This window comes from Stegostoma tigrinum, chromosome 16 (genome assembly GCF_030684315.1).
Source record: "Stegostoma tigrinum isolate sSteTig4 chromosome 16, sSteTig4.hap1, whole genome shotgun sequence".
NCBI lineage: Eukaryota > Metazoa > Chordata > Chondrichthyes > Orectolobiformes > Stegostomatidae > Stegostoma > Stegostoma tigrinum.
In genome coordinates, this window is record NC_081369.1 from 17796376 (window position 1) to 17866070 (window position 69695).

The window sequence follows — 69695 nt, forward strand, 5'->3', positions numbered from 1 at the left end:
CAGGAGGCTGTTGTTCAGACCGGTCAAATGATCTGTTATAATGAGAAACTAATGCTCGGGAAGACAAATGTGGAGATAAGCAAATCCTGTTGCTAAGAGAGCCAGAAACAAATTGCAAAACATTCTGTTCAGCCACATTTGCCTAAAATCAAATGTGCTTTTTTACCCCCAACCTTTGTCAGTTCTGAAGAAGCCATGCCAGACTCGAAACATTAATTTCGCTTCTTGATCAGCAGATGCTGCCAGATCTGCAGAATTTCTCCAGCATTCTCTGTGTTTAGTATTGTTTACAACCATTGAAAGCACTAATGGATTAAAGCATAGAAAAACTTTAACAAAAACTTGAATCAGGTATCACCTTATTTACTTGCAGCTCCTGAGCGCCCAGATACACTACAGCAAGCAGCCCTCCCTCTCCTTACCAATGCTCAGTGTAAGCAGTACTGGGGTAACAAGATCACGGACATCATGATCTGTGCTGGTGCCTCAGGAGCGTCCTCTTGCATGGTATGAACCTGCCCCAAGGTATTTTACACTTTCTCCAATTATAAAACAAAACTAAAACTAAAAGTCTAAACTCTATCTCATTTACAGGGTGACTCTGGTGGACCTCTTGTCTGTCAGAAGGACAATGTCTGGAATCTGGTTGGCATCGTTTCTTGGGGCAGTAGCTCCTGTTCCACCTACGTGCCTGGGGTCTATGCCCGCGTAACTGAACTCAGAGGATGGATTGAAGAGACCATTGCCACAATCTGATTGCAAAACAGGAACATGAGATGAAAGATAAAATAAACTGATTCGTTCAAAATGCAAACTGACTTTGTCTATTTCTTGATGACTCTGAAGTGTGTGGGGAATGTCTAAATTATTTAGCTTTCGCTGTTGGTGATGCTGATAAGGAGGCCTTTAACCTTCCACAGTTGTCAATTTAGTGAAAGTTTTCTTGAAGCATTGCAGTTTGCGTGGTGAATGCGCTTTTACGATGTTGTTAGGGAGAACTTTGCTCTAGCAATGATACAGTGACATAATTCCAAGTGAGGATCGTGTGTAACTTGGAGGGGATCTTGCAGCTTCTGGTGTACACATGCTGTCCTAGTCCTTCTAGGTGATAGAGGTCACAGGTTTGCAAGGAGCTGAGGCAATGAAGCTTGCTGTCTAATGCAGAACTGTGGAAAGGATAGAGCACAGAAAGTGTCCATTCAACCTATCCTTTCTGTGCCGGCAGAATAAACTAGCCACCCATTCTAATTTCATTCGTCAGCACTTCGACTGTAGCATTGCAGGCTCTGGTAATTCAGGTATAGATCCAGACTCTTTTAAATGAGTGAGGGTTTCCTCAGCAAAATCAGGTGCCCACCCTCTGGATGGAAGGGATTTTCTTCATGTCACTTCTAATCCCTTCAGAAACGTTCTGTCCACAATGTCTCATCTTTTTGTACACCTCAATTAAGTTACTCCTCAGACTCTCTGTTCGATGGAAAAATAACCCTAGTTGATTCGATCTTTCCTCATAGCTACAGTTTTCAACACTTGGCAACATTCTTGCAAATCTCCTCTGCACTGTCTCAAGAGCAATTATGTCCTTCCTGTAATACCACCAGAACTGTACACAATACTCTAGCTGTGGCCTAACCTGTGTTTAATATAGTTCTAGTATTACATCTCTCCTGTTGTAGTTGTTGCCTTACCCAATAAAGAAAAGTATCCCATATGCCTTCTGTACCACACTATCTAGCTGTCCTGCCACCTTCAGTGACCATGGGCAAACACTCCAAGGTCTCCCACTTCCTTCACCCCTCTCAATACTCTCCAGTTATTGCATATTCCCTTGCTCTGTTTACCCTCCCCAAGACATAACCTCCATATTTTTCTGGATTTTATTTCGTTGCAACTTTTCTGCTTACTTAGCCAAACCATTGGTACCATTCTGCAGTCAACAGCTATTTTTTCACTATAAGCTACGCGGCCAATTTTTATGTCATGTATAAAGTTCCCAAATTGTGCCTGCCAGCTTTAAGTTTAAATTATTAATATAATCACCACAAATAGCAAGGGGCACAACCCTGAGCCTTGTGAACAACCAGTGGAAACTGCTTTCCACATGTGATAACTATGCTTCATTTCCTGTCAAAGAGCTAATTTTTGATCCAACTCACCACATTCACCTGTATGCCATGACCTTTACTTTTTTTGACAAGTCCATGGGATTTGGTCAAATGCCTGACTAATGTCTATGTAGACATTATCTCCTGCACTACCTTCATCAATCTTACTTGTTAGTTCCTCAAAATCGTAATTAAGTTAGTAAGACCCAACCACTCTGATTGTCCCTGATTAATCCGAGCCATTGTAAGTAACAATGAATCCTCCCTCTGATTATTGATTTTAGCAACTTGTGCACCACCAAGGTCAGGCTGACTGGCTTATAATTATTTGGCCTATTCCTCAAACCCCTTTTAAACAATGTTACAACATTCGCAGACCTCCAATCCTGCGGTTCCTCACATGTATCTAATGAGGATTGGGAAATGGTCATCAGAGCATGTATTACTTCCTCGATAACAAAATGTGAGGCTGGATGAACACAGTGTGCTCCTGAGATGCTGCTTGGCCTGCTGTGTTCATCCAGCCTCACATTTTGTTATCTTGGAATTCTCCAGCATCTGCAGTTCCCATTATCTCTGATGTATTACTTCCTCCATCGTTTTCTTTAACAGCCTGGGGACAAATCATCCAGCCTTGGTGATGTGCCCATCTTAGAGTCGGACAATCTTTCTAGCACTTCCCTTCTCATTATACTTATTTTATCTAATATTTCACACTCCTCCTATGTAGCTAAAATATTGTATCATCCCTCCACTTTATGAAAACAGAGAGAAAATTCATCAAAAATTCAACAAACATCTTCAACATCTATGCACAGGTTACTACATACATCTGAGATAGGCCCAATCCTTTCCTTAGCCACTCTTTTGCTCTAAAAGCTAATAAAAACTTTATTTTCCCTAATTTTACCAGACAATATTGTTTGTTTCCTCTACTTGCTTACATTATTTCCTTTTTCATTTCATCAATGTAACTTTCAGTACTCCCCTTCCTAAAGAATCACTTTTCAAAATTATCATAAACTTTAACTTTCTGTTTTGTCTTACCCCATATGTTTCTGACTAATCGGTGTATTGGACTTTCCGGAACCATCCTTTTTCCTTTATGGATCATGTGTAGAATCTTGCTTTAGAATGCCTCCCATTGATTCGCCACTGACTTTCCTTCAAGTGGCTGTGTCCAGTCCACTTTGCCTGATCATCTTGGTAAAATTTGCCTTCCCCTAATTTTGAACTTTTCTCCTCTTCCATATTTGCTAAATCTAACTCTATGGTGATCACCGCCTCTAAAACAGTCACCCACTGTTATTTCATCCACCTGCTAATCTTCATTTCTTAAGACTAAATCTAGAACTGCATCTTCTGTTATTGGGCTTCATAAGCACTGGTTCTGAAAATTCTCATGAATGCAATTCAAGAATTTTTGTCTTCTGTGCCTTTCACACAGTTTGTATTCCAGTTGATACTTGCATCATTAAAGTCACTAAGTATTACTGAGGAAGGGTCACTGGACCCAAAACATTTAGTCTGAATTTTTCCTTCACAGATGCTGCCAGGTCTGTTGAGCTTTTCCAGCAACTTCTGTTTTTGTTCCTGATTTACAGCGTCTGCAGTTCTTTTGGCTTTTAACTATTACTATCCTCTTGATTTTGCACTCAGAAATTTGCCAACATATGCCCTTCTCCATCCTGCCTGAGAACTTCATATCCAGGGATGTGAAGCTACCATCCTTAAGGCTCTTTAAACCAGGTTTCCCTTACAGCAATAATACCATGATGCTACATGGTTCTCTGTGCCCTCAGTTTGCTGGTTTTGTTTGCTCTTTATTTATATATTATATTGGGAAATTAGATATTTGCAACAATTGTACCAATTCTCCCACCAGTTGTGGTAATCAGTAACTGAGAGACCTGGTAATTTGTGCATCAAATGCTGGTGTTCTGCTAAATTTCTTTCTGGCCGTGTAGGCCTCTATGGTCTGGCCACGTAAGTGCGGGAACCTTTCCAATCACCCCGTGTCTCAGTGAAAGCAAATGTAGAAAGGGGATTGAAGAACAGATCTTAGGAAGCAAATGGGATTTCTCATCAGACACTGTGCACTGGTGCTATTGAAATGTGTTTCCCAATACTTTTCTCTCCACCCATAAGATCAATGTTTTTCTTATTTGTCTCTGTCTGTCTTTGTATATGTATAGGGCCATGATCTCCAACACACAGATTGTGATCAATCGGGTGATCACAGAGTCTCTGACAGTCCACTTGTGTTCCTTGCTACACACGTGTCGATTGTCACATTGCTACATAGCCTCACAGCTCAGAGAAAAGTACATGCTTTTAACAGGCTTTGCCAACTTGTTGCATTGTGTTTGGTTTGGTTCAAATGGACCATCATTTCAGGGTAAAGTAGGTTTTGTGGCAACAATAAAGCCCATGAGCACAGTAAACATTCATTCACTCCACCATAAGAATAATATGGTTGCTGAGTATACTTCACACCTAACCCCACAATAAGCATTTTGCCAGAACCTTCTAAATGTGCAAACTCTGCCAATTAGACAAACAGGACAAGCAGGTGTATGGCAACACTACAAACTCTAAGATGCACATTATCCTGAATTGGAACTGTATGGCCGTTATTATGCTACAGTGGGAGCACCTTATGCACAGAGACTGCAGTGTTCAAAGTGGTGGTTCATCAACTAACAGGGGCTTAACTAGAAGTGTTAACACAATACAATGTATACTTGATGAAGTCTCTGTACAAAATTGTAAACATACTATGGAGTCAATAGGATGACAGCTCAGGATCATGATCATCCCTTCCTTGCAACCTTTAACCAAGTGACCAGGCAAAAGTCACAGGAAACTGCAAAGGCAAAAACCTGAACCATCTCCAAGTTGCAGTGAGAAAGAACACTGGTGTAAATGTAAAGAGATTACCATTATTTAGAGTATAAATTGATCAGTTTTCTCCTACTCTCATTGCCCAGATCACTGAAGACCAGATTAATCTCCTGCTGAATTTCAATTAGATTTCATTGAAAATCATTCCTGCAGTAACAGTGACGCTTATCTCCACAGATTGCTCACTTCCTGATTCTGATGAGGTTGTGAGTTGATGACTGAAAGTGAGGGGAGCCATTCATCTACATGAAAGGCAGGAAGTCAGCATCATCTATACTTGTGGCCAGTTGAAGAACAGTGTAGACAAAAAGATCTTGGGCAATACAATCACGAAGATTTGGAAATACAAACGTCATTTATCATGCTTACCATTTTATTGTTATAATTGCTATTATCCTTTACCAAATACTATCAGTTTAGAAACAAAAACAGAAATGACTGGAAAAGCCCAGCAGGTCTGGCAGCATCCATGGAGAGAATGTTTTGGGTCGAGAGTCCCTTCCTTGGAACCCTTCAGTTTGGATCTATGTAACACTACCTTTGAATTCGAAACTTTGGGATTTAAGCACACAGACATTTTTATTTTGGATAGTTAGGTGAAGGGAAGAGATTAAACTACACCATCCAAAACAAAGATTGTGTCTCTGATAACAACAAAAGAAAATGGTTAGCCCGAACACTGTCTGTGGATCTTGCTGTGTGCAACTAGTTTTGCCGAAATAAAAGTGATGAATCTTTTAAAAGGCTAGCAATTCACTCACCACAAACATTTTGCAAAAGACTGGGAGATGTCGGTGGTTTTGAATGTTAGTTTCTTAATTTCTATCAACAATCTAAGTCATTCTTTTTCCTGTTCTTGGGATGAATGCCCTTTTGTACATTCTCGTACTTATTTGCTTGCTTACAAGCTTTTACAGTAAACGAACAGGAGTTTGTAGTAATCATTATTGCTTTGTATAACTTGAAATGTTACCCAACATTTTGAAATACATGACTTTACTAATCAATTACTTCCAAAATACTTCTGTGAAAAATATCATTTATCAATATTTTATCAGTGAACAGCTGAAAGTACCCAAGGTTCTTTCTAATTTAGTGATATCTATTCAAAAACCTTGCAATTAATTAGTTTACTTTGGAAACAATTCAGCTGCATGTAATGTGAATGAAAATTCAGACTTTTATCTATTAGATACCCAACGTCACAATTCTACTATATAAAGTCGCAACCATAGTCTTCAAGTACTGACTAGAACCATGGCTTTCCTTTGGATTCTCTCTTGCCTGGCCATCCTTGGCACAGCTTATGGACGGAGTATGTTAATATCTACACAGTAGTTTCTATTTCTATTTTACTTGCAACTGTGATGGATAACTTGATTCCTATTTGTACTGACTTCCATTATAGACTGTGGAGTCCCAGCCATCACTCCAGTCATCACAGGCTACTCAAGAATCGTGAATGGTGAAGATGCAGTTCCAGGATCTTGGCCCTGGCAGGTCTCCCTGCAGGTAGGTCAAAGCTAACATTTTTGGTCTAAGTAATTCTTAGTCAGGTAACTGTTAAATTATTAACCTAATTAAAAAGGCCACCAGTCTATTAAAATGGCAAGTATTAATCATCAATTTTCAATGAGGGTCCTGTGTTCATTTCATTCAGCATTGAATTTCTGCCTGTAGTTTAGTTGAGAAATACATTCTAGGGAAACAAATCATTTTTTTTTGTATAAAGTTGATAATACAAACGGTACATCATCAATGGGAATATGCTGCTAAGAGCTGAAGATCTTGTGCATGATCTGATCAAAACAGGAATGTACCTGTCAAAATTAAACTTTGAACCAATGATAGGGCACTTCTATTGCGCTGCTGACTCACATTTTGAGCATTGTTAAAAGTGCAAAGATTAATGCTTGCAAGACAAATAATCCTAACAATAATAGTTCAAATATTGGATTTTCTTTGAGTGATTAAAACTTTCTTTTCTGCATTAGCAAATGAATGGCTTTCATTTCTGTGGTGGCTCCTTGATTAACGAAAACTGGGTTGTCACTGCTGCTCATTGCGGTGTGAGGTAAGGTCAGAGCATTAACATCTTCAGAGACTACATTAAATGTATCAAGGGGCATTTACATAATAGCCTGACATTCTTTTGTAGCACAAGACACCTTGTCATCATTGGAGATTACAACAAATGCACAGATGATGGAAAATCTCAGGCCATTTCAATTGCTCAGGTAGGAATGCTTTACTCCTGACAATAAGTCTCATTCAAGATTGTGTTGATTCAGTTTAAAAGTAAAAAGCTGAAATCAGTAACTGTCTTTAAGAGAATCTAAAGCAGTAAAAGAATATTTATGATATTATTATTATTCTTTGTGCTAGTTTTACATTGTCCCTCATTTAATATAAGCTTCTTTCTCTATAGAATTTACTACTCTTGCTGTAAATAATTATTTTCCCAACCTCAAATATCCAACTAATTTTAAGAAAACTAGAGATCCAGGTTGTTTTACTATGAGCTTGTCGGTTCAGATAAGTTCAGGCGAGAGCTCAAAGTGCTTTTTTGAACAGTGTTTATTAACACTATGTGTATGATGGTTTTGCTCTGTCTGAGGCTCCTTTTGTTACGATCTTCAAACAGAGTCTCTCTCACATGACTCCTGGTCACTGATTGATCACAGGCTTATGTGCATAGCCCTCAAAACCTACCTTTGCATAGGCCACAGGCTCATAATGCAGGAAACTACCATGGAAAGTCTAATGTTCATACTACTTGGACATCACTGAGGTAAGAGTGGTAGTTCATGGTAAAATATCAGTTGGGAAGGTTTGTGGCCCATAATGTAGGACATTGCCAGAGAAAGGACTGGACTCGTAATGTATGACATCACCAGGATAATGAGGAACATACCACAAGCTACAACTAACACTAATAATGCAGAACATTTTCAGTAATAGGGCCAGGATGAAGGAAATTGCTAGGAAAAATCTAAAGTCTTAATTCAGACCATCACTGATTGAAAGCAATAGCTAAGAGCAGAAAAATCAAGAAGTGGTTGGCAGAACCTAACCCTAGTCTTATGTCTTGCAGGCCTTTACTCATCCTGACTGGAATCCGAGCACCATTAACTACGACATCACTCTTGTGAAGCTTGCATCTCCTGTCACATTCAGTCAGTTTGTGTCCCCTGTTTGTCTTGCTGGTGCATCTGGCAATTTTGCTGCTGGCAAACTGTGTGTCACTACAGGATGGGGGCTGACCAACTCGAATGGTATGATATCGCCATTGCTTTGAACTGAGCAAAGTTATGTTGACTTCTGTAGCTAGGTCTGAGGGGACTAAAACAAGTTGGATATGTAGTGCTGGGTGTAATAAAGGAGGCGGGGCCCTTTAGTCATGAGAGAGGCCCCCTGTCAGCCTCCCAGTGACCTCTGCCTTAGTCAGAGTGTGGAAGGGGCTGTCACAGGGTGCCTGTGGTGGCAGGATGCCAATTAAGCTCATTAATGAGTCAACAAAATGTGAGGCTGGATGAACACAGCAGGCCAAGCAGCATCTCAGGAGCACAAAAGCTGACGTTTCGGGCCTAGACCCTTCATCAGAGAGGGGGATGGGGTGAGGGTTCTGGAATAAATAGGGAGAGAGGGGGAGGCGGACCGAAGATGGAGAGAAAAGAAGATAGGTGGAGAGAGTGTAGGTGGGGAGGTAGGGAGCGGATAGGTCAGTCCAGGGAAGACGGACAGGTCAAGGAGGTGGGATGAGGTTAGTAGGTAGATGGGGGTGCGGCTTGGGGTGGGAGGAAGGGATGGGTGAGAGGAAGAACAGGTTAGGGAGGCAGAGACAGGTTGGACTGGTTTTGGGATGCAGTGGGTGGAGGGGAAGAGCTGGGCTGGTTGTGTGGTGCAGTGGGGGGAGGGGACGAACTGGGCTGGTTTAGGGATGCAGTTTGGGAAGGGGAGATTTTGAAACTGGTGAAGTCCACATTGATACCATTAGGCTGCAGGGTTCCCAGGCGGAATATGAGTTGCTGTTCCTGCAACCTTCGGGTGGCATCATTGTGGCACTGCAGGAGGCCCATGATGGACATGCCATCTAAAGAATGGGAGGGGGAGTGGAAATGGTTTGCGACTGGGAGGTGCAGTAGTTTGTTGCGAACTGAGCGGAGGTGTTCTGCAAAGCGGTCTCCAAGCCTCCGCTTGGTTTCCGCAATGTAGAGGAAGCCACACCGGGTACAGTGGATGCAGTATACCACATTGGCAGATGTGCAGGTGGACCTCTGCTTAATGTGGAATGTCATCTTGGGGCCTGGGATGGGGGTGAGGGTGGAGGTGTGGGGGCAAGCGTAGCATTTCCTGCAGTTGCAGGGGAAGGTGCCGGGTGTGGTGGGGTTGGAGGGCAGTGTGGAGCGAACAAGGGAGTCACGGAGAGAGTGGTCCCTCCGGAAAGCAGACAGGGGTGGGGATGGAAAAACGTCTTGGGTGGTGGGGTCGGATTGTAGATGGCGGAAGTGACGGAGGCCCGAAACGTCAGCTTTTGTGCTCCTGAGATGCTGCTTGGCCTGCTGTGTTCATCCAGCCTCACATTTTGTTGTCTTGGATTCTCCAGTATCTGCAGTTCCCATTATCTCTCATTAATGAGTCAGTCAGATCTGACTATCCCTGGGCCCACCACCATTCAGTACTAGCTTAGGATTTAAAAGCTGTGATATGCGTTTCCCTTACCCTTGGAAGGTCACTCAGCAAACCGTTGTGGGTTTTCAAACATCCTCCCAGGAGTGTCCCTCACCAGAGGTCACTCTATCCCCAACATCCACAGGGGGATGGCCTTTGAGAGTCAACACCCTCACCTTTATCACCAATCTCCTGACCCCTCTCTCTCATGGCACCCAACCCAAAAACCCCATCTCGCCTTTACTGACCTTTGGTCTAGGGCTCCCTGAGTATCTGGTGGGTGCACTGCTGCTAGTTACCATTGCTCCTGCTGCTGTTGGTGGTGTGATGTCTCTGATTGGCTGACAGTTCTTGACAGGCAGGACCCACACTGCTGCGGATCTTAATCCTGGGTAAGGCCTGAAGGTAGCCACTTAGGTGCCTGCCTAACCAGCGCTGCCCTCCACGCGCGCCCCCCCCCCCCCAACAAAAGTGTGTCTCCATTGATTCTCCAACTCACGAGCAAGACCCTTGCCATACTAACAGAATTATGGCTGAAGTCTGTGATTTTGTTTTGTATTTTTCAGTTAAAAAGCATCACATGGGAAAACATAAAAGATTATTCCTGAAAAATAGTCTCATGAAGAAAGGTTAAGCAGGTGGGAGTTTACAAGAATGGGAGATTATTGGTACATAAATGATTCTGAAGGGGTTTGACAAGGTGGCTGTTGAGAGAATGTGTAATGGGGTGAGTGGTCTAGGTAATAATGGACCTTCCAATTAAGATGGGGGAGAGAAAGGATATCTTCTCTTGAAGGGTTGTTGAATTTCAAAACTCTCTACCTTAGAGAGCAGTGAAAGCTGGGCCAGTGAACATGGTCAGGTATTGTTTAATCAACCGGTTATGATATAATACCAGGAACACGAGAAGATAGGACCTGAACTTGGACCTTCTAGCTCAGTGGTAGGGACACTACCATTGCACCGCAAGAGCCCCAGTGAACATAGTGAAGGCTGATTTAAACAGATCCTTGATCTGCAAGAAAGTCAGAAGTTAAAGGGAAAGGAGGGTAGGTAAGCTGGGAAATAGAATCAAGGCCACAATCAGGTCAACCATGATCTTACTGAGTGACGAAGAATGCATGAGAAACCAAATGGCCTGTTCCTGCTCATATCTCTCATGCTCCTATGTCCTAGAGAGCTGACTAGTTACAGGTCAAAAGGTAACAAAGTGTGAAGCTGGATGAACACAGCAGGCCAAGCAACATCTCAGGAGCACAAAAGCTGACGTTTTGGGCCTAGACCCTTACAGGACACCACTGCTTCTTTGTGCAATGTAACTTCTCTGAGTTCAGTTGTTGCCCTAATACATGTGTAACGAGAGAAGAAAACATTTGATTATGATCCTACAAAGATATAATCAGATAATATCAGGGCTGGAAAAGGAACATCCAATATACTACTTTAAAATATACCATGAGAGAAGGATAAGGAGACAGTGACTTAAAATAGTGAATAGTAAGAAGGTGATTCTTCCCGCAGAGAATGATCAACACTTCAATTGGAGCTGTAAGCAGACTAATACGGGAGAGGAAGTTCTAGAATTTCTGAAATGCGGTCTAAATGTAGCATAGGAGTACACTGTTATTCCAGAGGGAAGCATTCAAGATCCGCTTAAAGTCTTCTCTATCATGTAGTAGCTTCCACCTATTCAAAATAATGCAACATGATAAATTCACCATTAATCCATCAGTCATTTAAAAAAAACTCAACAAAACATTTAAAAGCAGAGACATTTGCCCGAGAATGAGCATAATTCAGTTTGTGCATGGACGTTGCAGCAGAGGTCCCAGGTCTTTCAAGAGGTGGTGTTGTTCAAACCCCAGGCAATGTAACGATGTTTTCCTCTCCCCTTTAGCCTTTTTTACACCATGCACTCTGCAGCAGACGTCTCTCCCCCTCTTGAGCAACGCTGAGTGCCAGAATTACTGGGGAAATATGATCTCTGATGTGATGATCTGTGCCGGTGCCGCTGGTGCTTCTTCCTGCATGGTACGTAAAGACCCACAACAGGAAAGGCAACACTTCCCTCTTCATTCTGTGCCGCTTATTCATTCCCGATCTGTTTATTTGCAGGGTGACTCAGGTGGACCACTTGTCTGCCAGGAGGGAGGAACCTGGTATCTAGTGGGCATCGTTTCCTGGGGAAGTGGCAAGTGCTCCACGAGAATGCCTGGAGTTTATGCCCGTGTGACTGAATTCCGGCAATGGGTTGATCAGATACTTGCTTTGAATTAAAGGAGTATGTATGTCAAAAATTCAATAAAACAAAAATGAACATCTACTTGTCGATTCTCAGACTTCTTCTCATAGCATGCCTCAATTACAAGTGTGATCAAGAATGCTTCTGAGCAGATAACTTAAATAATTAGCAGGGAAAGAGATTTAAAATGGGGGTAGTAATTAGGCACAGTCGCATCAATGGCAGTATGGAAGGGGAAGATAACATCCTCCATCCACAAACAGAACCCTAAGTTTGAGTTCTCATTCACAATTTATCACCATGGGAAAGAGTCGAGTTGCTGGGAGGAACTTCCACATGGAGACAGGGATAACAGTCAGAGGTAGAATCAATGACACACAAAGGACAAGAGCAAGCTATTCATTTACATGAACCATTTCCATCATTCAATGAGATCATGTCAATCAGATTTTCAACCCCATATACCTGTTTTGGTTCCATATCCCTCAGAACCCTTGCACGTCTGATGATCTTAGTTTTGGAAGTTGCATTTTGCCTTGTCTCTCAGTGATTTGAAGGTGTTCTGAAATTCTACTCCCCTGTTTGTGAAGAAGTGCTTCCTGACATTGCTCCTATTTGTTCTGGCTCTGATTTTGATGTGATGTCACCTTAGTTATGGCCTGTCCTATCAGAGGAAATAGTTTCCTTTTGTGTGCTACATCACATCTTTCAATTACCCTCAACACCAGAATGAGATCACCCTTTAATCTTCTACACCTGAAGCAATACCAAATTGTTCTTTACAATCAGTTTTACAATCAGTTCAATAAGCCAGGTAGACTAAACAGATCATTATAAATCTACAGCATAACTACATAACACAAAGCATATGTAACTTTCACCTGATTGTGTCACAGCCCTCTTGAGATTAAAATTAACATTCCGTTGGCTGTTATACAATATTTTAGTTTTGTATATATTAATAATATATTAGTTTTTAGTGATTATTTTTTGTACATGAATCCTTAAATCTGTCTGCTTTTCCACAGTTCCCAACTTCTTATCATTTAAAAACTACCCTGATCGAGCATGTTTTATTCCAAAGTAGATGATCTCCCACTTCTGCATATTGTGCTGAGCTATGGACAATTTTGTCTAACCAGATAATCCAGCAAACCCTTTGAAGCAGTTTACTTTCAGCTCCACTAATTATTGAGCAATCCTCTTAGAATCATCATCAAACTTCAATATAAGGCTCGCTATTTCTTCATTTGAACCATTGATAAATGTAGTGAAAACAGAAGCTCCAATACAGGTCCCTAGCTGCAACACTCAACACAACCTGCCCAGATGCATATATACTCATTTCCTCAGTCTCTGCCTTCTACCCCAATCAATTTTCACCTAGGTACAGAGATTGTGTCTAACTTCAAGCATCTTTATTTTTTATAACACAGCATCTAAACACTTGCTGCATGATAATTCAGAGGAGGTTTATCACAAACTGGTAAGCTAACATACAAACAGAAAAGCTCTTCTGTGAAACCACGATGGTATCATGGGCTACTTACCATTGCCCTCTGTGTCAAGGGCACATTATGTTACTTCTGAGCACTGCATTACTTCCTAAGAATGAAATAACTGTAATTGATTAAATTTTGCTTAGTTTTTGGACTTTAAGATGCTCAGGCTTTACATTTACATTGTCTTGAAAGAAACAAATCTCAAACTTGTTCAAAAAGTAAGTCGTAAAAGCTTGGCACTGCAGAACTTACACATTGCTAAAGAGACACAATCAAAATTTTTTTTTGATTTGCACTAATCAGGACTGACACACAAGACAGCAAACTCGGATAGGGAACACAAATTTATACTGCATGAGAACTGGGTAGATCGTGGTTTGCATGGAGTTCCAGCAAGAACCAGGTAGACTAAACAGATCATTATAAATCTACAGCATAACTACATAACACAAAGCATATGTAACTTTCACCTGATTGTGTCACAGCCCTGTTAGAACTGCAGCAAGAACTGTTAACTCACAATCCTAATTATCTGAAAGAATTTCAGAGCAGGCAGATGGACTATGAATATAGACATTGAACTGTACAGCACAGTACAGGCCCTTCGGCCCACAATGTTGTACCAAACTTTTACCCTTAGCCTAAAGTCTATCTAACTCCCACCCCTACTTTATACTATCATCCATATGTTGATCTAATAGCCACTTAAATGTCCCTAATGAGGCCAAATCCACTACCCTCTCTGGCAATGCATTCCACGCCCTGACCACTCTCTGAGTAAAGAACCTACCTCTGACATCTCCCTTATGTCTACCTCCACTCACCTTAAAACTATGCCTCCTCCTAATAGCTACCTCCTCCCTAGGAAAATGTCTCTGGCTGCCACTCTATCTGTATCTCTGATCATTTTGTGCACCTCTGTCAAGTCACCTCTCATCCATCATCGTTCAAAGAGAAAAGCCCTAGCTCTCTCAACCTTTCCTTGTATGATCTTCCCTCCACACCAGGCAACATCCTGGTAAATCTCCTCTGCACCTTTTCCAATGATTCCACATTTTTCCTGTAATGAGGCAACCAGAACTGGACACAATACTCCAGATGTGGCCCAACCAAGGTTTTGTATAGCTGGACATAACTTCACGGCTCTTGAACTCAACCTCTCTCTTAATGAAAGCTAACACACCATACACTTTCTTAACAACTCTATCCACCTGAGTGGCAGCTTTCAGGGAACTGTGGACATAAACCCCGAGGTCCCTCTGCTCCTCGACACTGCCAAGAATCTTTCCGTTAACCCTGTATTCTGCTTTCAAGTTTGTCCTTCCAAAATGAATCACCTCACACTTTTTCGGGTTAAACTCCATCTGCCACTTCTCAGCCCAGTTCTGCATCCTATCAATGTCCCTTTGTAACCTAGAACAGCCCTCTGCACTATCCATAAATTGACCCACCTTCATATCATCTGCGGACTTACTAATCCACTCTTCCACTTCTACATCCAATTCATTTACAAAGATCACAAAAAGAAGAGTACCCAGAACAGATACTTGAGGTACACCACTCGTAACTGAGCACCATGTCAAATATTTTCCATCCACTACCACCCATTGTCTTCTCAGGGTCAACCAATTCTGAATCCGATCTGCCACATTTCCCCCTATCCCATGCCTCCTTACTTTCTGTGTGAACCTATCATGGGGAACCTTATCAAAAGCCTTCCTTAAATCCATGTATACCTTCATCCACACGTTTGGTCACCGCTTCAAAGAATTCAATAAGGTTTGTGAGGCATGATCTACCCCTCATAAATCCATGCTGACTATCACAAATCAAACTGTGCCTATCCAAGTGATCATAAATCCTATTTCTCAGAGACCTTTCCAATAATTTGCCCACCATTGACGTAAGACTAACTGGCCTGTAATTTCCAGGGTTATCCCTATTCCCTTTTTTGAACAAGGGAATGACGTTTGCCTCTCTCCAATCTTCCGGCACTATACCCATGGACAGTGAGGACGAAAACACCATCGCTAAAGGCCCTGCAATTTCTTCCCTCACTTCCCATAGAATCCTTGGATAAAAACCATCAGGTCCGGGGACTTGTTTATCTTCAAGTTCGTCAAAATTCCTAGCACATCTTGCTTACTAACATCCTCTTCCTCTCGCCTACCAGCCTGTTTCACACACCCCTACAACTAGGTCCCTCTCAGTCGTGAAAACCGAAGAAAGGTGCTCATTAAGGACCTCTCCTATCTCTTTAGGCTCCGTACACAAATTCCCTTTACAATCCTTGATTGGCCCTACTCTTTCGCTGGTCATTCTCTTATTCCTCACCTACGTGTAAAAAGCCTTGGGGTTTTCCTTGATCCTATCTTCCAAGGTTTTCTCATCCCCCCTTATAGCTCTCCTAAGCCCTTTCTTCAGCTCCTTCCTGCCTAACTTGTATCCCTCTTGAGTCTTTTCTGTTCCTTGTATCCGAAACCTTATATACGTATCCTCTTCATCTTAACCAGTCGTTCGCCCTCTCTTGAGAACCAAGGCTCCCTCACTTGATCGCATCTTCCCTGCCTGCTGGGGACAAACATATCAAGCATACGCAGTATGCATTCCTTAAACATTCTCCACATTTCTATCGTGCCCTTCCCTGAAAACATCTGTTCCCATTTTATGTTGCCCAGTTCTTGCCTAACAGAATTATAATTACCCTTCCCCCAATTATAAATCTTACCCTGCTGTATGTACCTATCATTTTCCATGACTACTGTAAATGTAACAAAGTTATGATCGCTACCGCGAAAATATTCTCCTACCAACAGGTCTAACACTTGGCCCGGTTGATTGCCAAGCACCAAATCCAAAGTGGCCTCTCGTTGTGTCAGTGATAATGGGAACTGCAGATGCTGGAGAATCCAAGATAACAAAGTGTGGAGCTGGATGAACACAGCAGGCCAAGCAGCATCTCAGGAGCACAAAAGCTTTTGTGCTCCTGAGATGCTGCTTGGCCTGCTGTGTTCATCCAGCTCCACACTTTGTTATCTTGGCCTCTTGTTGTGTTGGTCTATCCACATACTCTGTCAGGAATCTTTCCTGAATGCACTGGGCAAAATCTGTTCCATCCAAACTATTACAACTAAAAAGTTTCCAATCAATATTTGGAAAATTGAAGTCACCCATGACTACAACCCTGTGACTTCTACACATTTTCAGTATTTGCCTCCCAATCCGCTTCTCCACTTTTCTGCAACTATTTGGGGGTCTATAAAAAAACCCCAACAAACAGCACAGCAGAGACTTGGAATGGCCAAGTTTCAAGGAAGTGAGGCCCAAATCATTTTAATTTCCAGACCTCATCTTCACCTCGATGAAGCGTCTTCACTCAGTCCCACAGGAATGGCTGATGGACAGAAGCAGGATGATCAGTGCCTTGGGATCAGTTGATTCTTGGGAGCAGTCCAAGGGAGTTAAGCAAGTTTTTGGGCTTGAATAGGGAGCAATGTAATCTGAAGCTCATGACAGCTATAGGAGGTGGTGGGGAATGGAGGGAAATGGTATTTTCGTGGGTCCCAGATCCAAACTTGTTCCTATTATAGAACATAGAACATTACAGCGCAGTACAGGCCCTTCGGCCCTCGAAGTTGCGCAGACCTGTGAAACCAATCTGAAGACCATCTAACCTAGCCCATCTAACTATTCCGTTATCATCCATATGTTTATCCAATGACGATTTAAATGCCCTTAAAGTTGGCAAGATTACTACTGTTGCAGGCAGGGCATTCCATGCCCTTACTACTCTCTGAGTAAAGAACCTACCTCTGACTTCTGTCCTATATCTATCACTCCTCAATTTAAAGCTATGCCCCCTTGTGCTAGCCATCACCATCCTAGGAAAAAGGCTCTCACTGTCCACCCTATCTAATCCTCTGTTCATCTTGTATGTCTCTATTAAGTCACCTCTTAACCTTCTTCTCTCTAAGGAAAACAGCCTCAAGTCCCTCAGTCCTTTCTCATAAGACCTTCCCTCCATACCAGGCAACATCCTGGTAAATCTCCTCTGCACCCTTTCCAATGCTTCCACATCCTTCCTATAGTGCGGCGACCAGAACTGTATACAATACTCCAAGTGCGGCCGCACCAGAGTTTTGTACAGCTGCAGCATAACTCATGGCTCCGAAACTCAATCCCTCTACCAATAAAACGTAAAAAACCATACGCCTTCTTAACAACTGTATCAACCGGGGTAGCAACTTTTAGGGATCTATGCGCATGGACACCGAGATCTCTCTGCTCATCGAAACTACCAAGAATCTTACCATTAGCCCAGTACTCTGTATTCTTGTTAGTCCTTCCAAAGTGAATCAACTCACACTTTTCCCCATTAAACTCCATTTGTCACCTGTCAGTCCAGCTCTGCAGCTTATCTATGTCTCTCTCTATAACCTGCAACATCCTTCCGCACTATCGACAACTCCACCAGCTTTAGCGTCATCCGCAAATTTACTAACCCATCCTTCTAGGCCTTCATCCAAGTCATTTATAAAAATGACAAACAGCAGTGGCCCCAAAACAGATCCTTGCAGTACACCACTAGTAACTGAACTCCAGGATCATCACCCTCTGTCTTCTTACAGCAAGCCAATTTCTGATCCAAGCTGCTAAATCACCCTCAATCCCATACTTCCATATTTTCTGCAATAGCCTACAGTGGGGAACCTTATCAAACGCTTTAATGAAGCCCATATACACCACATCAACCACTTTACCCTCATCTACCTGTTTGGTCACCTTCTCAAAGAACTCAGTAAGGTTTGTGAGGCATGACCTACCCTTCACAAAACCGTGCTGACTATCCCTAATCAATTTATTCCTTTCTAGATGATTATAAATCCTATCTCTTTTAATCCTTTCCAACACTTTACCTACCACCGAAGTAAGGCTCTCTGGTCTATAATTACCAGGCTTGTCTCTACTCCCTTCTTGAACAAGGGGACAACATTTGCTATCCTCCAGTCATCTGGCACTATTCCTGTTGACAATGACGACAATAAAGATCAAAGCCAAAGGCTCTGCAATCTCCTCCCTAGCTTCCCAGACAATCCTAGGATAAATCCCTTCTAGACGAGGGGACTTATCTATTTTCACACTTTCCAGAATTGCTAACACCTCCTCCTTATGAACCTCAATCCCGTCTTGTCTGACAGCCTGTATCTCAGCATTCTCCTCAACAACATTGTCTTTTTCCTGTGTGAATACTGATGAAAAATATTCATTTAGCGCCTCTCCTATCTCTTCGAACTCCATGCACAACCTCCCACTACTGTCTTTGGCTGGCCCTAATCTTAGTCTTGTCATTCTTTTATTCCTGACATACCTATTGAAGGCTTTAGGGTTTTCCTTGATCCTACCTGCCAAAGATTTCTCATGTCTCCTCCTGGCTCTTCTTGGCTCTGTTTTTCGGTCCTTCCTGACTAACTTATAACTCTTAAGCGCCCTAACTGAGCCTTCATGCCTCATCTTTACATAAGCCTCCTTCTTCCTCTTGACATGAGATTCAACTTCTTTAGTAAACCACGGTTCCCTCACTCGACCACTTCCTCCCTGCCTGACAGGTACATACTTATCAAGGATACGCAGTAGCTGTTCCTTGAACAAGCTCCACATTTCAATTGAGCCCAGCCCCTGCAGTTTCTTTCCCCATCGTATGCATCCGAAATCTTGCCTAATCGCCTCATAATTGCCTTTTTCCCAGCTATAACTCTTGCACTGCGGTATATACCTTGCCCTTTCTATCGCTAAAGTAAACATAACCGAGTTGTGGTCTCTATCACCAAAGTGCTCACCTTCCTCCTATTCTAACATCTGGCCTGGTTCGTTACCCAGTACCAAATCCAATGCTGCCTCGCCCCTTGCTGGCCTATCTACATACTGAGTCAGGAAACCCTCCTGCACACATTGGACAAAAACTGGTCCATCTAAAGTACTCAAACTATAGTGTCTCCAGTCAATATTTGGAAAGTTAAAGACCCCATAACAACTACCCTGTTACTTCCGGTCCTATCCAGAGTCATCTTTGCAATCCTCTCCTCTACATCTCTGGAACTTTTTGGAGGCCTGTAGAAAACTTCTAACAGGGTGACGTCTCCTTTCCCGTTTCTAACCTCAGCCCATACTACCTCAGTAGACGAGTCCCTGGAAGCATTAACAAGCTAAATATCACTTTTCAGACTTGATTGGCATCAGTTTCCTCTGGCATGGCCAATGCTCTCCAAATGTGCAATTGCATGTCATGGTTGCCCAAACTGTGCCCATGTGTATGTCCCAACAGTGAGAGAATGTGAAGCTTCAAAAACAGCAATATATATTAACAAAAGTAATATTCGCTAACTACCAAGTTAAAGTTTATTTTTGCATGCCATTGGTTCTAAACCTATTGCATAATGTACAGCAAAATGTATAATGACTATTTACAATGTTAATCTGAAAAAAAAAACAAGATTTTGGAAGAATAAGCAGTGTCATTATGCATATTCATCTTAAAGCCAGAAGGCATTTGACAAGGTTCTCCATAAAAGGGCATAAAAACCTCATGGTGTCGGGGTAACATACTAGCATGGACAGAAGATTGGCTGACTGTCAGGTAACAGACTGGCATGCATAATTGTATCAGAGATAATGGGAACTGCAGATGCTAGAGAATCCAAGATAACAAGGTGTGAAGCTGGATGAACACCCCGCCCCCGCCACAACCGCCAGAAATTCTCACACACCACCCCACCAACCTCCGGATACAGCGCATCATCCTCCGACACTTCTAACATTTACAATCCGACCCCACCACCCAAGACATTTTGCAATCCCCACCCTTGTCTGCTTTCCGGAGAGACCACTCTCTCTGTGACTCCCTTGTTCGCTCCACACTGCCCTCCAACCCCACCACACCCGGCACCTTCCCCTGCAACCTCAGGAAATGCTACACTTGCCCCCACACCTCCTCCCTCACCCCCATCCCAGGCCCCAAGATGACTTTCCATATTAAGCAGAGGTTCACCTGCACATCTGCCAATGTGGTATACTGTATCCATTGTACCTGGTGTGGCTTCCTCTACATTGGGGAAACCAAGTGGAGGCTTGGGGACCGCTTTGCAGAACACCTCCACTCGGTTCGCAATAAACAACTGCACCTCTCAGTCGCAAACCATTTCAACTCTCCCTCCCATTCTTTAGATGACATGTCCATCATGGGCCTCCTGCAGTGCCACAATGATGCCACCCGAAGGTTGCAGGAACAGCAACTCATATTCCGCTTGGGAACCCTGCAGCCCAATGGTATCAATGTGGACTTCACAAGCTTCAAAATCTCCCTTTCCCCCACTGCATCCCAAAACCAGCCCAGTTCTTCCCCTTCCCCCCACTGCATCCCAAAACCAGCCCAGCTCATCCCCTCCCCCCACTGCATCCCAAAACCAGCCCAGCCTGTCTCTGCCTCCCTAACCTGTTCTTCCTCTCACCCATCCCTTCCTCCCACCTCAAGCCACACCTCCATTTCCTACCTACTAACCTCATCCCACCTCCTTGACCTGTCCGTCTTCCCTGGACTGACCTATCCCCTCCCTACCTCCCCACCTATACTCTCCTCTCCTCCTATCTTCTTTTCTCTCCATTTTCAGTCCGCCTCCCCCTCTCTCCCTATTTACTCCAGAACCCTCACCCAATCCCCCTCTCTGATGAAGGGTCTAGGCCTGAAACGTCAGCTTTTGTGCTCCTGAGATGCTGCTTGGCCTGCTGTGTTCATCCAGCTCCACACTTTGTTATCTGGCATGCATAATTTTCAGGATGTGACAAGATGCATCTCACAGGGGTCTGTGTGGGGCCCTCAAGCTTTTACAACTTGTAGCAATGACTTAGCCTGAGAGGATTAAAGATATGGTGGCTTAAATTTGCAGATGACATAATGGTAGGTTAGAAAGTATGTTACAAAGATGACATATCTAAGATGCAAACTAATATATTTATGTTAAATGGATGGGCAAAACAGTGGTAGATGGAGTATAATGCGAACTTGTTCACTTTGGCAAGAAACAGACTATTATTTAAACAGAGAATGACTAGAATTACATAGTGCATGGGAATCAAGGTGGTAATCGTTAATGCAGCTACAACAACTGATTAAAAAGGCTAATGCAATGCTGTCCTATATTGTGAGAGGAATTGAACACAAAAGTAAGGTTGTTACGATTCAGATAAATATTGCTTTGGTGAGATCACACCATAAATACTTTGTATTGTTTTGTTATCCTTATTTAAGGAAGAATGTACACTTCAGAGGAGGTTTGTGATAACCCCTGCAAGGCTCATGGGGAATCACTAATTAATTTCCCCGCTGAAACTCATCACCTGAATCCTTTATAAAGCAGACTCAGGGACCCCTCTGGTGGCATAGTGGTAGTGTCCCTACCCTGGACTGGGAGACCCAGTTTCAAGCTGAACCTGCTCCACAGGTGTGTAATAACAGCTCTAAGTAGGTTAAATAAGAAAAAAAGTAGACTCAGGCCCTCTTGTGGCAAAGAGGTTGAGCTCCTACGCCTGGACCCAGGGGTCCCTGGGTACAAACGTCTCACCTGATCCAGAAATGTGTAATATTAGCGCTGAACAGATTGGTTAGAAAAATAGGTTAAAGCAGACTCAGGGCCCTTCTTGTGGTACAGAGGTAGTGTCCCTACCACCTGGGCTAAGAGACCCGGGTTCAGGTCCCACCTCTAGAAGTGTGTAAAACAAATCTGAATAGGTTAATTAGAAAAATATGCTTATAGGAAAAGGATAAAATTGGTTAAATTTAGAAAGAAGCAAACTCAGGGGACTCTTGTGGTAACAATGGTAGTGTCACTGCCCAGGATCAAGAGATGTCAGAATTAGGTCATATCTGCTCCAGAAGTGTGTAATAGCATCTTTGAACAGGTTGATGAGATAAAGTAGACTCGAGGATTGGTCTGCAGAGCTGTCTGTCCCAGACTGGGATTAGCCTGTGTACACCATGAATCATGACTCTATTTTGTGTTCAACAGTAAATGATGCTCCTTTCCAGTCAGAGATAGTAGGAACTGTAGATACTGGAGAATCTGAGATAACAAGGTGTAAAGCTGGATGAACACAGCAGAACATCAGAGGAGCAGGAAAGCTGACGTTTCGGGCCGAGACCCTTCTTCAGAAAAGGTCTAGGCCCGAAACGTCAGCTTTCCGGCTCCTCTGGTGCTGTTTGGCCTGCTGTGTTCATCCAGCTCCACACCGTGTTATCTCTCCTTTCCAGTCAGGCTTCTTAAGTTATGACATAACTTAATACCTGAAATGACGGGCCTGACTTCTGAGGAAAGTTTGGTCAGACTGGGCTTGTTTCCTCTGGAGTTTGGATTAGATTCCCTACAGTGTGGAAACAGGCCCTTTGGCCCAACAAGTCCACACCGCCCCTTGCAGCATCCCACCCAGACCCATCCCCCTGTAACCCACACACCCCTGAACACTACGGACAACTTAGCATGGCCAATCCACCTAGCCTACACATCTCTGGACTGTGGGAGGAAACCGGAGCACCTGGAGGAAACCCATGCAGACACGGGGAGAATGTGCAAACTCCACAAAGACAGTCGCCTGCGGCTGGAAACTAACCGGGGTCCCTGGTGCTGTGAGGCTGCAGTGCTGACCACTGAGCCACCGTGCTGCCCCTAAAGAGTGGAAGAGTGAGGGTAATTTTATTAATGTCTTTAAAATGCTGAATGGTCTTGACAAAGGTGGATGTGGAATGGATGTCTCCTCTGGTGGATGAATCCAGAGTTAGGACCTGTTTTAAAAATGAGATGCCCCCTCCAAGGATAGAGAGGGGTAGTTTTTTTTTGTCTCTTCGAGGGTTGAGTGATTTTGGACCTCTCTACCTTTCTGGATGCAGAATGATTAGACATTTTTAAGATGGTGTGAACCGATTTTTGTTAGACAATGGGAATTCAAGGTAATCAGGAGAAGATGAGAATGTGGTATTCAAAACACAAACAGATCAGCTATGACCTTATCAAATAACGGAGCAGGCTTGATGGGCTGAAAAGGCTATTTCTGCTCTTAATTTGTATGTTTGTTTGTTCTGCTTTTGCTAAACTTTAAACCAAACATCCTCATAAAGACTGTCAGCTCAACATGTCCTACAAGACCCCTTAGTTTTATCGTACAGAATGCTGCCTTTGATCAAAATTCTCACTCTCCTATCTCTGAACAACTGTCAAGACCCATAAGCTCAACGGTCTCAAGGATTTTCCAATAACTAGCAGGGAGAGTAGGATTGCACAACCTTCTGCTGAAAGGAACATTTGTAACACTCCCACAGCCCTTGCTGAGTCCATTGCTACCATTGCATTTGGGCTGCTATGCTAGATATGCAACCAAAATTATTTTATTGAATAAATCAGAATAAGTACAAAAAACTGTCAAATTTCTTTGGGAACAATAGTTCTGTAAAATGCCATCAAACTTTTAGGCATGAGATTCAGCTCAGAAGGAAGTATTGGATTGAATACGAAATTTCTACTTCATGTTACTTGTCAGTGGCATAGATATATATTTACTGAAAATCATTAACAATAATTATTGACCATTCGGTGTTTTATGTGTTTCTATCAGGGATAGAAAGTAGGTCATGCTTTAATTCACTGGGTTACACAAAAAATACTTGTATTTATATATCACCTTCCACAATTTTACAATATCTGACAACGATTCGCAACCATGCACATATTTTTGAAATGTAGGTTGGCATTTTGTCACTTAATCCCTGTCAGAACAGTGAGACCATGTTCAGACTGACAACACATATCTCTAACTTATGCACTTCATCCCATAGTGAAGCAATTAGCAGCCTGTCTCAGGATTCCCCAAACAATGAAGGAAGAAAAGCAGGATGACATATGTTTCAATTGTGGCAAATATGGACTATCAACTTTTAACTTCCATCATCTGATCGTTATACCTTAGACTTTTCACAAAATAAGCACGGTGACACAGTGGTTAGCACTGCTGCCTCACAGCACCAGGGACTCAGGTTCGATTCCAGCCTCGGATATCGGTCTGTGCGGAGTTTGCACATTCTCCCTATGGCTGCGTGGGTTTCCTCTGGGTGCTCCGGCTTCCTCCCACAATCCTAAGATGGGCAGGTTAGGTGGATTGGCCATACTAAATTGCCCTTAGTGCTCAGGGATGTCTAGGTTAGGGGGTTATAGAGGGATGGGTCTGGGTGGGATGTACTAAGGTTTAGGATGGACTTGTTGCACTAAAGGGCCTGTTTCCACACTGTAGGGATTCTATGATTCTCTGAAATTGGAAGAAACATGGTCCTAAATTGGCTGTAATGGTCACTTGACCATAGATTGAGGTAAGCTTTGGGAGACCAATACGGAATAAACAAAATTGTCAGCACTATATTACCATTTTATCTAAAAGTATTGAGACCAGGCAACCAAGGCAGTGCCAAGAAATTTGCATTGCCTGCTGTAATTTACCTATACATGTTAACCTCACATTTTAGAGATGAAACACTCACTTCCCAGTTCGGCAGCTTGGAAAGATAATGGATCTAGACTCCAGATTACACACTGAACTCTATTTCAATGGCTGCTTTTGAGAGCAGAGCAGAGAGAAGATCAAGAATCAATTACAGCAGAAGCTGGAAGCTCTCACTCTTTCCCTGTCTTTTTTTTCATCATCTTGGAACGATAGCACCTGGAGAAAAAAAATAACCTGGGAAATTAGGCACTCAAGATATCTACAGATAGTTGTTACATTGTTGCATATACCCAGCAATAATTAAACAACTGCGGCATCAGGTTTAAAACCTAACACATCAAAGACTCTCAGGACTTCTAAACCGTGTAGCCTTTATTTTCATACTGTCTGTACCAGACACTCTCCCTCTTGGTAACAAAGTGTGGAGCTGGATGAACACAGCAGGCCAAGCAGCATCTCAGGAGCACAAAAGCTGACGTTTCGGGCCTAGACCCTTCATCAGAGAGGGGAATGGGGAGAGGGTTCCGGAATAAATAGGGAGAGAGGGAGAGACGTACCAAAGATGGAGAGAAAAGAAGATAGGTGGAGAGGAGAGTATAGGTGGGGAGGTAGGGAGGGGATAGGTCAGTCCAGGGAAGATGGACAGGTCAAGGAGACGGGATGAGGTGGTAGGTAGGAAATGGAGGTGTGGCTTGAGGTGGGAGGAGGGGATGGATGAGAGGAAGAACAGTTTAGGGACGCAGAGACAGGCTGGGCTGGTTCTGGGATGCAGTGGGGGGAGGGGAAGAGCTGGGCTGGTTGTGTGATGCAGTGGGGGGAGGGGACGAGCTGGGCTGGTTGTGGGATGCTGTGGGGGAAGGGGAGATTTTGAAGCTTGTGAAGTCCACATTGATACCATTGGGCTGCAGGGTTCCCAAGCGGAATATGAGTTGCTGTTCTTGCAACCTTCGGGTGGCATCATTGTGGCACTGCAGGAGGCTCAGGATGGACATGTCGTCTGAGGAATGGGAGGGGGAGTTGAAATGGTTCGCGACTGGGAGGTGCAGTTGTTTGTTGCGAACCGAGCGGAGGTGTTCTGCAAAGCGGTCCCCAAGCCTCCACTTGGTTTCCCCAATGTAGAGGAAGCCACACTGGGTGCAATGGATACAATATACCACATTGCCAGATGTGCAGGTGAGCATCTGCTTAATATGGAAAGTCATCTTGGGGCCTGGGATAGGGGTGAGGGAGGAGGTGTGGGGGCAAGTGTAGCATTTCCTGTGGTTGCAGGGGAAAGTGCCGGATGTGGTGGGATTGGAGGGGATTGTGGAGTGGTCAAGGGAGTCGCACAGAGAGTGGTCTCTCCGGAAGGCAGGCAAGGGTGGGGATGGAAAAATAGCTTGGAAGGTGGGGTCAGATTGTAGATGGCAGAAGTGTCAGAGGATGATACGTTGTATCCGGAGGTTGGTGGGGTGGTATGTGAGAACGAGGGGGATCCTCTGGGGGTGGTTGTGGTGGGGGCGGGGTGTGAGGGATGTGTTGCGGGAAATGCGGGAGACACGGTCCAGGGCGTTCTCGACCACTGCGGGGGGAAAGTTGTGGTCCTTGAAGAACGTGGCATCTGGGATGTGCGGGAGTGGAATGCCTCATCCTGGGAGCAGATGTGGCGGAGGCAGAGGAATTGGGAATAGGGGATGGAATTTTTGCAGGAGGGTGGGTGGGAAGAGGTGTATTCTAGGTAGCTATGGGAGTCGGTGGGCTTGAAATGGACATCCGTTTCTAGCTGGTTACCTGAGATGGAGACTGAGAGGTCGAGGAAGGTGAGGGATGTGTTGGAGATGGCCCAGGTGAACTTGAGGTTGGGGTGGAAGGTGTTGGTAAAGTGGATGAAATGTTCGAGCTCCTCTGGGGCGCGAGAGGCGGCGCCGATACAGTCATCAATGGAGGAAGAGGTGGGGTTTGGGGCCTGTGTAGGTGCGGAAGAGGGACTGTTCCATGTAACCTACAAAGAGGCAGGCATAGCTGGGGCCCATACGGGTACCCATGGCCACCCCCTTTGTATGTAGGAAGTGGGAGGAATCGAAAGAGAAGTTGTTGAGGGCGAGGATGAGTTTGGCTAGGCAGATGAGGATGTCAGTGGAGAGGGATTGGTTGGGCTTGTGGGACAGGAAGAAGCGGAGGGCCTTGAGGCCATCTGCAAGAGGAATACAGGTGTATAGGGACTGAATGTCCATGGTGAAAATGAGGTGTTGGGGGCCAGGGAATTGGAAGTCCTGGAGGAGGTGGAGGGCGTGGGTGGTGTCACGGACGTATGCAGGGAGTTCCTGGGCCAAGGGGAGAAAATGGAGTCCAGATAGGTGGAGACGAGTTCGGTGGGGCAGGAACAGGCTGAGACAATGGGTCGACCAGGGCAGGCAGGTTTGTGGATTTTGGGAAGGAGATAGAAACGGGCCGTGTGGGGTTGGGGAACAATGAGGTTGGAGGCTGTGGGTGGGAGGTCCTCTGAGGTGATGAGGTCATGGATGGTGTGGGAGATGATGGTTTGGTGCTCGGGGGTGGGGTCATGATCAAGGGGGCGGTAGGAGGAGGTGTCGGAGAGTTGGCGTTTGGCCTCGGCGATGAAGAGGTCAGTGCACCATACTACCACTGCGCCGCCCTTGTCTGCGGGTTTGATGGTGAGGTTGGGGTTGGAGCGGAGGGAGCAGAGGGCTGCCCATTCTGTGGGGGAGAGGTTGGAGTGGGTGAGAGGGGTGGAGAGGTTGAGGCGGTTGATGTCTTGACGGCAGTTGGAGATGAAGAGGTCGAGGGAGGGTAGGAGGCCTGGGGGTGGTGTCCAGGAAGACAGGAAGTGCTACACTTGCCCCACACCTCCTCCCTCACCCCCACCCCAGGCCCCAAGATGACTTTCCATATTAAGCAGATGTTCACCTGCACATCTGGCAATGTGGTATATTGTATCCATTGCACCCAGTGTGGCTTCCTCTACATTGGGGAAACCAAGCGGAGGCTTGGGGACCGCTTTGCAGAACACCTCCACTCGGTTCGCAACAAACAACTGCACCTCCCAGTCATGAACCATTTCAACTCCCCCTCCCATTCCCCAGACGACATGTCCATCCTGGGCCTCCTGCAGTGCCATAATGATGCCACCCGAAGGTTGCAGGAACAGCAACTCATATTCCCCGCTGGGGAACCCTGCAGCCCAATGGTATCAATGTGGACTTCACAAGTTTCAAAATCTCCCCTTCCCCCACAGCATCCCAAAACCAGCCCAGTTCTTCCCCTCCCCCCACTGCATCCCAAAACCAGCCCAGCCTGTCTCTGCTTCCCTAACCTGTTCTTCCTCTCACCCATCCCTTCCTCCCACCTCAAGCCACACCTCCATTTCCTACCTACCACCTCATCCCGTCTCCTTGACCTGTTCATCTTCCCTGGACTGACCTATCCCCTCCCTACCTCCCCATCCTATACTCTCCTCTCCACCTATCTTCTTTTCTCTCCATCTTCGGTCCGCCTCCCCCTCTCTCCCTATTTATTCCAGTTCCCTCTCCCCATCCCCCTCTCTGATGAAGGGTCTAGGCCCAAAACGTCAGCTTTTGTGCTCCTGAGATGCTGCTTGGCCTGCTGTGTTCATCCAGCTCCACAGTTTGTTATCTTGGATACTCCAGCATCTGCAGTTCCCATTATCTCTCTCCCTTTTGAACTTATTTAAAGTTTATTTTTCTTTTGTAGCAAACATTTTACCTGAAATGTGAAAGCTGAGTGTGAAAAGAAATTGTGCCAACTGACTGGGTGGGGTTTAAAAGGAGGAGAGCCAATTCTGTCTGGTGACAATATTTAGCAAATAAAGCAATGACTAATCTCTATTTAAGGAGATCCTCACAATGACAGCAGGAAATTCAGCATGAGTGTGGGAAGAGCTACAACATGGATAACAGATATGGAAAGGCTAAGGCTCCAACTCTTGGGAGATGCTAATACAACAACGACGGCGCAAAATGAACTCCTCTTGCTGAGGATGGCAGGATGAGGCCAGCTGGCTTTACCAAACAGGCATGGCCTCAAGAGACAGAGGCTGCAAATGGACTGTGTGGGCTGGAGGATGTGAATTCAGGGTCAGTAAAGGCCCCAAGACCTCACAAGGCTCAGCAATCTGAGTGCCTCAGCTAGCAACCAGCATTCCCTCGCTTCCCTAAGCATTCGCCTGTCCAGCACATCTCTAATTGACATACGTTATTATTATGCATGTTCTTTCCTCTCTAGCATCTTCCACAATTCTGTATCAAAACACACAACACTGAGGCACTTTCACATGCTGTTGCCCTCTATCAGCTGTTCCTCATAGTCAGCCTGCTCAAATGTTTGCCCTTCATCCTCAACAATCAATTTACTTCTTACACTCTCCCACTGTCTTCTTTTCCTACTGCAGAAGATGACAGCCCAGCACACCTAAAGTGTGTCACCTTATTTCTCACTGTCTGTACTAGACACTCTCCCTTTTAAATTTATTTAATGCATTTCTTTCTTTTCTAGCAAACTACGTTTTAACCGGACTGTGATAGCTGCATGCTAAACGAGATGGAAAAAGCATTTGCTGGAACTGACCGAAAGGGGTTTAAAAAGACCTGAGCCAATGCCACCTCCCCAGTCTAAAGGAGCAGCAGAGGTTTTCAGGGAAGCAGCGGTGTAAGTCATAGTGGTTGGAGACATCAGTGAGATTTAGAGAGCTGGTGACAGCATTCTCAGACTGTAACTTATTATTTTACTGTCATCCGAGCTGAATTGCTGTTTCGAACTAGTTAAAGGTCACGGCCTGTACAATGTTAATTTGGAATCCAGCATTTACCGAATTTCAGCATTGATTAGACTCTGCAAGATGGTGATTAAGTAGGCTAATCCACTCCATTCGCTCTTCATCTTCCTCCTTTTTCTCTTTTTTACTCACTTTTTTTCAGTTTTGTTTTTTTTAGACACTTTTCGACTGACTTACCTTCTGGAGAGTGGCAGTGGTGGTAGAGGTGAGGGGCTTGTTGAATTTGGCAGTTGGCTAGGTGGCCAGTGTGAGGCAAGGGTTGGGGGCCTGAGCCCAGGAGGTTTGGTGAGGTCCTGGCACCTGGCACATGGACCGAAGGCAAGGCCGAGGCCCTGCATGGATGGCACCTGAATCAGGGATTTGGCAGCCCAGTCTATGGCAGCAGCTGAAGGTCTAGAGTGGGAATTTGGTGGTTGGAGATCCAGGAACGAGCCTAAGGTGGGATGGGAGTTCGCCTGACATCAGCAGCGACGACGGCAGCAGGAGAGATTGAGCCAGCGTAGGGAAAGCATGCCAAGGCAGGGCAGATCGAGCCCTTGTAGGAAATGTGGTCCCAGCATGCCTAAGCATTTAACAAAGACTGCAGTGGTTGGACCTTTACCTTTATTTCTTTATTTTTTGTCTTACTACCAGGACTAACTGTAATGTTTAACTTTATTTCTTTCTTTTACACTATACTAAGACTGACTGTAATTTTAACTTTGTACCTTATTTCTTTCTACCTTGTTGTTAGGTTTTTGTACCTAGGTACTTGTACCCAGGACGATGCCATGTGTCTCGACATTGAAACCTTTTCATTTTACTCCTGTGTTTTTGTACTTGTGTACACATGACAGTAAAGCCTAAATCTAAAAATCTAAATCTAATTCTTATCTTTCACTTCCCTCAGATACGTTACTGGGGCTGACTGGGGAGATGAGCCCAGCACGGCTGCTGTGCATCCTCTGCCAGCACAGATACACACAACTTGGTGGCTCCAGCAGCACAAACAGATAGTACAGCATACGGTGAGGGCTATATACCCCCTGAGGACAGGGGCCAGAGCTGGGGACATGGATAGCAGTGGACAGTCCATGTCAGAGGGTGAAGGACACTCCCCATCAGCAGTTCACAGACAGTGCCATAATGCTCTGAGCCACACATATCGTCCCCTGTCCAATGGTGAGTCTGTCCCTGCACAGGTCAGGATAGCGCAGTGTTTGGCAAGGACTTTATAGGTTCCAAAGCCCAGAGGATATCGTGCCAGAAGCAGGATGCGTCAGAGCAAAGAAAAGAGCAGCCTACAGCCCCTCTACTGAAGCCAAAGAGCATGAAAAAGGAATGGAAAGGATGTGAGGAAAAACACCTTGGACGTGCAAAAGGAATCATGAGTGCTTCTTGTGTTGGTGCCGTTTGGGAGATAGAAGGGTGTTTTGGGAACTATTTGTAGTGAGTACCTTTATTTGATTCCCTCTTGACCCTAGTCAATTAAATGCCAATGAATGGGATGGGGCCAACTTTATGAGGAGATAAGCTGTCAAGGTGATTAGTGGCTAGATAACTGTACAGAGGAGTGTTGGCAAAGGGTTGGCATTTGCATGGTGATCTTGATGGGAAGATTTCAATGCTGAATACACACTCCTCAAGCGAGGGGTGTCAGGGTGAGGCCTGTGGCACTATGTTGTGAAGGGCACAAGGAAAGAACAAACATCACGGACACGCTTAATGGAACATACTGGGTGGTACCTGCATATCTGACTAGGCAGTGGAACCTCATTGCAAACAAACCAATGCCTTGCTGTATTGTCCCCCTTGTAGTGCTACAACTCCTGTTGCAACTCTCAAGCGTCTCTGAGGTGGGTTATAAACCAGCTCTTCAACGGGTATTATTATGAATGCAAGGCTTGTTAAGTTGGTTATGTTTTAAACTGTCTCCTCTAATTTAAGGTGAATTTAAGTCTGGAGTGAAGATGATTTGATGATACTAATTCTGCCTGGATCTGCACCCAAATGATCTACATAGCCCATAGAAAATCGGGTTTTTAAACCTGGAGCAAAGAACACAGCTTTCTATAGCTTTCTGAATACAGAGTGACACACAGAGTCAGAGGGGTGGAGAGGGAAATAGAAACAGCTCCTCGTGTAAGAAGCAAAGTAATACAAACTGAGGGCTTTTTTATTGTTAGTCAGCAAGCAGGATGCCGGTAAGAACTGGTTTTGTTTTCAAACAGACAGGATTTGTGGAGAAGTCAAGGATTTGTTGAAGTAGGCCTTACTGCAGGGAACCAGTTCAGGGATACTGCGAAGATGCAGTGGCTTGCCTTTCACAGGACACTGGAAGGCTTGTCTTGTTACGGCAACAAAAGGGAACCTCTGAAGATCCAGGAAAGTTTGGAAGTTAATCTTCATGGCCATGTGGGAGCATGGAGTAAAGTAAAAGCATACAATCCCTCAGCGTGGAAGCAAGCTATTCAGCCTATTACATCCACACCGATCCTTCGAAGTGCATCCAACTCAAACCTCATCCCCTTAACCTGTAACCCTGCATTTCCAACATCCAATCCACCTAACCTGCACATCTTTGGACAGTAGGAGGAAACAGGAGCACACGGAGGAAATCCACATAGACACAGGAGAACGTGCAGACTCCACACTGACAGTCGCCCAAGAGAGTGGAACTGAACCCAGATCCCTGGCACTATGAGGCAGCAGTGCCAGTCACCGTGCCACCCAGCTGTAGAATAATTCAGCTGTGTTTGGTTGATGTCATCACCAACCCAAGGAAACCTAAACAGATAAATAGAAAGCGGAACATAACACCAGCGCTTCACCGGAGGCTCACTGATGATGTTACCTAGAATGGTGACGAAACGTCTGAAAACTAACCTTCTAGCTCAGCAAGCAAACTCACATCCAGAATGTGGAAGCTGTTCTGATTAATATTACTAGCTACTTGAATGGTGATTTGATGGCCAGGAGTGTAGTCTATAATCCCCCCCATGCCTGTGGAAATCCTGTGAGGGAAGGAAAGCCAGAAATTCTTGGGTTTGACTAGCCTCATCTATCTTAATTGATGTAGAGAAAACAAAGCATTGGTCATTTTAGTGATGCAGATATGGGTGGAAAGGGTAGTTAGTTTAGTTGGCTGGATAGCAGGTTTGCAATGCAGAGTGGTGCTAACCTCATAAGTTCAATTTTCACACCATCTGAGGTCACTGTGAAGGACTCCTACTATATCTCTCCCCTTACCTGAGGTGTGTTGATCCTCAGGTTAAGCCACCACCCATTGTCCTTCTCTCTAATGAAGCAGCCCGATGGTCTGGTAAGCCAATGGTGACTTTAGTTATGGGCTGAAGTTGCAATATTCTACCTACATCAGCAACACGTGAGAAGTGGCTGGAGGCTGTGACCCCCTTAACAGATTTGCTGGACACTTCCAGTATTTCAGATCCCAATACTTTATTTTATCATTCCCACTTATTGCTTTAATCTCTCTGGTTCATACAGATTGGTTGGATCACAAATTTAGGAAGTTTAATGTTGTCCAATCAATGGGATACATGTTGGGGAGCTGTTCACATCACAACTTAGTGCATGTAGTGATCAAATCCATCTTTCAGTGAAAGTAAAGGCTCCCGCACTACAGTTGACTTTGCGAACAGAGTGGCCAATCTTCTGCCAGTCGAGCACTGAATGATTTTATGGGATATATTTATCTCAACAAATGTTATTATTAAACTACATCAACTAAGCCCATTGCTCAAGGGTCAATCTGAACAATTTTAAAACCTCTAGCAGCAGCTGGTATTTCTCAGGGTAAGGTGATTAAATAGGCATTTCCTCATTCTGTCACAGTTTTCAAATTAAATTGAGTCATTAGTGGCCATATTCCTGATTGGCAGAGAGCTTCATCTGTGTTCAATATTTCCAGACACAGAAATTAAATTTATCAGGAGGCAGTTATTATTTATATTCCCTGTTTCAACAAAATAGGTGCACTTTTCACATCATTAATTCAATTGGGAAAGAAATGCTGTCAGGTCCACATGGTCATAAAGCTGAGACTTTTATCTATTTGAAAGCCAGCATCATATTGAGGTTATATAATGAGTTAAACTTTAACTCTGAGCCTCAAGCAACAGTGATGGCTTTCCTCTGGCTTCTATCCTGCCTTGCCCTCCTTGGTACAGCTTATGGACAAAGTAAGTTGCTTTTTTGGAGACACTATGATAGCTTTACTGACAGGCATGTTGTTTAAACTAATTCTTTTTTGTGCATCAATTATCTAGGCTGTGGGGTCCCAGCTATCACACCTGTTGTTACCGGGTGTGCGCGGATTGTAAATGGTGAAAATGCTGTCCCAGGCTCCTGGCCCTGGCAGGTCTCCATGCAGGTATGTATACAGTTAGAAATTGACACAGCTCTGAATGAGCCAAACACACCATCTTCAATGACAGATTTTATATACGAAATGGCCAGCAATATTAGTCATCTCTGATGGTTTCAGTCTGCTTCTGATCACAAGCTCACTACCAGGCACTCCAATATTGATCAACATTATTAAATAATTCTCTGTCGTATCTGATCCCCATAGATAGCAATAATTAGTTTTAAAAATGACATACAAACTTCCAATTAATACAGGATTTCATGTTTCAAGGTTTTACTGTAACAAAAGAATGAAAACATCTCTGCCTAAGCACCATTTTTATAGACAACATACACATTAAATCACAGAACAGAACTTTTTAACTTCCAGCAAAATTGAAAATCTCTCTATTGTGCATGCTTCACACTATCCTATAAGTAAATATTCAATTCTCCCAGATTCAGTCTGAAATGATTGCTTGCTCCTGAGAGTTTGCTTCTGTCTTTTCCTTTCTCAGCCCACGAGTTGTTAATTTCAAAACTGTTTCTCACAATGAGTCTTTCTTCCCCATGAAAATTCATTCCCTTGAACAGGCCAGGTAAATCTTCCAGCCTTGTTTTCACTCCTCACAAATTTGAGCTTTGGCTTATAGTTTCCCCCTACATCAGATCCTAGCAAACTAATCTGTCTGGTAGTTAGTGATATTGTAGAAAAGGTATAACCCACAATATTGCAGGTTCTTTTGTATCCAACATTTGTCAAAGTCCATCACAATGACAATGTGAATCATGTGGGGCTCGAATGCAGGTAGGAAAACTAATCAACTATTCCTTAGTCCCTGTCTATTCAATCATGGAATTAAACAGACAAGTTAAAGCATAACAGTCTACAACCAGCCATTTTCAGCACCCTCCTGGGCTTGAGGAACCTAGCAATCCATCCAGTAGAAATGAAGTGGCTAGTGCCATTGCCTCTTATTGTGAACACCTTATCCCTTCTTCTCTGTAAAACAATCTGAGCATTCTGTTAATCTTTAATATCCCTGAAAACCCCTCACCTCGCCACCCTGAGGCCTGGCGTCAGTCTCAGTCAAACTTTACCACAGGTCACCCGATCTCCTTGTCCTAAAATAAAGATTGTTCCAAAACATAATCATTTTACAAACCTTCCCTGCAAGAAAGCAGAAAGTATGTTAGTGTGTGTGGCTCAATGTGTTACCGTGGCTGTCATGTTTGACTAGCTGACAGTGATGTGTAAACTGTGAGATGTGGTTTTAAGGCTTACAGCGACGCTAATTAGTTGAGGGTCTGGTAAAACTAATGAATATCTATTTGGAGTTCTGATTGCTGGAGAACTGCACTGTGGTGAATTGAGCAATGTCTGAAGCTAGAACAATAACACTTATCACCCTAACATAAGTGTTCTTAAATAAACTGCATCTTTTTAATCAGGTACAGGTTAGTTGCGCATCCCAAACCCCGCACCACTTTCCTGGGAACCAGATTTAGTCCTTGCCCCTATAAATTTGAAGGCTTTAAATGGGCAGAAAGGTACAGTGTAACAATTCCTTTCAGCATTATGTGATACGATGCTCCCTAAATTCAGTTCTAATACCACCTAAACTGGGATTACTCTGTGAAATGGACAGCAATTTGGAGTTAGATGTATAAACCCAGAAGCTACTGCCAATAATTCCTCACTCCTCTGAACACACTGTCTTGTTGTCCTTGCAGATAAAAATCAATTAAAAATCTCTGTTTGGAGACCAAACTCTATTTTACATATAGGAATCTTTATTTGGTAGTACACTTATTCAAATTCCAAGTTCTTGTTTCAGACTGTACTTTTTGCTCCCTATTATTTCCATTTTTTTGTGTCTTCTGACATGAAGACAGATATAATGTATTTTATACTGAGAGGTACATATATTATGTTTTATGTCTCTTGTTAATTTATTCTCATATTGTCTTTTCACCTTCCTTTTTTTGGTCCTCCTCTGCTGAATTCTAAAATCCTCAGGCTTACTACCCTTTTTAGTAACATTACATGGGGCTTGTGTTCCTTAAATATATGCATATTTGCTGCAAATTATATATTATTTATTTAAATGCTAGCTATTATTTCTGTGATCCTATCTCAGAATGTGGTTTTCCCAATATACCTTGGCTAACTGTTCCCTCACGCCACATAACTTATTGTTTGTAGACTTAAGAGTTTCGGACTTTACCAAATCACTATCAAACTTGAAATAAAATTTTATCATATTATGGTCACACTTTGCAAAAGGCTATTTTACTACAAGTTTGCGAATTAATTTTGCTTGTTGTACAATAATAGATCCAAAGCAGCCTGTTGCCCCTTTAATCCTTAACATTATGATTTAAAAAGCTATCTTCTATACATTCCATAAACTCATCCTTCACAATAATACTGAAAATTCAGTTTACCCATTCTATATGATGAATAAAGTCTTGTATGATCCTACACATCTCTAATCAATTCTGTGATAACAAAGTGTGGAGCTGGATGAACACAGCAGGCCAAGCAGCACCTTAGGAGCACAAAAGCTGACGTTTCGAGCCTAGACCCTTCATCAGAGAGGCCCGTCTGATGAAGGGTCTAGGCCCGAAACGTCAGCTTTGGTGTTCCTGAGATGCTGCTTGGCCTGCTGTGTTCATCCAGCTCCACACTTTATCTCAGATTCTCCAGCATCTGCAGTTCCCAATATCTCTGATCAATTCTGTTCCTTGCTGTTCCCACACAAACTAATTCTCCTTCTTGATTTTTCAAATTTAGATCCCTCCCCTTTTCTCTTTTTATCCCATTCTTTACCATTAGAGCTACTCCACCACCTTTTACGTGTTGTCCACATCTTCAGCAAGTTACTATCCGGGAGTATTTGTTTCCGAAACCTAGACAGTTATAGCAATCATGTCGTTTTAATGACCATTAGATCATACCTATGACCTTCTATCAGTTCTAATTCATCTAGTTTATTGTGAACGTTTTGCACATTCAGATATTATGGATTGTTTTCTAACTCTCCCCAGTGCCACCTTAGTCACTGATGCCCTGTTACTTTTGTTGTTCTCACAGTTCTCTCCTGACCCACTCTACATATTTGTACCCAAATGGGTGACACTTTGGGTACGAGTCAGAAATCTCAGTTGATGGTGTTGGGTTTTGCACCGCAATAGGCAAAGGAAATTTTTCCTTTTGATTTTTGCTTTTTCTCAATTGAATTTTCTCTCTGACCAATAGGACACCACTGGTTGCCACTTCTGTGGAGGCTTCTTGATCAATGAAAACTGGGTGGTGACAGCAGCCCATTGTGGCATGAGGTAAGAACTATGCTCACTTATATTATTCTTCAGAATCAATATTAATAATACAAATGGATTTAAGACCCTTGGTCTAAGTAACATGTTGTTTTCACACAGTACAAGTAACCTTGCAATCCTTGGAGCTTTCACTAAATGTTCATAAAAAGAACACACCCAGATTATGAGGATTGAAAAGGTACCTAAAGATGCTCTGGCATTCTCATGGAATATTACTTGTGAATTTTATATTCAGTTTGGGGTACTGTTATTGAACTAAAACGCCGTTTGATACATGTTCAAATTCCCGAGAATCAAACTTTATTTTTAATAAAATCTGTAAATAAAAAGCTGATGACAGTAAAAGTGACCACAAATCTGCCAGATTGTTGTAAAACCCATTGGTTTATTAATATCCTTAAGGGAAGGAAATGTCTCAGCCTTATGCAGTGCTGCCTTAACGTGGTTTGTCTCTTAACCACCTCCACTGTGGCCTAGGAATCCACTTAGTTTTCTCAAACAGAAGAAGCCCCGCCACCAACTTCTCAGGGAAATGAGAGAGATACAAAATAATAATACAAATAACTTTCCTGGTTCCTGGAATGCATTACACAATTAAAGTGCACGATCTCTTCAAACTCTACGGAAACCAAACAGAAGCGTTTCTAGTATCACATGTGACTTCCATAGTTACCTTCTTTTTTAGATTTACTCCTTAACTGAGTAAATCATAGAATCCCTACAGTGCGGAGCAGGCCATTCAGCCCATCGAGTCCACACCAACCCTCTGAAGAGCATCCTACCCACACCCCTACTCTATCCTGTAACCCTGCATTTCCTGTTGCCAATCCACATGACGTACATATCCTTCGACTGAGGGAAGAAACTGCAGCACCCAGATGAGCCCCACACAGACAAAGGAAAATGTGCAAACTCCACGCAGACATTGCCCAAGGGTGGAATCAAACCTGGATCCCTGGTGCTGTGAGACAGCAGTGCCAACCACTGAGCCACTGTGCTGCCCAGTGCACCCTCACATCTTGGCTCATGTTTGTGAAATGATTAGTTTCATCATGTGTTGCATAATTATAATGCTATTATTTCCACTTCTATTTTGCATTAGTTTGCAAAGCTAAATCAATAGGTTATTCTAACACCGGAATACCACAGCTTGTTTTACCATTTATCTAGATAAAGGAAAGTGCATTCGGATTTTATGAAGGTTACCTTCCCTTTAACAGATACGTCCAGAGATTGCTAATGTGATTAGTTATATCGTATGGGTGTCAGTCATTCTGTATGTATTGCACTGATGTATATGTAACCTCTCGCAGTGTGCTGACCATGGATTAAACCTGTAATTGCTCAAGGGAAATAAACTGGATTAATTTGTCACAAGCCAAAACTAAAATGATTCCGTTACTTGCAAGAAACAAGGTCTACATGTAATTTAATGAAAAATGTTGTAACAAAGCAAGATGGGTATTGTCTTAGTGGTATTTCCAACCACCAGTGTTTGGAAGAACAACATTGGACGCGATGGCCTAGCAGTATTACCACTGGGCTATTAATCCAGAGACCCACATAATGTTCCAGGGACCCTGGTTCGAATCCCACCACGACAGATCTAGAATTAAGAGTATAATAATGACCATAAATCCATTGTCAATTGTCAGGAAAAAAAATCTGGTTCATTAGTGACCTTTAGACACGGAAGCTACCAGCTTTACCTGGTCTGGCCTACATGTGACTCCAGACTGACAGCAATGTGATTGACTCCTAACTGCCCTCTGTGTAATTAGGGACTGGCAATAGATACTGGTCTAGTCAAAGGTGACTTCATCCAGTGAATGATTTTTTCAAAAAATCGGTCAAAATTTCAGCGCAGGTTCTTTCTGTTCTGCACCTTTAACAGCCTCAAAATATTCTCAACACTGAACAAAATCCAAATTGATACTTATGCTAAAAATTTGCAATAAAAATGAACATAAAGTACTGGAACCATCAGAAAACTCCTGAATCCGCAGAGAACTGAAACATTAATCTTTTCCTTTTCTCTATTGAGGCTGCAAAGCTCTTTTGAAGCTGATAATGAGCAATGTGGACTCAAATAAATCCCAAACTGATCAGAAACAGTCCAAAAAGATTTTTACCTCCCAAATGAATGTGATAATTCCATTAACTATGTAAAATTAAGTTTTAAATTTAATGATGGAAATAGCCTCTTAATGTTGTAAAGAAGGAACTAGATAAAGTTCTCAGGGCTAAAGGGATCAAAAAGAATAGGGAGGAAGTAAGAACAGTGTATTGAGTTGGATAATCAGCCATGATTATATAGAATGGCACGGCATGCTCAAAAAGGCCTGCTTATATTTTCTATGTTTCTCAACACACCACAATAAATGCTCCAGTCAGACCAGCACAGGGTTTCAAAGGAGATTTAGAAAATCTGTTTGGACTGAAATATGTTGCAAAAAACTAGATTTCTCTTGGAAGATTCGGCATCATTCTGTGCTGTGGCCACATCAATGCATAAAGAACGTAAAGCAATAGATTTAGCACCACCGGTGAACCTGACAGCAGTCACCAGGTATTTCTTCAGAGTTATTGTCACTCAGCTCTGCAACATTGTTACAATCTCATTGACCTTGCAAAAGAAATTTGGAGAGGGGACAGTAGTTCCAGCAAAGTTGCAGTAACTGAGCTAATTTACCTACCGTTAACCAAACTTGAGAGAAAATATTCTTCCTTCTGCATAACAGGATGTCTCCGATGATTTCAAACTGACTTTTGCCTTCTCTGTTCACAGGTCATTACTCATCCCGACTGGGATCCATACAATATCAACAATGATGTGACACTGGTGAAGCTTGCCTCCTCTGTCAAATTTAACCCCCCGCATTTCCCCCGTTTGCCTCTCAAGTGTTGCCGCCAACTTCCCAGGGTGCAAGATGTGCATCATTTCAGGTTGGGGCCTAACTCAGTCTACTGGTATGGAACCTTAGTATTTACTTTCCAAATAAACTATTGCCTGCATTAGACCACTGTTGGTAGATTGAAGTGTAAGTTATCAGAAATGCAAAAGATCCATTCTACATCGATTACATTAATATAACAATAACATGCCTTTCTACGCACTTATGGCAGTCAAAAAGGCAGGATTTTTGTGCTAGAGAAGTGAACACTGGAGAAATGATGTGGATTGGGAGCTTAGAGCCAACAATGGCTGAAGGCATAGCTGTCACAGACAGCGTGAAGGACAGACAGGGCAGGAGAAGCTAGAAGGAAAAGATATCTTGAGCTACGTTATGGGTAGTCTGAGTTGCAAGTGAGACAAAAGAGTTGATGTCAAGAAGAGGACGCGATGAAGGTTGTCGAAGCAAGAAGGGAGGTAAGAAGGTAGAGAAGCAAAGAAGGCAGATACAATTTAGTGAGTAGAGTGAGATAGAGGATACAAAGGCAAGTGTTGGAGAACTGGAAAATAGAAGCAGAAATACAACCTGGGGAGGATCATCTAGGTGGAAAGGAGTGAGCATGTGCAGGGATTTGAAACTGAGTCCTAGAACAATTCTATGGGACATAACAAGACCATAGAGCTTTTGTGCTCCTGAGATGCTGCTTGGCCTGCTGTGTTCATCCAGCTTCACACTTTGTCATCTAAGACCATAGATCTTGTCAAGCACAGACTTCAAGCTGTGAAAATTTTGTTTCGAGAAATGAAGTTACCAATGGAACAGTGGTTCAAAGGCAATGCATAACAATTGGTTCCTGTCTTTAGCACAAAACACCTTCTCAAATATTAGCTCTTTCCATTTTGAACGTTGGTAGGTCCAGAATTCAAGGGCATTAACTCACTTACACCAGTTGTAATTGAGATTGCAGGATTTTTCTTTACCAGTTTGACTCAGAAGTATCAGAAAGTAAATCTTGAAAATTGAAACATGGTAAAGATATTTTTAAATTAATTCACGGGATGTGAGCATCACTGGCTGGCTAGTATTTATTGCCCATCCCTAGCTGCCCTTGAAAATGCAATGGTGAGGTGCCTTCTTGAAGTGCTGCAGTTTATTTACATATATATTTATTTACTAATTTCAATATCTTAATCCTATCTGATCCAAAAGCAAACAGACCTGAGTATTTCAGTTCATGAGTCACTAAGAGCTAGGATTCAGATGTAACAAGCAATTAAGAAGGCAACTGATATGTTGGCATTCATTGCAAGAAGATTTGCGCACAGGAGTCAAGACGTCTTGATGCAATTGTATAGAGCCTCAGTGAGACACACCCAGATTACTGTGTCCAGTTTAGGTCTCTTTATCTCAGGAAGGATGTTTATAGAGAGATGCAATGGAGGTTCACTAAGCTAATCCATCAGAAGGTGGAATGTCTCAAGAAGACAGGTTGGAGAAATTGGATCTGTATTCTCTAGGGTTTTGAAGAATGAGAGGTGATCTCATCGAAAATTACTAAATTCTTACAGGGTGTGACACGATGGATGTGGTTAAAATGTTTCTCCCGTCTGAGGATTATAAAACTAAGGGACATAGTCTCACGATAGGGGACAGGCCATTTAAGGCTGAGATGTGAAGGAATTTCTTCACTTAGAGGATGGTGAATCTTTGGGATTCTCTGCTCCAGAGGGTAATTGAGAATATTCAAGTCAGATGTCGAAAGACTTCTGGAAACTAACAATTTCAAGGGATATGGAGATAGTGGGGAAGATGATTAGCCAAGAACTGTTTCATTGGTGCAGCAGGCTTGACAGACTGAATAGCCTATTTCTGCTCCTTCTTCCTTTGCTCTTTTGCTTATGGTTTCATCATTTTACAAGACCCTGAATACTTAGGGTCACCTCAAATAATTCTAGATAATCTAACTACATATTAAGAGCTCTTTTTTTTTAATCTTCAGCAAGCAACACTCCGTGCCAACTGCAGTAGACAGCTCTTTCTCTCCTTACTACTAACGAGTGTCAGAACTACTGGGGCAACAAAATCTCAAACATGATGGTTTGTGCTGGTGCTGCTGAGGCTACCTCTTGCACGGCATGTGTAGCATGTCATGCACAAAATATTGCACCTCATTAAATCATTCCTAATCTGTAACAATTTTGTTGAATTGGTCTGTTCTCTTCCGACAGGGTGACTCAGGGGGACCGCTTGTCTGCAAAGATAGAAGAACCTGGTATCTGGTGGGCATCGTTTCCTGGGGCAGTGGTTATTGCTCCACCCGAATCCCTGTTGTCTATGCCCAGGCGACTGAGTTCCACTCCTGGATTGTGCTGACAATTGCTGCCAATTAGAGGAACTCAAGTCACAATTGGATTGCTCCTGAAGTAAAGAACTTGAAAAAGTTAATGTCAATTGTCTATTTATTCCATCTTCTCAGAACTTGAAAGAGGATCAGCCTGTTACATGAGGCTGGAATAGGAGAAACAAAATTTTTATCATCACCCTTTCACCTCCACAACTTGGGTCAGGCCTTTCTTTCTAACTTTTTACCTCACAAGTTGATCTCTATAGAGTTTATCATGTCATAAAATACTGTCTAACATTCAGACAGAGGCTAATGTCTTAAACAGTATTTTATGACATGATAAACTTTGGCAGTCATGTATAAACTTTGAATATTGATATTAATTTTATTATTTACAAACGTCATTTCCATTACCTCACACTCCAGTTTCTATGCATTGAGAAATATGTAGAAACAATATATTTGAAGGCCTGCATTTAACAGACACCAGGACAGAAGGTCCCAACTGCCTGTTAAATGCAGCCATCAAAGCTTTTTTTTCTAATATAACTTATTCAATCCAGCTAATAACAACCTAAGCGCAATCTTCCAAAACTGGGGACCATTGTCATTACAAATGCATTGCATATCATACAGTTGGCACAACGACACTAAGTCAGGCTAGGTGAGTTAATCACTTGCTGCAAAAAATCAGACTATGAACAGTTACAAAAACTTTATCATCCAGGACCTTGACTTGTAAAAACAATTAAAATTCCTTTGACACTTTCAAAATTAAGAACAAACGTCATTTGAAAGCCTCCACTTACAAATGTCTTCTGTGCCATCTTGTCAGTGCAGAGAGGGGTGAGCCATGGTCAGCGTGCTTCCTGCTTGTTGTTTGCATTAAATGCCCTCAGAGACTGGACTTTTTTTAAAAGCTGTTGTATATCATTTACAAATATATCTGTGAAATATTTTGGGAAACATTCCTTCTGATCATATTATTGTTATGAAATAACTATTTGTTCAGAAAAATTATAATTTTCACTCATAATTTCCACTTGGATTGGGCCTCTCCAAGTTTAGCCAGTTGAGGCTTTATCATTAAAATGCACTATTTAAAAAAATTTAGCTGAAAAATCCGTCACAAAAACAAGATAAATACCTTCCATAAAAAGGCAATTAGCGAAAAAAAGAATTTCACTCATTAAGATCTACAATCTTTCAGCAAATAGTAAATGAAGATTAAGCCAGTTTGTTTTTCCATTTCACAAAATAACTTGTTTCTTTCCACTTTATTTCACAGAAGCAGTTTTATGATCCAGTGCTGTGCACTTCTGTACATGGCACCTTCATTAAATTCTGCGAGAAATGGCCAGCAACAAAATGACTCGCAACTAAATTATTGCCCCAACTTGAGTGCCCACACTCCTCTTGAGACTCGTCGACATTCACATAACATCCTAGCCCAAGACACCTAAAAATATTCAGAATTAAAACATATTACTTTGTATTTGCCTACAAGCCCCATTGTAAACCTCATGGATTCAACTCCTTCAGATTCAGTTATTAAATGCATTGTTCAGTGCAGGACTCAATCATACAAATCAAGAAGGGTCCAGATTCAATGTTCAATCTTTGCTGATTCACTCCTGAACTCAATACCTCTGGTTCAGGGAAGGGAAAATTTATCTAGATTTCTTATCCTATCACAATTCCAATCCATCCATGCCTTTGTAATTCCTGTATAGGGGACATGATGAGAAGACAGGATCAGGACTGAATATGATGTCCACTATTGCCAAATAGCTGGCTTTTCTTTATTCATTCATGGTATATGGATATCTTTGAGTTCAGCCAGAATTCATTGCCCCATCTGTAATTGCCCTAGAAAATGTGATTGTGAGCTGCCTTCTTGAACCTCTGCAGTTCTTCTATGTGGGGTCTTCTAGATGGTAGAGGTCAAGAGTTCAGAAGATGCCATCAGAGGAGCTTTGGCGGGTTACTACAGTGTATCTGATACATACTGCTGCCAGTGTGTGTCAGTAGTTGAAGGGAGTGAATGTTGAAGCTTGCAGTTTGGGTGCCAATAAAGTGGGTTGCTTTGCCCTGCCTGACATCAAACTTCCTAAGTATTATTGGGACTGCACCTATCCAGGCAAATGGAGGGTGTTCCATCACACTCCTGGCTTGTGCTTTGGAGATGGTGGGCAGGCTCTGGGGAGTCAGGAGGTGAGTTAGTGCTGCAGGATTCCCAGCCTCTGACCTGGTCTAGTAGGAATCATCTCGGAGGACAACGGCAGCAGATTCTTAGGAACACTGCCAGCCTCAAGTTTCCTTCCAGGTCACACACCCACAATTCCTTCAAAGCTGTTGTGTCAAAATCTTGGTCCTGATTTCATAGCAGAGTGGACATCCCTACACCCTACAGCGGTTCAAGAAGGCAGCTTATAATCTCACTCTCCAGGGCAAATAGAGATGGGCAATGAATGCTGGCCTAGCCGGCAACCACCACGCACTACAAATTAATTTTAAAGAACCTGCTATTTATATGGCCAGTCCAGTCCAGTTTCTGGTCAATGGTAACTCCCAAGACATGGCAGTAGGGATTTCAGTAATGGCAATGCCATTGAATGTCAAGGAATAATGGCTATACTCTCTCTTGTTAGAGAGGGACATCACCTGACATTTCTGTAGGGTAAGAGCTACTTGCCAATTATCAGTCCAAGCCTGATGTTGGTCAAGTCTTGCAGCATATGTACACAGACCGCTTCAGTATCTAAGGAGTGCTGAATGGAGCTGAACATTGTGCAATCATCAGTGACCATCCTCGTTTCTGATATTATGATGGAGGGAAGGTCATTGAAGCAGCTGTAGATCTTTAGACTGATGTGCACTGCTTTACACCAACACAGGGTGATGCTGCCCTATTCTGGATTCCTCCACTTTAGGAAATAGTTTCAATTTATTCTATCATTGTCTTACATAAGAACATAAGAAACAGGAGCAGTATCAGGCCATCTGCGACCTGTTGAGCCTGCTCCATTATTCAATAAGATCACAGTTGGTCTTTTTGTGGACTCAGCTCCACTTACCTGCCTACTCTCCATAATCCTTAAACCCTTTACTGTTCAAAAATCTATGTACCATTTGCCTTAAAAACATTTAATGAGGTAGCTTCACTGGGCTGGGAATTCCACAGATTCACAACTCAGTCATAAACCTGCTCCCCTTATTCTGAGGCTACACCTCCTATTTTCGGTTTCACCCACCAGAAGAAAGAATCTCTCTACTAGTACCTTATGTGTTCCCTTCATAATTTTATGCTTCTATAAGATCCCCTCTAATTCTTCTAAATTCCAATGAATATAGTCCCAGTCTACACATTATCTCCTCATAAGCCAACCCTCTCTATTCTGGAATCAACCTTGTGAGCATCCTGAGCACCCCTTCCAGTGCCAGTCCATCCTTTCTCGAGTATGGAGACCAAAACTGTACATGGAACTCCAGGTGTGGCCTCACTAGCACCCAATACAGCTGCAGCATAGCTTCCATATTTTTAGACTCCATCCATCTAGCAATGAAAGACAACATTCCATTTGCCTTCTTAATTACCTGCTACACTTGCAATGCAACTTTTTGTAATTCATGCACAAGGGTATCCAAGTCCTTCTGTGCAGCAGCATGCTGCAATTGTTCACCATTTAAATAACAACTAATCTGTCGTATAAGAGATTACCAGCCAAGTCTGACAATCTGACACCATCATGGACCTGTCTCTAAACTGGGGTAAAAGGTATCGTTCTGGTGAATCTTCAATACACCCATTCTAAGGCTAATATCTTGCTCCTAGAGTGTAAAGTCCAGATCTGAATGCAGTACTCCAGACACCAGCTGACCAGAGCTCTGAACAGTTGTAACATAACATCAATGCATTTACATTCCTGTCTGTTGAGATTATGGTTGAGATTCCAGTAGCCTTTTAAATAAATATTTACACCTTGCTTTCACTGTTTACTGACTGCCGAACATAGACCCTTAAAACTCCCCACACACTCTCCCTCAACTTTCCCACAGTTTCTAGATTCTCACTATTTAGAAAATACTCTCTTCCATTCCAGTAAACTTTGCACTTCCCACATTGAGCTCCTTCTGTTTTGGCCATTCATAATCTATCATTTTTGTTAAAAACCTTTTGCTCCCACTACTCTACTCATGTTAAATAATAACTTTTTCCATGTAAAGTTTAATTTCTATGTCATAAGATACATCTAGTGTTTGACCAATATATCTTGATTAATTATTAAGCTGGTTTTATCAGGAACAAAACCTTTGATGCCCTTGTTCTGTACAATTAATGGTGGGAAAAGGAGAAGCTGATGCATTGACCATGGCACAGATTTTCTGTATTTCTCGCAGACTCTTTAACAGCTGCTTTACATTGATAAAAGGTTCTATTTTTTTCAGTTGTGTAGCTATCCTTTCATGTGCTTGAACTGCTAAGTGTAAATGCATATGTTTTATTAAGGCTGATATACATAATATATACATATGTTAAGACACAAAGACTGAAAAACAACATTATAGATATATGTTCAAAGGAAAATAAAAGTCATGAAATAAAAGTCCAGAACTGCAACTGCAAATACTTATAAATAAATATAAGGCTGAAGCATTCATGGCAAACTTCAGCCAGAAATGCCTAGTGGAAGATCCATCTCAGCCTCCTCCTATGGTACCCCAGCATCACAGATCCCACTCGTTCGCCAATGCAATTCACTCCATATCAAGAAACAGTTGGAGGCACAGGATACTGTAAAGGTTATGGGCCCAGACAACATTTCAGCAATTGTACTGAAGACTTGAGTTCCAGAATTTGCTGGTTCTCTGGCCAAGCTTTTCCAGTACAATTACAACACTGGCATCTACCAGACAATGTGGAAAATTGCCCATGTGTATCCTATACACAAAACGCAGGACAAATCCCAACCTAATCAGTTACAGTTTAACCTCAATCATCTGTAAAGTGAACGGAAGGTGTCACCAACAATGATATTAAGCAGCATTTGCTCAGCGATAACCTGCTCAGTGATGCGCAGTTTCGGTTCCACCTGGGCCACTCAGCTCCTGATCTCATTACAGCCTTGGCTCAAGAGCTGAATTCCAGAGGTGACGTGAGAGTGACAGCCCTTGACAACAAGGTTGCAATCAACCCACATTAGCATGAAGGAGCCCTAACAAAACTGGAATCAAGTATTAGGGGGCACGCTTTCCACTTGTTGGACTCAAACCTGGCACATAGGAAGATGGTTTGGATAGATGGAGGTCAGTCATCTCAGCTCCAGGGCATCAGACACATGGGGACACCACCATGCAAATGTTCCCCTCCCGGATTCTCACCATCCTGACTTGGAAATATATCATTGTTCCTTCACTGTTGCTGGCATATGATGGCATTGTGGGTTAATCTACCGCACGTGGACTGTGGTAGCTCAAGAAGGCAGATCAGCACCACCTTATCAAGGGCAACTAGGGACAGGCAATAAATGCTGACCAGCTAGCGATGCTCACATTCCAAAATAGATGGCATGCAAAGTGGTAAGAGGCAAGCAATTTCCAAGTATAATGGATGAATACACATGTGCACTGCATATTTCCCAAGTTAAAGAAGCTCATTTGAAAAGTGACCAAATTTCAAAGCACTTTGTGGTAATCATGAAAGGCACGATAATAAGGCAAGGCTTCCCTTCAGGTGGAAAACACCAGTTCATGGTGTTATTTCCTTGTAACTGCAGTTTCATTCACCTGCCTCTGGATCAGTTCCCATCACCTTGCCCTGGTTGTAAGTAACCCCTACAATTTTTCTTCTAACTCCTAAATTACAAGTTGTATTGCATTATTTTCATCATGACCAGCCCTCAGCACTTGTTTTTGGTGTTCTCATGAGCCATTTTCTTTCCCAACTAGTTGTCATGATTGTAACATTACATAAGTATTATCATAGCTTTGTCTTAGAAAATCTGAGGATCAATTTAGTAATAGACTGATCCTAAAGTGGCCCCACATTTAATTACCTCATTATTGGCTTTTCTAAATTCCAAAATGTGCATTAAACTGGATCAAAATAGCAGCTGAGCACTCTATTTCATCACTGCACCCAACATGCAACTTTAAGTATTTTCAGTTTAACCCATGATTCCATGGGTTTCCATGGGTAACAACTGGACATAACAACATAAAATCCCTGGGAGATAATTTGCCAGTGTGCATCACGAATGAGTCTTGAGGCATTGCAAGATATAGATGCCACCAACTTAAGAGCATTTGGCTCATTGTCCTCTCAGCTACAGGTTAATGGATGGAACAGTGTGTGAGAAGGGTTACAATGGGGTAAATGTATGCAGAAAAAATATGTACAACAAAAGGCAACAAGGAGAGGCTGAGGAATTTAGGGAAGAAATTCCAAAGTATAGGGTTTAGGTAGCAGAATCACGGCCGCCAATCTGAGACAAGAGAAAGGGATGCTCATAAAGAGTAAAGTCACATAAGTGAAGAGTTCATGATTTGTAGGTTTGGAGGTGATTATAGAAGATTAGAAAGGCAGGAGCATGAAGAGATTTAAACATAAGAGAAGTTTTAAGTTTGAAGCATTGAATGTCCAGATGGTAATGTAGGTCAGCAAAGACAGATGAATGGGGCTTGTTGTGCGATACAACGAGGGTAGCAGAATTTTGAGTGAGTAGAAGTTTATGGAGAGTGGAATATAGGAGGCTAGTCAGGGGAACATTGAAATAGTCAAACCTGCAGGTAAAAAAAAAGCCACGGACAAGGGTTTCAGTAGCAGAGGGACTGAAATAGAGGAAGAAGAAAGTGACGTCTGGGAGTTGAAAAAGTGAGTGATTTCAGAAGTCATGGAAAATTAATAGAAGCATATTAAAATAACTTTACTTTTGAGCTTTCTTTTATCAAACTGGAATCAAAACCTGTCCTCACCAAGGCAAGGCAATTACTAAGTAAAAGCATCCAACAGATGCTTGTTTTGATAGAAGTAATTAACCTCCATGTTTATCATTTAATTGGTGAATTAATGTTCCATATCGATTACAGCTATGGCTGAGAGCTTAGCAAAAGTTGTAAAAGGCAGCTTGCCCGAACAACAGCAATCAAACCAGGAAGGTAAGCATGGGGCTCCCCTGGACTGTCTGTCTCGCTATCATCACAGTAACTACGGGTAAGTGACAGTTACAAGAAAATAATTTGACCCTTCATCTTAAAATATTAACAAAGAGTAATTTTAATCAAAATACGTTGATTAAAAAAGTAGTTGAATTTCTGCTGTCCAACCAACACAAAAATGATATTTTTTATGTGATGTAGTAATGTTTTAACAAGGCAAATATGCTAACTTAAAATAATTCTTAGATTTTACAACTTTAGTTGGATTTTGTAGAACTGTCAGAGAGATATTGATTTGAAGTATTCCCTTACTAAGTTTTTCCTGAGTAAGTCAATAATGCTGCATTTTACAAACTCAAGGGAAACTTAATATTGTTGATAGCCTTGTTAAAAATACAAGAATTGACGTTCAGTTCTCTGATAAGGAGAAATGAAAATATTTTCAGCCATTGGTAAAATGTTTGTACTTTACAGTTTCTGCTGCTCCATCAGTCTATCCCACCAAAAGTTATCAATCCAGAATAGTTAATGGACAGTATGCTCAACCTGGGTCCTGGCCATGGCAGGTCTCCCTGCAGGTAACATTAATTATAATATAACTTATTGAGTGAAAGGCCATAATTTACAATGTTTTATGTTAATCTCTGACGGCCATATACAGTAACTTGAAATTATGACTTGCAACTTATCTATTTGGTAGTGACTTTCTAGTGACTTTCAAGAACAGTGTTCACCTTCAAGTGCCGAAGAAAAGTTCAGCAAATGGGACATGAAACTGCATGTGCAGAAGCAATGGGCCAAAAACCTGTTTCAGGTATACATGTGGGATGACTAAAAGATGAGCTTATTTGCTCTTGATGCATTTGTTTGCATTCATCTGCCCACTGTTATCGCACAGTTAAGAAATTGCTTTGTGTCTGAAAAATAGATGACCCGAAGTCCAATTTCTTCCCTGTTATGTCTAACGAACCTTTAAGCTCTCATAAAACCAGAAAATATTGGAAGTACTCAGGTCAGACAGCAGCTGTGAAAACACAAAACATGCTAATGTTTCAGATGATGAAGTGCCATTGACATCAAACATTAACTGTTCCCCTCTCCTTTGATGCGACAAGATCTGCTGTGCATCTACACCATTTTCTGGTTTGTTTCCAGCATCTGCTCTATTCTGCTTTTTGTACATTTAAATTTCTTTGGTTTGATTGTTGCCTCTATGAAACTTTCCTAACAGGATTATTATGGACGTCATTTCTGTGGTGGCTCTCTAGTAAATTACAATTGGGTTATCACTGCTGCCCACTGCAATTTTAAGTAAGTATTTGACACCAGGTCATTCACGTTTACATTGCAGAAATTACAGGGGTGGCATGGTGGCTCAGTGGTTAGCACTGATGCCTCACAAGTGCCAGGGACCCTGGATCAATTCCACCACTGGGTGCCTGTCTGTGCGGAGTTTGCATGTTCTCTGTGTTGCTTTCATCTGAATGCTCTAGTTTTCTCCGACAGATCAAAGATGTGAAGATTAGGTGATTGGTCATGCTAAATTTCCCATAGTGTCCAATACCCCGTCAGCAGACTGATTTCTCAGATGGGGGTTGGTGGCTTATCGTGCTGGAGACTTACTTGCCTTTTGGAATTAAATTTGATTCTTCCTATCTGTCATACAAATTAGGTGCAAATAGTGTTTGGACAGCCCCACATTACACCAGTTGGATCTCAATGCACAGCCCAAAGCCATCTCCAAATTTATTCTAACCTGGGGTGGTTGTAAAATCACTGGGAAAGCCAAAGATGATGTTAAACATTGGAAATGTTGGCACAATAGGGAAGGCTTGTATTAATGCTGACATGTACAGAATTTAAGCCTTTTTTTGCAATGAATAGAAACAAATGAGTTTCAATATCATTTCTGGTATATAATGATATTCAGAAAAGGTATGGATGGGTGAACCACTGCCTGTGTTTTCTGTGAGGCATGAGTAATTCATAAAGAGTATTGCATTTCATCCAGCTCTACATTAAGTCTATGATAATTAAGTATTGTGACTGAGCAGAAGGTGGGGGATCAAATTCCACCATGCACATTGCAATATTCCCTATCTATCACCATTCAGACATATAATTTGGACTCCCAATGAGTCGAAAATGGCACCTGGAGGAGGTAGCTCATCACCAGGGCTGACATGTTTGATAGATACCATTGAGCAATATAATTTCCTTTAACAACTTTTCATCTCCAGATTATTCCATTGTTTAGATATCTCAATGAGAACCAGAGACAACATAGGTAACAACTAAACATTTAAGAGTGAAATTTTTGTAACAACTAAAATGTCAAATGTTCATCACATATTAACATAAATTCATTTTTAACAGCCCTGGGTATCATCAAGTTGTCCTTGGAGAGCTTGATTTGGATTCCTCAGAAGAACAAGTTCAAATCAAAAGTGTTTCCCAGGTATATATCTGTTCATAGATTCCAATTTATGTTGTTATAATATTGAATAAAGGTGATTCCAAATGTAAATTGCCCACAATGATATATTGTATTATATTTTAATTTGTACAATATATTGTACCACAGAAAAAAATTACATTCACGAAGATAGAATAAGGAACATTCCAGCAGTGGAATTGTGTTCACAACATAGTTTTTGAAAAAATGTTCTTGATCTTTAAACTACATACCCTTGTACTTCATGCACTGTGGAGTTTTAAGAATTCCATTTTATTCCAGCACTAATGTTACTGAGATTTTAAGCTTTTCTTTTCAATTTTCTCCACTCTCCCTTGCCCCGACATTTTTTAGCTTAAAGGGAGGATCAGAATTTGATGAAAGCCACAGCAGTTAAATTTTAATCGCAATCCTCACTTTAGTAGAGAAACAATTCTAAAGTACAGTTTCTTAATGTACTGGTTTATCTGACTAACCTTTATATCATCTCCATGGGAGTCAGTGTGCAGCAAGTTATCATCACTGTGAAACAATGCAAAGAGTGTACAGCAAGTCAGCATCGCAGTCAGTATCACTATGAAGGCAGTGCCTGATGAATCATGTAACTACTGTTATACATTGGGGTTTGAGCTAACTAGTTGAAAGGAGGGTTCAATTGAAGGGAAGTTTAAAAAATCTAAAATAAACAGGAGAGCATATGTACTTGATAGTGAAGAGGCTAATGATAAGCAAAGTGTAACAGGAAAGGGTGAAAAAATATACATGGGAAAGGGCAGCAGAAATTAGAACCAGAAAGAGTAATAATGGTTGAAAGTCAAAGCTAAGGGCGCTTATCTGAATACACTCAGCATTTATAACAAGATAGATGAGTTGCCGGCTCAAACAAAAACAAATGAACTTGAGTTAATAGCTATTACAGAGATGTGGTTTCAGGGTGACGAAGACTGGGAACTCAATATTTCAGGGTGTTCAACATTCCAGCAAAATAGAAAATGAGGTTGGGTAGCTTTCTTAATAAAGGAAATATCTGTCCACAGGTGAGAAGTGATGCAGGTAAAATAGATCACAACATGGAATCAGTTTGGGTGGAAGTAAGACATTGTAAGAGAAAGATATCACAGATCAGAGTTGTCTACAGGCCCTATAGCCTACACTGCAGGTAAATGTATAAATTGGGAAATAATAGAGGCATTGAAGAAAGGCACTACAATTGTTATGGGTGATTTCTAATCTGCATATTGACTATAAAAATCAGACGGGCAAAGACAAGGAAGATAAATTTGTAGAGTGCATCAGCAATTGTTTCTTGGAGCACTGTGTTGCACAACCTACTCAGGAACAGGCTATTTTAGATCTATTAATGTTCAAAGAGGTAGAATTAATAAAAGATCTTATGGTTTGGGCTCTTCTAAGGAGAATGATCACAACATAGTAGAATTTCAAATTCAGTTTGAGGGAGAGCAACTTGGGTCTCAGACCAGACTTCTCAACTTAAAGGCTATTAGTGGTAGACTGGAAGAGCTGTCTAAAGTGAGCTTGGAAAATTGACTGAGGGGAAGATCAGTGGATGAACAGTGGCAGACATATACGCAGATATTTTAGTATGCTGAGCACAATTTCGTTCTGGTCAGGAGAAGGCCTCAATGAGAAGGATGAACCATCGGTGGTAGACAAAGGCAGTCAAAGAGAGTATCCCATCAAAAAAGAATGCATCCAAGATGTTGAAAACTAATGGTAGGCCAGAGGATTGGGATTTTGTTAGAAACTAGCATAAGTGACTAAGAAGCTAACGACAAGGGAGAAAATTGATTATCAAAGTAAATTGGCGTGAAATATAAAAACAGACAGCAAGACCTTCTACAAGAATATATAAAGAAACAGAATAGCTAAAGTAAGAGTGGGGCTCTTTGGAAGATTAAATGAGGAATTGATAACAGGAAATATTTAACTGGCATCGAATTTGAAGCAATATTTTGCATTGTTCTTCATAGTGGAGAACACTATAAATATTCAATAGATAACAAATAAGTGCGGTGTTAATGAAAGACAATGTCTGTAACCATTTCCATCATAGGGGACAAAGTATTTGGCAAACAAATGGGCTAAAAATCAGACAATCAGCAGCACTTTATGGTCTACAGCCAAGGTTTATGAAGCAAGTGGCTGCAGACATAATGAAGACATTGGTCAAAATATTCCAGAACTAATTGAATTCCAGAAGGGTTCCAGTGAATTGCAAAATTGTTAATATGACACCTGTGTTCAAGACGAAAGTAGACATACAGCAGGAAACTATAGGCCAGTTAGCTAAATATCGGTCATTGGGAAAATGCGAGACTCTCTTATCAAGGAAGAAATAACAGGACATTTAGAAAAGCTTAATGCAATGAAATAGAGTCAACATGGCTTTGTGAAAGGGAAATCACATCTGACAAATTTCCTAGAGTGCTTTGAGGATATAACAAGCAGAGTTGATAAAGGGGAACCAATAGATGCAATGTAGGATTTTCAGAAGGCATTTGATAAGAGGCCACATATAAAGTAATTGCACAAGATGGGAGTTCATAGTACTACGACCAAAGTGTGAGCATGGACTGAGAATTGGCTAATACACAGAAGACAGAATAGGACTGATGAGTCATCTGCAGGTCGGGAAGACACTGGTGGTGTGCCATGAGGATTTGTCTTAGGGCCTCAATCATTTCCTGACTATATTAATGATTTGGTTGAGGGAGCAGAGTGTAATGTATCCAAATTTGAAGATACAAAATCAGTTGGGAGGACTCGTTGTGATGAGAACACAAGGAAACTAAAGGGGATATGGATGGGTTGAGTGAGTGAGTGAGCAAAAACTTGGCAGGTAGAGTATAATGTAGAAAAAATGAAGCCATGCACGTTAGTAAGAAGAATCAAAAGGCAGGTCATTATTTAAATGGAGAGGCGCTCCAAAAAAGCTCAATGCAGAGGAATCTGGGTGTTCTTGTGCATGGAATACTGAATTATAGCTTGCAGGTGTGGCAAATAATTCAGGCAGCAAATGCAAAATTAGCCTTTTTTGCGAATGGGTTAGAGTTTAAAAATAGGGAAGTCTTGCTACAACAGTTTACAGTGTCGGTGAGGACATATCTGCTGTACTGCACAGTTTTGGTGCCATTATTTTAAAGAAGGGATATATTGGCATTGGAGGCTGTTCAAAAGCGATTCATTAGGCTGATTCCTATGATGGTGTTGACTTGTAATGAATGGCCAAACAGTTTAGAAATTCATTAGAGTCTAGAAGAATGTGGGGTGATCTTATTGAAACATACAAGATTTTGAGGGGTCTTGATGGGGTAGATGTTGAGGAGATGTTTCCACTTGTGAGGGAAATGAGATCTCAAAGTAGAGACCAGTTACAGAATAAGAGGACACTGATTGAAATCTGAGGCATAAGGGAGTTAGTGAATGTCTGGACTTCTCCAGCTCAGACGGTTATGATGGCTATCACTGAAAGTATTTAATTAGGAGGTGGATAGATTTTAGAAATGTCAGACAGTTGGCAGGTATGATGAGCTGGCACAAAAGATAACCCATAATCTTACTGAATGTCAGGGCAGATTAGATGGGCCAAATGTTTGTCTCCTGCTCCTATTTTTTGTGTTGTTACGTCCATCTCAGTGATCATTTACACAAGAATATTCATTGATGAGAAAGGTGAATGGACTTAGACTCTCCTATTGTACAATTAATTTTTCTTAAGTGATTTCAGAGTGTTCTCTCCCATTTTGCTCAAAGATCCATGTTAGGTTTTTAGAGGAAATTACTATTAACAACCTTAAAATGAGTTTTTACTAATTTAGTGCTTTTCCTTTGCCCAGTTCTGCCGAAGTATTATAACAGATTAAACATTCCTTTATCTTTAAACTGTACATATTTCGACCAGGCCACATTTCAGTATTTTCTTTCCAGGCTGTAAACCTCAAGTTCAGTTTTTGTTTCTCAGAAAAAATCACTCCTCATCTAGGATGTCTGTTGTTTTTCTCCATGCTATGACCTCCAATTCCTTGTAGCTGCAACAGGGCACAATGCTCAAGGTATTGTTTGACCAAAGCACAAGACTATGTGATCATACCATCTTCTGTCATACATTCCTTAGTTTTGACTTTTGACTTTGTCGATGATAGCTTTATATTAGTCAGATACATTAGGCATTGAATATATTACATCATAGAATCACAATTATTATGGTTCAAGAGGAAGTCATTCAACCCATCATCTCTGCATAGGCTACAAATTGACGAGTTAAAGATCAATGCCAAAGGCTAATAAAAAAAGAGTTCTTTGAGAAGGTGACCAAACAGGTAGATGAGAGTAAACCGGTTGATGTGGTGTACATGGATTTCAGCAAGGCGTTCGTTAAGGTTCCCCACAATAGGCTATTGTACAAAATGCAGAGTAATAGAATTGTGGGAGATATAGCAGTTTGGATCAGAAATTGGCTTGCTGAAAGAAGACAGAGGGTGGCAGTTGATGGGAAATGTTCATCCTGGAGACCAGTTACTAGTGGTGTACCGCAAGGGTCAGTGTTGGGTCCATTGCTGTTTGTCATTTTTATAAATGACCTGGATGAGGGCATAGAAGGATGGGTTAGTAAATTTGCAGACGACACTAAGGTCGGTGGAGTTGTGGATAGTGACAAAGGGTGCTGTAGGTTGCAGAGAGACATAGATAAGCTGCAGAGCTGGGCTGAGAGGTGGCAAATGGAGTTTAATGCAGACAAGTGTGAGGAGATGCACTTTGGTAGGAGTAACCGGAAGGCAAAGCACTGGGCTAATGGTAAGTTTCTTAGTAGTGTGGATGAGCAGAGAGATCTCGGTGTCCATGTACACAAATCCTTAAAAGTTGCCACCCAGGTTGACAGGGCTGTTAAGAAGGCATACAGTGTTTTAGCTTTTATTAATAGAGGGATCGAGTTCCGGAACCAAGAGGTTATGGTGAAGCTGTACAAAACTCTGGTGCGGCCGCACTTGGAGTATTGTGTACTATTCTGGTCACCGCATTACAAGAAGGATGTGGAGGCTTTGGAAAGGGTGCAGAGGAGATTTACTAGGGTGTTGCCTGGTATGAAGGGAAGGTCTTACAAGGAAAGGCTGAGGGACTTGACGCTGTTTTTGTTAGAGAGAAGAAGGTTGAGAGGTGACTTAATTGAAACATATAAAATAATCAGAGGGTTAGATAGGGTGGATAGGGAGAGCCTTTTTCCTAGGATGTGACAGCGAGCACGAGGGGGCACAGCTTTAAATTGAGGGGTGAAAGATATCGGACAGATGTCAGAGGTAGTTTCTTTACTCAGAGAGTAGTAAGGGAATGGAACGCTTTGCCTGCAACGGTAGTAGATTCGCCAACTTTAGGTACATTTAAGTCATCATTGGACAAGCATATGGACATACATGGAATAGTGTAGGTTAGATGGGCTTGAGTTCGATATGACAGGTCAGCACAACATTGAGGGCCGAAGGGCCTGTACTGTGCTGTAATGTTCTATGTTCTATGTTCTTTCAACTTTATCCTGAGTTATTTTAACACTTTGTGAAGACAGTAGAATGAATGTGTGGCATTTCATATCTTTGTCACAGGTCATAACCCATCCTTACTGGAACCCCTATAACATGAACTACGACTGCACTCTTCTCAGATTGTCTTCCCCAGCCACCATAAGTTACTACATCTCTCCAGTCAGACTTGTTGCTTCTGATGCCAACATTCCAGGAGGCACACTCTGTACTACTACTGGATGGGGAAGCACAGTACCTGGAGGCCGTAAGAACTTTCTAAAATACTTCACCAAATTAATTTTGAACAGTCGTCTTGTAATTATAATTAATCTTTGTTTCCCTCATTTATTTCCTTCTAGCCGCCTCCAGCAAATTGATGCAAACTAATATTCCCATTATTGATTCACAAAACTGTCAACAGTACTGGGGGAACCAAATCAGTGACATTATGATTTGCGCTGGTGCTTCTGGATCATCCTCTTGCCAGGTAGGTGCTGCTGTAAAAGCTTAGATTATGTTAAAGGGCTCAGTGGGCTTCATTGTGAAGTCTACAATACATTTATTTAGTGACTATGACTGTATGAGTTGAGGTTTTGAATAACACAGACTTGAGTCACTTTGACTATAGCAGTAAATTAAAATCATTTTAACTGTATAATATATGCTAGACAATCTGTCTTTCCATCATTTTGTACAAGAAGATTATGGGACATTTTGCATTGCTGGCTAGAGTCACATTTGTCATTTAGTTGGGTTATGGGAATAATGAGCTCAGTGAGCTCCATAGGTAGATCCTTCAATTGGCATTAATGCTTCAATTTCAAATCATTTTCATCAGTTGAGGCGAGTCAGGTTTTCAAGTCAGCACAGATTTGGTATCCCACTCCAACAGGGAACTACCTGTACAATGGCAGACATACGAATTCCTCGAAATAACCTTCACTTCAATAGGTGCACTGCAGCATGACTGAAAATTCGTGTTGGTAGAATAACTCAATTTTGTTTTGTTCCTCTTTCTGAAATAAAGTTACCTTGTCACTAACTGGTAGGTTTTCTGATTGCCCATAATTTAATTACTTAGTCTTTGATGGAATTCAACCTGTTTGAAAAAAATCTAAAAGATGAAGGAAAAAAATTCTCCTATGGGTATGACACGTTAGTTTAGCCTTTCCATTTGGAATCTGGGACATTACCATAACTTGTAATGGACATATGTTATTGCTTTTCCTTTCAAATTACATATACGTTCGGTCAGAAAGCTTTGCAGCAAAGGCTGCTTGAATTTCATTTCATTTCATGGAATATTAAGGTTTTCTATTTGTTAAAATTGCAGGGTGATTCTGGAGGCCCTCTTGTTTGTTATGGATATACTGGCTGGAACCTAGTTGGCGTTGTCTCTTGGGGAACGAGAAACTGCAATGTATACAGTCCTGCAGTTTATGCCCGTGTCTCCAAATTACGCTCATTTATTGATCAATACGTTTATTATTAGTGAGTGTGATGTGACCACCCTGGGACATACCAAATAAATAAGTTAATAAACAATGCACGTGCATTCAGTTTTCTCTTCTTTCTTTGTTTCAGTTTACACAGAGTGACTGTACTAAATTCAATTCCAAATATTGAGCTGCTCTGATTGGAGTCAGAACTTAGGAGCCAAAAACAAACAAATGTAAAATTTTTCTGACTTGCAACACTGAAATCTCAGGCATAAAGTCAATAGTCAATAGTGGAAAGGCAGCAAGAATCTGTAATGCTAGATACTGGCCAAATCAAGCACCTTTTTTGATGAAGTGCTAAGATTGAAATTAGGCCCTCTATTTCAATTGTAATATTACTGACATAATGGTAGAGCGCAAAAACAATGGGGAATTCCAGACTAGCATATATAGAAAGACCACACATTTGGGCCAAATACTCAATTACACTAACAATCACCCCAATGCCCACAAACGAAGCTGCATCAGGACACTATTTAAATGAGCCACAACACATTGCAGCAACCCAGAACTACACAAACCAGAACAAGAACACCATACAGAGTTTTCAGAAGAAATGGACACCCGAAAAGCACAATCCACTGCTACCTCCTGAGGCAGACCACAACAGGAAGGCACAACACCCCCAAAATCACTGATCACCCTACCATACATCAAGGACATTTCAGAAATGACCACAAGAGTACCCAGACCCTAGGTATCAGAGTAACCCATAAAGCTACAATCACCCTACAAAATAAAAACCAAAAGAACTGCAGCTGCTGTAAATCAGGAACAAAAACAAAGTTGCTGGAAAAGCTCAGCAGGTCTGGCAGTATCCAAGGAGGAGAAAACAGAGTTAACATTTAGGGTCTGGTGACCCTTCCTCCGAGGCAGTTCCGAGGAAGGGCCACCAGACCCGAAATGTTAACTCTGTTTTCTCCTCCACAGATGCTGCCAGTCCTGCTGAGCTTTTCCAGAAACTTGGTTTTTGTATAATCACCCTATGACAGCTACTGATGATTGCAAAGGATCCCATACCCAAAACTAGCCAAACTGGAGTTATATACAAAATACAATGCAAGAACTGGAAGAAAATTGACTATAGAGATACATGAACACCAACTGGTCACCAAGAGACACGACCAATTTTCATTTGTCTCACTAAACATGGACAACAAGGGACGCAAATGTGACTGGGACAACACGTTGACAATCACACAAGCCAAACAGAGACACACTAGGGAGTTCCTGGAGGCCTGGAATTCTAACTGGAACTCCATCAACAAACACATTGAATTAGATCCAGTGTACAAACCACTGAGAAACAAAACTGGAAATAATACCAATCACCCCAGCAAACCGAGGCATATAAATAACAAGTGGGGCCGAACACCGACACTTCACCGAAGGCACGCTGAAGATGTTACCTAGCAGGGTGATGAAACATTGCAACCAAACCCACTGGCTCAGCGAGTATGTCCACAACCTCCGCAATGTTACTGTTTCAGCCCTAGAAGGTAGAGTATAAATTTCCACTCATTCAAATAGATATCCAGGATTACCTGGCACAAGCATGGATTTCAAGAAGTCTGCCTCAAGATTGGTAGGGCATAGATGGAGGCCATTCAGAGTGTCATGTTTTGCTGCATCTTTGAATGGGTCACCAAAATAGTTTCATTCCTTACCCTCTCCCTAAAACCCCACACTCTTCTTTTTCGTGTGTGTATCCAATTCCCTTTGTAAGTTACTCCCAAATCTGCTTCCAACACATCCCAGCTGATAAGACTTCTGTGCAGAAAATTCTCCTGTTCTGCCCTGGTTCTTTTGCCAGATATTTTAAATCCACATTGTCTGGTTCTGACCGGCCTGCCACTAGAAACAACTTTTGTCCTCCGTACTATAGCAAGCCCTTCTTAATCTTGAGCCTATTTTCCACAGCGGAAAGCAGTGGGAATCAACTTTAAGACACCATGGGGTGAGTTTGCTGCCCACAAAAAAAGGGGCTCTAGGATGATATGTTGCCTTCCCAGTGCCAGGGTCAGGAATGTCACAGGGCATTCTGAAAGCAGAGGACAAACAGACAGAGATCATGGTACTAATGACATAGGTATTTAAAAAAAAGGATAAGGTGCTGCAAGCAGAATTCAGGCAGCTAGGAAGTAGATTAAAGAACAGGAGCCAAAAGGTCTTGGATTATTTCTGGCACCACACCCTAGTAAATATAGAAATAGGAGGTTAGTCCAGCATTCTGGAGAGACGATGCAGGAGGAAGGACTTTAGATTTCCGGAACTTTGGGACTGTTTTTGTTGGCAGTTGACCTGTACAAGGTGGACAGGTTGCATCTGAACTGGATTGAGACTAGGATCCTTGTGGGTAGGTTTTCCTGTACTGTTGGGGTCGGTTTAAACTAACTTGGCAAAGGGGTGTTGGTATTCTGAATCAATAGAAATTATATAGCAGTTAAGGCACAAGGGAGTTTGGCAAGTTTGGATGATGTTTATCTTAATACATGGAGTCTGGCAAACAAAGGAGATGAGTGCACAAATTAAAACACGGATGTACGAGGTTATTGCTGCAACTGAGACATGGTTGAGAGAGGGGCTGGATTGGCAGCTCAGTATTCCAGGGTATAGGGTCTTCAGGCAAGACAGGGAAGGAGATAAAATAGGAGGGGGTGTCACTAAATTGATCAGTGCATCATTACGGCAGTAAGGAGGAATTAAACTTAGAAGACTTTTCAAATGAAGCAACATGGGTAGAACTTAAAAAACTAAAAGGAGAAATGATATTACTGGGAGTGTACTACAGCCCTCTAATGTTTGAGAGGAACAGATAAGCAGAATTGTATAAGTAACAGAGTATCGGAAGTGGGAAATTTTTAATTCCCCAACAATAATGAGAGTAGTCATCGGATGAAAGATTTAGAGGGAGCGAGATTCCTAAGACACACCCAGGAGAGCTTTTTAAACCAGTGCTCAGAAGGCTTTACTAGAGAGGGTGTGGTCCTGAGATAACGAAGCTGGACAAGTGACTGAAGTATCAGCAGGGGAGCATTTTGCTGACTGTGATCATAATTCCATTAGATTCAAGATTGTTATGGAATAGGACAAGGATGGGCCTGAAATCAAAGTTCTAAACGGGGGGTAGCTGATTTTAATTAGCTCAGATATGCTTTGGCCAGCGTAGGCTGGGAACAAATACTTTTAAATGAAGCTGCATCAGAGCAGCCAGATCCATTCAAGAAAGAAATAGAGAGAGTACAGGGCTAACATGGTCCAATAAAGATAAAGGGCAGGACTAACAAATCCAGAAAATCCTGGACATCAAGGAATATATATGATTCAATAAAGAGCAAAATGGAAGCTTATGGCGGGTACCAAGAGCTCAGAACAGCAGCAGGCTTCAAGGAGTCCTGAATGTGCAAGAGGAATCTTAAAAAAGAAATTAGGAGAGCAAAAAGGGAAAATGAAAGAATAACAACAGGTAACTTAAAGGAAAATCCCAAGTTATTTTGAGGACATTGAGATAAAAGGATATCCAGAAAAAAAAGCAGAGCCCATTAACAGCCATAGTGGGAATTTCTGCCAGAGGGTTCTAAATGAATAATTTGTGTCAGTGTTCACTAGTGAGGAATGATGTAGATATAGAAATCAGGGGAAAGAACTGTGGTATGTTTAAAGAAATTAGCATAGACAGAGAGGAGGCTCTGAGTGGTCCGGCAGACTTAAAAGTAGAGAAATCTCAAGGGCCCAATGAAATGTATCTCAGGCTTTTGAATGAGGCAAGGGAGGAACCAGCTGGCAATAACTTTCAATTCCTCCCTGGCCACAGGAGAGATGCCAGCAGTCCGGAGGATAGCCAATATAGTACCACTATTCAGTGAGAGAGTAAGTCATAAACAGAGGAACTATATGGCAATCAGGTTAAACTCAATGGTGAGGAAACTACTGGAAGCAATTCTGAGGGACCAAATTAAGCTGCACTTGGAGAGGCAAGGATCAATCAAGAATACTTAGTAGGGGTTTGTTAAGGGAAGGTCATACCTGATCAGTTTGATTGAATTTTTGGGAAAAGGTAATCAGGTGTATAGATGAGGGCAGTGCAATTTAACGTAGCCTGCCTAGACTTTAGCAAGGCTTTTGAAAAGTTCCTGTGTGGGAGACTGATACAGAAGGTAAGAACCCATGGGATCCAATGAAATTTGGCTAATTGGATCCAGAACTGACTGAGTGGCAGGAAGCAGAGGGTAATGATCGAGGGTTATTTCTGTGACTGGGAGGCTGTGTCCAGTGGCATTCTGCAGGGATCTGTGTTGAGCCCTTGCTGTTTGTGGTATATATAAATGCTTTATACTTGAATGGAGGAGGGTTGATCAGTAAACTTATAGACGATACGAAAATTGATGGGGTGGAAAGTAATGAAGAGGACAGCCTTAGATTACAGGGAGATATGGATGGGCTAGTCACTGACAAATGGAATTCAATTCAGATAAGTGTTAGGTTAAGCACCTGGGCAGTATGAGGAATAATAAACTACTGGAGTCTGGGAATTCAGGTCTAATATGACTTTTTTTGAGTTTTCAGCTCTTCAGAGATATAACATCCTTTCTGAAGCCGTTGATCAACTTTTGCTACTTTTCTAGATTAGTATTGTCTTCATTTATGTCATTGACATTTTATTACAGCTTCCTGCTTGTCTAGGATCTGTTGCACACACTAATCCTTGACAAAATTTGAGGACTTGCACCTTGGTGGAGACCAGATACCTCTGGTGCAGTCACATATGCCAGGCATCATCAGTTCCTTCTTCTCCTCTTCCCTTAATTCGGTACAAAGTTAAAGATAGCCACTGGGTTGCTTTCACCTTTGGCAAAAACAAATGTCAGTGCCACAGTCGCCATATCAGGAGGAAAAAAAGAAATGAAAATCTTCTGAAATCACAAAAGATGAGGCACTTCGATTATGTGGGGAGGCTGAACTGGTTCTCCTTAGGAGAGTGAAGGTCAAGGTGAAATTCCATCATAGAAGTCTACAGCACGGAAAAAGGCCCTTTGATCCATTTTCTCTGCGCTTGTCAAAAAGTCACATAACTAACTAACCTAAATAACTATTGTAATCCCATGTTCCAGCACTTTGCCCATAGCCTTGTTTGCCTTGACATCGCAAGTATACATGTAAATACTTCCTAAATGTTGCGAGGTTTTCTGCCTCTACCACCCTTACAAGCAGGGATTTCCGGATTCCCACCACTTTCTTGGTGAAACAAATTTCCTCATATACCTTCTAAACCTTACACCACTTACCTTAAATCTGTGCCCCGGTCATTGATCCTTCCACCAAGAGAAAATGTTTCTTCCTCTACACCCTATCTATGCCCCTCATAATTTTGTATGTTTCAATAATGTCCCTTCTCAGTTTTCTCTGCCCCAAGGAAAACAACCCCAGCTTGCCCAATCCCTTATCGTGACTAAAATTCTCCAACCCAGGCAATGGCCAGGTTAATCTCCTCTGCACCGACTCTAATGTAATCACATCCCTCTGATTGTGTGAATTCCAGAACTGCACGCAATATTCTAGCTGTGACTTGACCAATTTCTTACACAATTTCACTATTACTTTTATGCTCTTAAACTCTATAAGTCAGCTAATAAAGGCAAGTGTCCCGAAAACCTTGTTAACAACTTCACCTACTTGTCCTGCTATCGTAAGGGACCAGTGAACAGGCACACCAAGATTCTTCCGATTGTCTGTGCTTCACTACCACTGTTTTTCTCTCCACACCTGCTAAGTTTCTCCAGTATTCAGTGTTTGTTAGAGACAATGCATTATTCAATCCAACAAGTATTTCAGAGTGCCATGTGTGAAAGGGAAGAATTAATTTTTACTCATGGAACATGACAAGCAGGTTAAAAGAAGGCAATATCCACAACGAGAACCCAGAAGTGTTGACTACATGATTAGTATGTGGACAAAATACAGCCAACAATAAGGATCTCAGGGAGGTCCTGGCTTCCAACCTTACCACACTCTTACAGACTAATTACTGTCTGGCTATATCAGACCTTTTGTTTCTCTCTAATAGAAAGAGATGCCTATGGTCTTTTCTGGACTATGGTTCCTTATATTGCATTGAAAACTTCTGCAATGTTAAGAATAATTATAGAGTATTGCTTACTGGAGAGATTACAGATAATGTCAAAATATTTATTGAACAGCACTGATTAATCTTCTCTTTATATTTTTCAGAGAGTAAATCAACTCAAGAGCTCAGAACACTATTTATAATCCTCTGTTTCTAATCAGCAGGTGTCTGAAATCTTGCTAACATTGAAGCAGCCCCATTGTTCATGTAATGTTATAGTGTAGCAGGTACTGGGTATAGAAGCTATAGAAGTATTGAAGCTATTCGCTGGAAAACAGAGTACATGTTGAATTCTTGGGCTATATTTTGCATCCTGTGATGGTGTCCAGCTGAAAGTAAATGCATTGGTAAAAGCAGACAGTAAACTGTAAGCAGCAGAGGTCAGAAGTAGATCACTACAATCAGGAAATGATGCCACAATCTCAGAATGAAATAAGGGGAATGACAGAGTAAATTTTTTTAAAGAAATGATTTATAGGAGGTACAGTTACTATGCTACAAATGGCATAAAACAAATAAGTTTCATCATCATTCAGGATGTAGAAATAAGTAACAATTTGTATTTATGGGTGTTTTTCTCAACCTCAGGATGTCCCAAAACACTTGCCAGTGAACTGTCAGATTCAAAGCCAAACCAACATTTTGGTCTATCATGAAACTCAGACACCTAAAGGTGTCATTATGCAATCAGTCAGGAGATGGCACTCAAATTCCATTTTTCATTTCCCACTTGAACAGTCTTTTGCAAAATCTTTTTGAAAATTTTTGCTCAAACAAAAAAGATTAACAGGGAGCTTCTCGGGAGGAGTAAGAAAGCCTCGAGGGGTAGATTAATATCAGTCACCAGTTAAACTAGGATAAGAGATAGGAGCAGGAGTAGGCCATCTGACCCATTGAGCCTGCTCCATCATTCAGTAAGATGATGACTGATCTTTTTGTGGACTCAGCTCCACTGCCTACTCACCATAACCTTTAAATCCTTTACTGTTCAAAAATCTAACTTCGCCTTAAAAGCATTCAATAAGATAGCCTCAACTGCTTCATTTGGCAGGGAATTCCACAGATTCACAACCCTTTGGTTGAAGAAATTCCTCCTCAACTCAATCCCAAATCTGCTCATGTTTTATAGACTGTGCCCCCTAGTTCCAGTTTCACCCATCAGTGGAAACAACTCCCCTGATTCCATCTTATCTATTCCCTTCATAATTTTATATGCTTCTATAACATCGCCCCTAATTCTTCTAAATTCCGATTAGTCCCAATCTACTCAATCTTTCCCCATAGCTAACCCTTTCAACTCTGGAATCAACGTAGTGAACCTTCTCTGCTTCCCTTCCAGTGCCAGTACATCCTTTCTCAAGTAAGGATGGCCAACAGAACTCACCATTAAGAGAAAGATTTTAAAGCTACATTAAAAGAAACATGCAAAGTTGATGTTAATTGCGAGAAATTCTGGACTTATACAATCAAAATTTGCAATTAGAAACCATTTTACAATAGCATTCCAGCCTGCTTTTAGAGCTTTGGTGGAGGGGAGGAAAGATAGATGGGAAATGGTTTCAAATTGCTCATCACAACTTAACCACATGCACATTAACATCATAGAATGATCTAGCTTACACTATTTATCCCATTTTCTTTCGCAAATCACTATTGAATCCACTTCCATCAGCCTTTCAGAAGCGCATGGCAGGTCACAATTGATAGTGTGAAAACATATTTCCTCATTTCATGAGATAACAAATTCTGGAGCTGGATGAACACAGCAGGCCAAGCAGCATCTTAGGAGCAGGAAAGCTGACATTTCGGGCCTAGACCCTTCTTGCCAATTATCTTAAATCTGCGACATCAGTTCAAAACTTTTTGACACTAAAAATAGTTTTTCCTTATTCACTTTATCAAAACCACACATGATTTTTATCACATCTATAAAAACTCTCTACTCTAAGAGGAACCCCAGTTTCTTCAATTTCACTATGGATTGCAGTCCTTCATTGCTGATAGTATCCCAATAAATCTCTTCTGCATCCTCTTCAGGGCTTTAACACCTTCCGATAGAAAGGAACATCAAACTGAACACAATTTCTTGCCTAACCAGTGTTTTGACATAAATTCCTCAGTGTTGTTCTCCATTACTCTATTTAAAAAGCATATCACTTAGTCTTATTAGCAGTTTTCCCAACTTAATCTGCGACCTTAGAAGATTTATGTACATAAACTTGTAGATTACTTGCTCCTTCACCCCTATAAAATTTGACCATTTAACTAATACTGTTTCTTCTCACTTTTCTTAGCAAAATGTCTCATCACTCTTCATTTTATGAAATATCACCTGCCATTTATCTTCCCATTTCAACAGTCTGTCTGTCCTCTTGATATTTGTTACCATTTTCTTCACAGTTAACCATATTTGAGTGTTGTGTTGCTGACAAACTTTAAACCTATGTCCTGTACACATAAGTCTAAGTCATTAAGTTGTCACAGAATGGGTGGTGATTGCAATATTGCTGGCAATGGAACACCACCACATATTTTTCTCCAGTTTAAAAAAAAAATGTACTTTCTGTCCCTGAACCAATTTTATATTCATGTTGCGACTGGCCCTTTAATTTACCAGCGACTATTATGTGGTGCTTTGTCAAATACCCTCTTCATCAACTTTCTTCATTACTTCATCAAGGAACTCAACTAAACACAATTTACATTTTGTTTTAAAGTATTCATTCTTGGATGTGATTTATCCCACCTCTATTTTGAAAAAAAACAATACATTGACAATTCTTGAATCTTCTGGCAGTACCCCAATGTCTTGGGAGGATTAAATCTAACCACTATCATTTCCTTCACAACCCTTTTGATTCTGGTGCGTTTATAAAAGACTTTTGTGTTCACTTTTGATCTTAGCTATCTATTCCCATGCTCTACCCTCAACTGCTTTTTCCTTTAAGATCAGTCCTTTCTAATTTCAGCTTTCTGTAGTACTGCAACTATTCATGACTTAATGGAGGATTCAAGAGGGACATCCACAGTTCACAATTTTACTCTTTATTTTGACTCAAAATAAAATTGAACCAATGAGGTACTTTAGAGCCAGCCAGCACTTAAGAGGTTATGAAGCCTTATGAAGGTGGGCAGTTCTCCAACTGGAACCCTGAGGGACCATGTGACTCACAAGTTAACCATGCCATCTGTCTAATCACTTTACCACTGCAATGTTGCACAACTTGAGGCTGGCTATTTATATAATTCCAGAAAACACTGCCTAACACAAATACTCTATTATTATCAACTAGAGGCAGAAACAGGTTTCATGATATTCTTATTGCATGAAGGGGTAAGCTTAATACACTTTCTTTGTTAAAGAATATTTCTGTCTGGTGAAAGTCATTTTTTTTTGTAGTCACTTCCTAAAGTCAGCACACAAGCAAGTCATTAATAGGAAGATTGCATGGAATCCTATTGAGATCCAACAGCTCAATGTCAACATTTTTAATAAGTTGCATTTATACACAGTAGAATCACCAAGAGACAGAATTTGACACCGGGCACGTCAGGGTTGATAAGATCGCAGAGTTAGATTTTAAAGAGCATTTTAAAAAGAGAAAGAGGTAGCAAGGTGGATATTTTTGTAATTCCAGAGCTAACAGCCCTATCACCTTAAGCTAATGATGGAACCCATCAAAATTGGGGAAACACAAGACTAGAATCAGAGTATGTTAGAGTAGAGTAGTGTAATAGAATCAGAATTGGCTGGCCAACAGAAGACAGCGAGTGGTAGTAGAAGGAAAATATTCTGCCTGGAAGTCAGTGGTGAGTGGGGTTCCACAGGGCTCTGTCCTTGGGCCTCTACTGTTTGTAATTTTTATTAATGACTTGGACGAGGGAATTGAAGGATGGGTCAGCAAGTTTGCAGACGACACAAAGGTCGGAGGTGTCGTTGACAGTGTAGAGGGCTGTTGTAGGCTGCAGCGGGACATTGACAGGATGCAGAGATGGGCTGAGAGGTGGCAGATGGAGTTCAACCTGGATAAATGCGAGGTGATGCATTTTGGAAGGTCGAATTTGAAAGCTGAGTACAGGATTAAGGATAGGATTCTTGGCAGCGTGGAGGAACAGAGGGATCTTGGTGTGCAGATACATAGATCCCTTAAAATGGCCACCCAAGTGGACAGGGTTGTTAAGAAAGCATATGGTGTTTTGGCTTTCATTAACAGGGGGATTGAGTTTAAGAGTCGTGAGATCTTGTT

The 69695-nt window shown here is 41.9% G+C and overlaps 3 protein-coding genes and 1 pseudogene across 3 annotated transcripts in view; all 4 read left to right on the top strand.

Annotated features, from left to right (window-relative positions):
• Positions 1–756, top strand: part of LOC125459929 (chymotrypsinogen 2-like) — a 5912-nt gene extending 5156 nt beyond the window's left edge. The window contains exons 6-7 of the mRNA XM_059651550.1: positions 374–507; positions 595–756. Coding sequence (XP_059507533.1) covers positions 374–507; positions 595–756 — 296 coding nt within the window. The remainder of the gene's footprint in view (positions 1–373; positions 508–594) is intronic.
• Positions 757–6266: 5510 nt separating this feature from the next.
• On the top strand, positions 6267–11957 carry LOC125459808 (chymotrypsinogen 2-like). The gene is made up of 7 exons (XM_048546686.1): positions 6267–6324; positions 6418–6521; positions 7004–7083; positions 7168–7246; positions 8104–8284; positions 11578–11711; positions 11796–11957. The coding sequence occupies exons 1-7, from the start codon at positions 6267–6269 to the stop codon at positions 11955–11957; spliced, it is 798 nt and encodes a 265-aa protein (XP_048402643.1).
• A 21917-nt stretch (positions 11958–33874) lies between these two features.
• Positions 33875–42724, top strand: LOC125459759 (chymotrypsinogen 2-like; annotated as a pseudogene).
• Positions 42725–49769: 7045 nt separating this feature from the next.
• Positions 49770–59317, top strand: LOC125459933 (chymotrypsin-like protease CTRL-1). The gene is made up of 7 exons (XM_048546925.1): positions 49770–49836; positions 50311–50414; positions 51068–51147; positions 52213–52294; positions 57907–58090; positions 58185–58312; positions 59159–59317. Exons 1-7 carry the CDS (start codon positions 49770–49772, stop codon positions 59315–59317), a joined length of 804 nt encoding a protein of 267 aa, XP_048402882.1.
• The last annotated feature ends 10378 nt before the right edge of the window (positions 59318–69695 follow it).

Bases quoted from the DNA above. Each gene is read 5' to 3' on its own strand.
- LOC125459933 (XM_048546925.1), top strand. From the start codon at position 49,770: ATGGCTGAGAGCTTAGCAAAAGTTGTAAAAGGCAGCTTGCCCGAACAA. The intron at 49,837-50,310 runs GTAAGCATGGGG...TGTACTTTACAG, and splicing joins ACAGCAATCAAACCAGGAAG to TTTCTGCTGCTCCATCAGTC. The intron at 51,148-52,212 runs GTAAGTATTTGA...CATTTTTAACAG, and splicing joins GCTGCCCACTGCAATTTTAA to CCCTGGGTATCATCAAGTTG.
- LOC125459808 (XM_048546686.1), top strand. From the start codon at position 6,267: ATGGCTTTCCTTTGGATTCTCTCTTGCCTGGCCATCCTTGGCACAGCT. The intron at 6,522-7,003 runs GTAGGTCAAAGC...TTTCTGCATTAG, and splicing joins CCTGGCAGGTCTCCCTGCAG to CAAATGAATGGCTTTCATTT. The intron at 7,247-8,103 runs GTAGGAATGCTT...TATGTCTTGCAG, and splicing joins AGGCCATTTCAATTGCTCAG to GCCTTTACTCATCCTGACTG.